Source organism: Pseudonaja textilis, chromosome 2 (assembly GCF_049901715.1).
Source record: "Pseudonaja textilis isolate UNSWEBS1 chromosome 2, rPseTex1.2, whole genome shotgun sequence".
Lineage (NCBI taxonomy): Eukaryota > Metazoa > Chordata > Lepidosauria > Squamata > Elapidae > Pseudonaja > Pseudonaja textilis.
The window spans coordinates 16899327-16955215 of record NC_141991.1 but is presented as its reverse complement, the minus strand read 5'-3'; the positions used below and the strand labels follow the sequence as shown (position 1 = coordinate 16955215).

General features: G+C 43.5%; 1 protein-coding gene across 1 annotated transcript; it reads right to left on the bottom strand.

The window, feature by feature from the left end:
- Positions 1 to 2004: 2004 nt before the first annotated feature.
- LOC113449334 (sperm acrosome membrane-associated protein 4-like) lies at positions 2005 to 28062 on the bottom strand. Its single transcript, XM_026720402.2, has 3 exons — positions 27930 to 28062; positions 7597 to 7710; positions 2005 to 5437 (listed from the first exon to the last, which is right to left on the bottom strand). Exons 1-3 carry the CDS (start codon positions 27979 to 27981, stop codon positions 5226 to 5228), a joined length of 378 nt encoding a protein of 125 aa, XP_026576187.1. The 5' UTR covers positions 27982 to 28062; the 3' UTR covers positions 2005 to 5225.
- Between the last annotated feature and the right edge of the window lie 27827 nt (positions 28063 to 55889).

Sequence of the window (55889 nt, the reverse complement as noted above, 5' to 3'; positions counted from 1 at the left end):
GCTCCTTTGGGCAAATTCATAGGGAGTTTCCAGTCATTGTTACAAAATGAGCGTTTTGATGAATGTTGCAGCTACACTTCACCACGTTTGGCCAAAAAGGCCTTTGGCTTACATTCAACAGGAAAGAGCAGTGCCAGTGAAAAAACATTCTTTTCAAGTCTCTGCCCGGGAATTACAGGTTGTCCTCAACTTACAGCCACAATTGAGCCCAAAATTTCTGTTGCTAAGCGAGGTATTTGTTAAATGACTTCGGCCCCATTTCACCAGCTTTCTTACCACACTTCTTGTGAATCACTGCAGTTGTTAGGAACACGGTTGTGAAGTGAATCCCCATTGACTTTGCAGATCAGAAGGCCGCAACAGTTGATCACTTGTCCCTGGGACACTGCAACTGTCATAAATACATGCCAGTTGCCAAAAGGGTCTGAATTTTGATCATGTGACTGTTGGAAGTTAAAACCTGCCCCCCTCCCAGAAAAATGAAATATTTTAGGATATATTAAAAAGGAAGAATATTTCCACTAAAAGAGAAATAGAACCTCAGAGGGGCAGAAACTCATCTCCCCCCACACATCTTTGTTAATGGGCCATTCAGGCCTGAGCCAGTCTATTCTACATAACAAAGATCTACCTCCTTCAGGTGGAGCCATTGAATTGCCTTTCATTGTACCACCCACCAAGATTCAACCAAACTTAGCACACAGACAACCTACAAAGCTAGCTTTGTATGTCCTCTGACAGCAACCAATCAGGATATACTTCCTGTGTTCCAGGAAGTTGAAAGCCCAGAGAGGCTATAAAACCCAGGGACTCTCAGCATCCCTTCCCTTTTCACCAAGGAGCTCCCAGGCATGTGATCCTGTCCACCATTAAACCATCTTTCCAAATAATCTCTGTGTTTCCAGTGTCTTTCTCCCCACTTGGAACTGAACCCAGATGGACATTTTTTCCAACATGATCACGGGGATGCTGTAACGGTCATAAGTGTGAAAAACGGTCCTAAGTCACTTTTTTCAGTGCTGTTGTAATTTCGAATGGTCACTAAATGAACTGTTGAGAACTACCTGTAACTACCAGTGTAACAGCTACAGTTAATCTTGCGAGTCTGAATATGCTTCCTTTCCCCTCACTTTTTATTTACGGGAACTAGGGTTGTTTTTCTCAAATTGCTTTCTTGACTGGGCTCAAGCCTCTCTTCTCTGACCAAAGTTTTGGTGGCATCTTTTCTTCTTCCTGTCCTTCAAGGCTTTTCCCTATGTCTCTATAGGTTATCTTCCAGATGCCTTGGACTTCCGATTTCCACAATTCCACTCAACAGCAGAACTGAATATGTGATAGGACGTGCCCAAAACGTGCGGCTGGCTCAGGAATTCTGGGAGTTGAAGTCCACAAGTCATAAAGTTGCCTTAATTGTCCATTATTGCAACAGAATAACAGAGGTGGGAAGGGACATTGGAGGCCTTCTAGTCCAACCTTCTGCTCAGGCAGAAAACCTTATACCATTTCAGACAAATGGCTGTCCAATCTCTTCTTAAAAACCTCCAGGGTCAGAGCACCTATAACTTCTCGAGGCAAGCTGTTCCACTGGTTACTTGTTTTAACTGCCATGAAATTTCTCCTTAGTTCTAGCTTGCTTCTCTCCTTGATTAGTTTCTATCCCTTGCTTCTTGTCCTGCCTTCAATTGCTTTGGATAATATGTCTGCTTTGAAGAAGTTTCTTCCATATTTTAGGAATGCTGTGTGTTGTGTTTTTAGTATAGCTGAAGTTTTCATGCAGGTCTGCAGTTTAGGTGGGGAAACCTCTTGAATGTGATTGGCTGGCTCGTCTGACAGCCCCTATAAAAGGGGAATTGTCAGACAGGTTCAGCCGTTCTGTTGTCACTGTTAACTGAATAAACAAGTTGGACTGTTCCCTTCAGCTGCGTGTCTTCCTTCAACCACAACACAACACTGTGAACATGCCAAGGTTGGCGTAGAAAAGAGAGCAAAGGAATAAAACCCAAATATGTGGAACACTCATGTTTATTTTTACAGAATACAGGTATACATAGAAGTTATTAAGTTCAATGGAACTTGCTTCTAGATAAGAGGGAATAAACCTATAGCCAATAGATCTTCTTTAGAACTATCTTGCACTTAGGTTTTCCAGATAAATTCTTCCCTTTCAACTTAATAAAATAGTCAGAATGATTGTTTAGATTTTGTTATGGAAGTTCTATCATTGTTTGAAAGCACATTTTGAAAGTAATATCAAACAAACTTAAAAGCAATTTTTAAAAGTAAATATATGCACATCAATCTCTCTGTTCCCTTTCAGGGTAAGCCATATTACATAAAGTGCAGAAAAGTAAAAAGTAGTAAGCAAAAGAAAGGTCAAAACGAAAATGAAATGAATTTAATTTACACAAACACCATTCCTTAGACCTTTTACATTCTTCCAACTATCCTTGCTCCTACCTCATCTGTACAGTTTACCCTATATTGCCCTCTGTTTTTCAAGCCCCCTTTTTTGGAATATCCCCTCAATATTACATCAAATAAAATCATCACCATCATAGATCAACATATCCGTTACTTTATAATTTGATCTATTCTCTCAGATGAGGAAAATGAACAAGAGGCTTTTGTGACAGCTGAACAAGTGTTTGGAAAACAAAGAAAAACTCCCCCAAACATTTAGTGATCTTGGATCCAAGGACCACCTACAACTTCCCGAAATTCTTTGATGAGATTGCATGCTTGTGAAAAAGATCAGAAAGCATTTTCCCAGTCCCACTTCTGAGCACTCTGTCAAAATTAGAAAACTATCTCAACACGGTTTGTGCAATCCTTAGACTGATTCATTAAGTTGTCTTTTTAAGAAACTAAAAGCAGGAAGAAAACTGCTACTAGTTCAGAGATTTATTCAGTTTGTCATTTATTTAGTACAAGCTAGTATGAGAAGAAATCTGTTCAGCTTGCGTTCTGAAGCAAATGGAATGAACCTGAACTTCCAAAACTGAAAATGGAGCTATTATGTATGCCGGTGATTAAAATTCAGTGGTTGTTTTCACAACTCCAAAGAGCAAAAAACAACACACACCCCACCCAAGGATGTATACACGTGGGGAATGTATATGAAAAGATGTATTACATTATATATAAAAAAAACATCTTGTTACTTATGTGTATTTTTTAAAAAAAATTATACTGTACTGGAGAAAGTGTGGGTGCGTATCCATATATTCAGAGCAAAGATATACAAATGTTGACCCTAAAACAAATTGGCAAACTGATATGGAAATAGGAATAATTTTCAACATTGGAAAAACAAAGAACTGGGTGAAGGCAAAGCAGACGGGTTACAAATACAGTAGTCCTTGACTTACGACCACACTCGAGCCCAAAATTTCTGTTGCTAAGCGAGACAGTTGTTGAGTTTTGCCCGTTTTATGACCTCTCTTACCACCGTTAAGAGAATCACTGTAGTTAAGTTATTATCAAGGTTGTTCAAGTGAATCTGATTTCCCTGTTGTCTCTGCTTGTCAGAAGGTCACCAAAGAGGATGAATTGACTCCGGGACATTGTAACCATTATAAATGTGAGTTCAGTTGTCTAAATTTGAATCATGTGACCATGGGGATGCTGCAACAGTCACAAGGGTGAAAAACGAGTCATGAGTCCCTTTTTTCAGGTCTATTTTAACTTTGGGCGGTCACTAAATGAACCATTGTAAACAGTGGTGGGATGCTGCCGGTTCGCACCGGTTCTCATGAATCGGTAGCGCTGTTGAGCAATTGGCCCTGCCCACCTGCCCCTGCCCTTTCATGTCCTTTATTTCCTTGGGTTTGAGCTCAGCTGATTCGCACGGCTGAGCCGATTGCCACACCTCAGCTGTTTGAAGCTCAGAATTGGTGGTTTTTGATTGCTGCGTGGAGCATGCTTTCTCATAGAATTGGTAATAAAAAAAGGTTGAATCCCACCACTGGTTGTAAGTTGAGGACTACCAGTATTATATATATCACATATCACATATCACCTCTCTCTCTCTCTCTCACACACACACACACACACACATACACACACAGCAAAAGTGCTTGAAAGGACCTGCTGAATTCAGGCAACCTAATGTGGGTGATATTGTAGGCGTATGCAAGAAAACTGTCTGCAGATTTTGGGGACAAAGGCAGAAATGTCAGCATATATAGGGTTAAATCCATCTCTCCTTCCTGAAGGAGTGTGTGTGTAGGAGCAGAACAACACAACCCCTCCTCTGCAGAATGTTATGTATGTGGCCTTTAAAACATAATTGGCTCAGGGTCAGCCCAAAATAGCAGCCCTTGGCATATTTTCACCAGCCATCCAGTGGGTTGCTTGCCTCAGAAGACCTCCCTTTCTCTCGTTGTTGCCAGTTACTGAGTCACCAAATATTTGCCCAGGGAGGCCACAGATCATATTTCTTTAAGGGAATGGGATGGAAGGTGGGGGTAAGGAATTGCATTAAGGGGACTCCTCTTTCCATTGCCTTATCTCCCTCATAGACACGACACTGTCATCAGGAGAAACGTTGGCAGAAAGAGAAAGCCCCCACCATGCCGAGGAAAAAGGCACAACTGGTGATCATAGTTTGGGGGGAAAAATTATTTGAAATGAGACCCTTGGAGAGAAAACACAACACTGAGCTTGTGAGCTGAGAAAGCAGAACAAAAATATATACAAAGCAGGTTAGGCAGAAGCTTTTAGTACAAGAGGAGGAAATGTAAAATCTCAAAGGGGTGAAGAAGCTTAAAAGGTGGGGGACTAAGGGAGATGGGTATCAGTATTTCTTAACCGTGATCTAGATGGGACTATTGGACTTGTAGCTGGTCTGACTCTAATTTTCCAGCCCTGTTTTAAAAAGAAGCTTGCAGAGGATGAAAATAAGTGGAAAAGGAATGGAAAAGGTAGAAGATAATGAAAAAAAAGAGGAGAGGAGGAGGAAGATTAAGGCAGCTTCAATTCCTAAAGCTTCATTCATATGCTCTAAAATGGAGGATATGCCTCCATTAAGCCACAGATGCGTTTCTGAATAAAAAGGAAAGGCGAGAGTGTCTATTTAATACAGTGCTTGAGAGGATAAAAGTACAATCGTCTATGTCACCGGAGTTCCATGGACGTTACTTTCAGGTAAAAAAAGGAGAAGGGTCGCAGACTTAATCTTTGGCATCTTCTAGAGTTGGTGTTTTCTCTCCTTCCTGGAAAGAGGATTAGAGGAAGCGGAGGAGCCAGGTGCCTCCGATGGCCAGAAGCACAGGCAGAGAGATGTGAGCGGAGGGCAAGGTGGCCCCTGAATTGCAGAAGTCGGTATCGCAACAATCGTAGGTGGTGGTGTATTTGATGCCTAAGTAGCTCTCAGTATTGTTCTTGTCACATTTTTCCCTCTGGACGCAGTTCTTCTTCTTGATGAGCTTCTGACTAACTAGGTGGAACATCAAAAGGAAAAAAAAAGACATAGGATGAGAGGTATGTCTGGCTAACATTCCCTGCCACCTATAAAACAACCCCGTTATTGCATTGTTGTGAACAAGTAAGGCAGAAAGCAGAGCTCAATTTGATATATCAAAGTTAGAGACCACCCATCTCACTCACTGTTCCAAAGTCACAACTAGGAAGGCAGGAAGGGTCAAGTGGGGAACTAGCCTTGAGTCCCTGCGTAGTCTCCAAAAGCATAAGGCTAATTCCCTGCTAGACCCCTCCTCCCTGCCTGGCTGTTTCCCAATACTCACAGAATGATTCTGGATGGTATACTATTTTTGTTTTGTTTTGTTATGTTATATTTTATTTATTTTCTTATTTTATTTTCTTATTTATTGTTTTTTGTTTTATTTTATTTATTTTGTTTTTGTTTTGTTTTATTATTTTTATTTTATTTATTTGTAAAATGTATAGGTTGCCCTTCTTATTCTGGAGGTAACCCTGAGCCAGAGATGGTATTCAGCAGGTTCTGACCAGTTCTGGAGAACCAGTAGCGGAAAATTTTGAGTAGTTCAGAGAACCATCAAATACCACTTCTGACGAGTTTTTACAGTCTCCTTCCCCTGCTATGCCCACCAAGCCACACCCACAGAACTGGTAGTGAAAAAAATTGAATCCCACCGCTGTCCTGAGCTGCTTATGATATCATAAAAATTAGAAATGGTATGCCGCTAATCTCACCATCAAGTGACTTTGGGTGGCATGCAATGTCAAAAATAGCAGCATAAGTGAATTAGAAGGTTTAAAAACATGAAAAACATTAGATGTTAAAAGTTAAAACATTAAAATTAGCAATATTAGAAGGACAATGCAGAGGCAAAGGACCAAAGCATAAATAGGATGGAAATGGAGACAGAGACAGCATGGAGATATTTATACCTGCCGGGGGGTGGGGTGGGGGGTTTGGACTAGATGACTTACAAGGTCCCTTCCAACTCTGTTAATATGCCTTTAATACAGAGGCAGTTAAGAAGACCTCATCCCCTCATCTGTCTCCCTGATTGTATGAGGTTTGGTTTTTTTTGGCATAGTTTTAAAACTATAATTGTTTTTTTCTGTGTTAAGCCACCCAGAGTTTCTTTATCGAGGAGATGGGAAGCATATACAATGAATTTAATTTAATAAATAAATAAAAGAAGACTAGAATAATTAAAATTTAAAAGGTAGGAGAAGGCTGTAGCCAACCCTGAGCTGAATGCTTCTCTGCAAATCGTATGCAGGTTGATGGGTTCGGATCTTCAGACTCCTCCGAAAAGGCCAGTAGAATGGGCCCACACCCAAATTTTAGCAATGGTTCCTCTGCCCAGTTGCTGGGTGGGTGTGGCATGGTGGATGTGGCCTAGTCAGCCTCTTGCACCACGGCGGGGGGGAGGGGGGAGTTTTGCCCCAGAGGCTTTCCTCAAGCCTCTGGGAGGCTGAAAACGGCCTCCCTGGGCTCCGGAGGCTCTTTGGAAGCCGGGAACGAATCTGTTTCCAGCCTTCCCAATGTCAACTTTGGAAGCCATATTGAAACCAGATGCTCCCACGCTGCCACATTTTGAGCCTGGGGAAAGTGGGAGGGTGGAAGTTCTTGGGGGGTATATGTAGTTAGACAAAATAACATTCTTTTTGTAGTCCAAGGTCATGCTATTGTGTGCATACGGGAGGGGAAATCTTAAGTTGGGATGGACGATGACTGGGGCTTGTGATGCGATGATGGGTGTAGGGGGTTGGATTTGCAGTTTTTGATTATTGCAAGGAAGCCCGGAATTTTCAGATTTGGGATTCCCCCCAGTTGTGCCAACTACTATCCAAATAACCGAGAACTTTGGAATGATGTGTGTCTCGGAGTTATTGGTTGGAGTGGAGACTTGCTGGAACGCTGACACCCAGAGTTCCGGGAGACCTGTTTTAAACAGACCAAAGATGGTTGAACAGATGAACAAAGAGGAATATTTAAAAATGCATTGCCTGATGTTCATTAGGAAACCCAGGTTGTTTATTCCACAACTAGGTTCTATGGGTGCCTATTCAGAAGTATTATAAAATTAGGCCAGATAAAATTCCTGGGGGAAACAGCCCAGGTGAAAACAGGGAGGAAATAGAAAAAAAAAATATCCTTACCAGCACTTCCCTGGATGATAGCACAAACTTCTCCGGGGTTACAGGTGACAGTTGAGGTATGGCAGGGTATATTGAAAACTGTGAATTTACACTGCAGGCATTGAAGAGCAGATCCTGAGATGCAAAGAAAAAGGTTTTTTAAATTTGTTTATTTAAAGGAGGGAGATGAAATCAATTCAGGCTAGAATTCACAATGCTGGGCCTACCTTTTATGCCACCCCAATTAAAAAAAAAAAAATAGGGATAGAATTGTGCTCCTGCCTAACTCTATGCAAGTAGATTAATAGGTAATCACTATGGTACCACTATGAGCCTTTAGCGTACAGTCATACTGGCCACACAACCCATGGAAATTGTCTTTGGACAACCATGGTTCCCTCAGCCAAGAAATGAAAGTGTGAGATTCTACTGGCTCAGGCAAACCAGATGTTAAATTTGCATCTGATTCACCAAACCGGTATTTAAACAATCAGCTGGCCCCACCTACGCTTCCCTTCCCCTCCCAGGATCTCCACATGGCCCATTTTCTATGTAGGTAAGTGTAGGGTTCGCATGGTGGCTCTGGGAGGGGGGGAAAATGGGGCTTCCTGGAAGTCCAATACTTGAAATCCAGAAACGGGCCTGTTTCCAGCTTCCGGAGGGCCTCTAGAGCCCTGGGGTGGCTGTTTTCGTCTTCCCAGAGGCCCAAGGAAAGCCTCTGTAATCTGGGGAAGGTGAAAAATGGCCCTCCCGGAAGTTCCAGAAGTCTGGAAATGGGTCTGTTTCTGACTTCCAGAGGGCCTTCAGAGCCCAGGGGAGGCTGTTTTCGCCCTCCCAGAAGCCTGAGGGAAGCCTCCGGACTCTTGGAAAGGCGAAAAACAGGCCTCCCAGAAATTCTGGTAGGCCACGCCCACCATGGCCACGCCCACCCAGCAACTGGGCAGTGAACCGGTTGCTGGGATTTTTGAATCCCACCCTGCTGAAATGGTTGTAGGGCAGGGGTGCCCAACTCAAGGCTGACGGGCTAGATCCGGCCCGCCGGGTGCTTAGATGTGGCCTGCGGGGCCTCCCTGAAAATAGCGAAGAACCACCCCACGGTGCCTTTGCTAGTGAAAACGGAGCTTGGGAAAGCCGTGTGCAGCCCTCCCGAACTCTGTTTTCACTGGCAGAGGCTTGCAGGAGGCTGACACAGCTGAAAATGGAGCTCAGGAACCCATTTTCACCTGCAGAACGCTCAGGCCACCATAGATGCCTCCCGACATGAATGATGTCAAGCTGATCATTCCGCCCCTGCCCCCGCCGCCCCGATCAAACACAACCCTCAATGAAATCGAGTTTGACAGCCCTGGTATAAGGTTTCCTGCCTGAGCAGGAAGTTGGATTAGAAGACCTCCAACGCACCAGCTCTTCTCTTTTTCTGTTAAGCTGGCTGGGAAGGTTACAAATAAGTGAGCACAAGACTGCAGGACACGGCAACCATAGAAAAAATACTTGCTGTTTGGCCAGGGAACCAAATTTTGATCATGTGACCAAAGGAGATGCTGAGACAGTTATAATTGCAAGGATGGTTTTTTGCCACTTGTTTTTTCCCCCCAGTGTTGTTGTAACTTTACACAATCGCTAAACAAAGGCTATAAATCAAAGGCTGCTTGTATGATATTCAAGTTAGATTCCCGCCCCCCAGCATCTCTTTATTATTTAGCTGAGGGCAATCCAAGCATTACAGCTGTGATTCTTAAACTGTTTTCCCAGGTTCAGGTAATGCCATCATCCCCACCAAAAAAAAGCTTAAGACTTAGTTGTTTTACACCACTATCTTGGCAGCCTTAATAACAAACTGGATCCTTGACACACAAACGCTCAATTACATTACATCATTACCCTCAGGATATGTCAAAATTACCCCCTTGTTAATAACCTGGTAAGTTGGTAATTACCCTCAGTTTAAGCTACAGTCATCCAGGTCATGGTTGTCCCAAAGGTGCTTTTTTCAGGAGGCAACTAGACTTTCTTGTTCTACTTTTGAAGACGTTTCGCTTCTCATCCAAGAAGCTTCTTCAGCTCTGACAGGATAGTGGGGAATGGATGGATTTATATCCCTTTGCAAACAGCTGGTCATTTGCATCCTTTTAGAGCCGTGATGGAGAACCTATGGCATGCGTGCCAGAAGTGGCACACAGAGCCATCTCCACCGGCACCTGAGCTGTCGCCCCAGAGCAAGTGTATTATTCAGGCACGCACGCCGTCTGCTAGCTGATTGTTGGGTAGCTGCCGTGCACGTGCAGGGTGCGGGGTGCATGCAGGAGACAAGTGTGCATGCGCAGAGAAATGCGGTGCATGGGATCATGCACACATGCACAGGGCCCCCCCATGTGCATTGCCTTATAGGTGCTTGCACACATGCATGTGCATGTGTGAGCGCACACTTTTGGCACGTGAGGACGGTAAGGTTAGCCATCACTGCTTTAGAGCAGGGGTGTTCAAACTTGAGAGCTTTAAGACTTGTGGACTTCAACACCCAGAATTCCTCCTCCAGCCATGTTAGCTCAGGAATTCTGGGAGTTAAAGTCCACGAGTCTTAAACTTGCCAAGGTTGAAGACTCTTGGTTTAAAGGGTCATTGAAGCCATGGGTGGGATTCAAATTTTTTAACAACTGGTTCTGTGGGCGTGGCTTAGTTGGTGAGCGTGGCTTGGTGGTCACGTGACTGGCTGGGCATGGCCAACTCAACACTCACATCAAGGCACGCATCTCCTCGCCTGGCCTCTCATGACTGTGGAGCTGCTGCAACAGTTGTAAGTGTGAAAAATGGTCATAAGTCATTTTTTTCAGTGCCATTGTAACTTTGAATGGTCACTCCACACAAGCAAAGTACCAGCAAAGGAGGGGAAAAAAACTCCAGAGAAGTTCCTGAGACAGGAAGTCTAGTCCTGCCAAGAATGTAATAAGGGTTAACAGAGTGGCAGTTTCTGTAAGCAACACTAGAATGTTTCCTTCCTGCCTTCCTTACAGGATTAGGCCAGTAATTTCTTCTAACAACCGGTTCTCCGAACTGCTTAGAATGTTAACAAACTGTTCTAGCAAATAGGTGTGAACTGGTAGAATTCCACCCCTGAATGAAGCACTTGGAGGTCTGTGTCCTCAGAGTCACCTGAGTAGTGTTCCTGGTTCCTTTCGTCTGCAATTTTTTGGAAATCCATTCCTACTCCCACATCATTCAAAGGGTGTTCATCCCAAATTGTATAGCTAGAATTCCTGAGGACATAGATAAACCTCCAAGTGCTTCAACAACACTCTAAAACAGGGTCCCCAAACTTGGCAAACTTTAAGACTTTTGGATTTCAACTCCCGGAATTCCTCAGCTATGCTGGCTGGAGAATTCTGGGAGTTGAAGTCCACAAGCCTTAAAGTTGCCAAATTTGGAGACCTCTGCTCTTGTTGTTTGTTGTTAGTCGCAAAGTCGTGTCCTACCCACCATGACCCCATGGACAACCTTCCTCCAAGCCTATCCTCTACCATCTTCTGGAGTCCATTTAAGCTCATCTCTGCTCTAAAAGGATGCAAATGGCCAGCTGTCTGCAAGGAATATAAATCCTTCCATTCCCCACCATCTTGTCAGAGCTGAAGAAGTTTCTTGGATGAGAAGCGAAACATCTTCAAAAGAAAAACAAGAAAGTCCAGTTGTCTCCTGAAAAAACATCTTTGAGACTATCATGGGTGGACAACCTTTTTTTTTTTGATAATAGCAATAGCACTTATATACCACTTCACAATGCTTTACTGCCCTCTCTAAGCGGTTTACAGAGTCAGCATATTGCCCCTAAACACTCCGTGTCCTCATTTTATTTGAAAGGATGGAAGGCTGAATCAACCCTGAGCCAGTCAGAATTGAACTCCTAGCAGTGAGCAGTGAGTTAGCCTGTAGCACTGCATTCTAAGTAATGTGCCACTAATGCGGCATAAAGGTCATAATAGATCTTCTGACACTTGAATGCTTTATTGTGTTTCCCTCAACTCACGATTTCAGAGTTGGCCAAGCAGAGAGGCCAAAGAACCTGGGATCACCCTATTAGGCTAAAAAGCAATTGAATTGTTAGTGAGTCGCGTATTTTGTGAGTATACCCATTGTGGCTAATCAGATGCTACCAAAGAATCCAAGTACCAGGCTGGTTGGATGTGCTCTTTGCAAATAATCAAATCAAACCAAATCCTTTTACTGGAAGATTTTTCTATTGTTGAGTTCAGCTGAAAACCCTAAGAAGAGAGAACAGAGTAGGGTTTGTGGCCCACCTAGTTAGCAGCTCCAGAAGAGCAGGAAATTCAGAAATATAGCTGAGTAGATGAGAGATACCGAGCTTCAGTTCAAAATAATAGTCATTTTAAATGTGCAAATGTGCACATTAAATTCAATTTTGTGGCAAGAGGTGAGTGGCCACCTTACTACAAACACAATGAGGCTACAGAATTTCTGGGCTCCTAGAAACTTCTGTCAAAGCGTGCAGAGAAAAGCAGAATAATAACAGAATAACCAAGTTGGAAGGGATTTTGGAGGTCTTCTAGTCCAACCCGCTTGCTTACCCTCAATCAGGAAACCCTCTACCTGTGATGATGAACCTACGGCACGTGGTGTCACAGGCAGCATGCAGAGCCATTTGTGCCGGCACCTGAACTGCCGGCAAACTTATCTCACTGCGCATGCGCGCACCTCACAGCTGATTTTCGGTTGGTTTGAGGCCTTTTTCAGCCTCCCAGAGGCTTCAAAAAAGCTGCTGCAGGGTGAATGGGACCTTTTCATCACTTCCAGTAATACCGGAAGTGACGAAACGGGCCTATTATTCAGCCTTCATAGCCTGAAGAGGCTTTTTTTCAAGCCTCTGGGAGGCTGAAGAAAGGCCCCAAACCAGCTGAAAATCAGCTGTGAGGAGCAGTGCCTGTAAGGGGGCAGGGGACAGGCAGCATGGGGAGCATGGTGGTGTATGGGGAATTGGGTGTGCATGTGCAGAGGGCGTGCGTACATTGCCTTCTGGGTGCTGGCATGTGAGTGCATGCATGCCAGCGCACACATAATTTTTGGCATAGGAGCCCAAAAAGGTTAGCCACCACTGCCCTATACCATTTCAGTCAAATGCAACAAAGATGATAAGGGGCTTAGGGGTGATGTATGATGAAGAGTGGGGACGACGACATGAAAACAGTCTTCCAGTACTTGAGGGGCTGTCATACAGAAGAGTGGATTGACTTATTTTCCAAAGCACTAGAGGGCAGGGGGAAGACTCTCCATTAAAGAGAGATCCAATCTGGAAATAAAGAGGAATTTCTTGACAGTAGAACAATTAATCAACGAAACAGCTTACCTCCTGGAATTGTGGGAACTCTATCTCTGGAAGTTTTCAAGAAAAGATTGGACAGCCATTTGCCCAGGATGGTACAAGGCAGGAGTGGGCTTCAAAAATTTTAGCAATTGGTTCTCTTCCCGGTTTCTGGGTGGGCGTGGCCATGGTGGGCATGGCCTATTTGGCCTCCTGCACCATGGTGGGGGGGCATTTTCCCCCTCCCTGGGCTTCAAAGGCTTTACTTGAGCCTCCGGAAGGGTGAAGACAGCTTCCCGGGCTCTGGAGGCCCTCTGGAGGCCAGAAACGGGCCTGTTTCTGGCCTTTTGGAACCTCCAGGAGGTCCATTTTTCGCCCTCCCAAAGCCTTCACGAGGGCCCTGTACTTACCTGGGATCCAAAATGGGCCACGTGGGGACTCCTGGGAGGGGAGGGGCATGGTGGGTGGGGCCAGCCAGGGGTGGGATTTGCTGGTTTGCCAAACCGGCCATAGAATTAGCTATGGGTTTGCGTGAACGAGGATGAATTGGAAACAGCCCACCCCTGAGCAAGAGGTTGGACGAGAAAACCTCTTAAGATCCTTTCCAGCTCTGCGATTCTATGATTCCTATGGAACAAGGTTTTTGTGACAAACTATTTTTAAGCATGGGAGTTTTATACTGCTGGCCTGATCCATAGTTCTGTCTTCCTCTGGAACCCTTTTTGCCTTGAAAACAATATCTCTGCCAGTTTTGAGGGAATTTTGCAACACAATCAGCACTAAAGAATTCGCAGAGCGTTTCTTCCTGCTCCCCCACACAAACACGGGCACACACATTATAATATAAGTGCCTCTTTAACATTCTGCTGCTTGAAGTTTATATTTTTAAATACATGAAGGAATTTTGACGATAAAAAGCAATATCCATATTAGAAGAGAAACAAAGAAAACGAGGAAGAATAAGGAAGTAAGGAAGAAAATAGAACAAGATAAAAAGGAAAGACTTGTTAAAGAAGTGGCTTTTCATCTTTTTGATGAAATGTATTTATATAAATGTATTTATATTTTACTGTCTAAAATTACATCTGTTTGGAGTTCATTATGCTGGCATTTTTGTCTATGTTTTTGGAATAGCAGTGGTATTATCCTATATTTTTCACAGTTTTAATTGGTTTTCTCAGTATTTGTTTTATTTTGCTTTTGTCTATCCTTAATATAGAAAATGGATGAGAAATTAAGTCCTAATACTGCAACATTTTTCTTTCTGTAGTAGTTAAATGTCTAGGGAGATTCCCAATCATCCAGTTCATGGTTGTCTCAAAAATGCTTTTTCTAAAGGCAACTGGACTTTCTTTGCTTTTCCTTAAATACGTTTTGCTTCTCATCCAAGAAGCTTCTTCAGTTCTGCTTGGATGAGAAGCGAAACATCTGCAAGGAAAAACAAAGAAAGTCCAGTTGCCTTTTCGAAAAGCACCTTTGGGTCCTATAATAGTTCTTTCTTCAGCTATAACCAACCAAAATATGATTTCTCATGGATTCTTCCAGAATGTTTGCTGTTGGAAAAAAAGAAGTCAGCCCTACTGGTTTTATTCCTCTCAGTTATATATTTTGCAGAGTACAATCCAATCTAAGTTCACCATCCTTAAAAAACAACTCTAGGCCTTGTTGTTTGAGCAAGAACCCTATTTATATTCTGAAAAATTGCCTGCCATTTTTGCTTTTTTGCCAAGAAAATCTGCCCTCAAAATTGAAAATGCTAAAATCCCAAATCTTCACTGGCATTAATGGAAGGCAGACAAAAGTACATTTACAGCAAGAATCACACATGCTCTTTGTTCTCTGCTGGAGCAAAGCAAACAGAGCAGAGGGCTTTTTTGGAACCAGTCGAGAGTTGCTAGAGCAAAATTTGGAAAAACAGGAACAAAATGAAAGCCCAGCCTGGAAAAAATAACGCTGCTGCAAACCACAGCTTTTCGAGGAAAACAAGCTCTTTCCAAGGCCCCTGAAACTGCATTTCCTGCTTGCTCAGGCAGCTTGTTGTTCATCTCTGTGTGTGTCCTCAGATTAAAGGATGAGATGGGAGGAAGAGAACTCAAAAGCTGGTCACACCACTTTTTCCTGCTTTCAGGAAAAAACAAAGCAGCACCTTAAGCCACCTTTTTCTACTAGGAAAATTAAAATGGTTTTGTTTCTTCTGATGCTGCCTTCTGAGGAAGAATCACCTGAGGAGGCTGGCTTGGAGTTGAGGGAGCATACAGGTCACATCTGCTCCCCATGATGAGTCTGTAACCGTAACCACACTGACAACACACTATTTCCCTTCCTCCCCCTTTCCCCTCGAAGATGGGAAGAAGGTGTGCAAAAGGATTTCCTGCACATCCTGTTGGATCTGTGTTTTCGTTGGGGAATGTCCCAACCAACAAGCTAGGGAACATGGAACAACCAACTGAGGTTGCATGTTTTATCCCTCCATGTCTTTCAGCCATTTTCTACTCTTCACTCTTCTTCGCTCTTCCAATCTTGTGTCTGTCAAGCTTCAAAAGATGCTTTTGCTGTTGCAACTATTATCGCTTCTCAGCTTGCCAACAAACTATGGGGGAGGGAAGGGGTAGACAGAACTTAGGTGAAATTCAACCACCTCCTCGCACCAGTGGTGGTAGGGACGATTTGAATTGGTTGGCCCTGCCCACGCCCGCCTATCTTCTTCCTTTTAGAGGCTGAGTCCCACCAAGCCACACCCACAGTGTTGGTAGGGAATTTTTTTTGAATAATTCCAGGCATCAAGATGCCAGCGGTGAGAACAAAGGATGTTTCGACAGGTGTTTACCAGAGCCTCACAAACAATACCAGGAGATTTCATTGGACAGTGTGATCCGGTCTAATAGTGGGGTGGGGGAACCTGAATTTTAACTATCTGGGTTTGCATGGCAAATGGTTAGAACTGGTTTTGCCCTCATCTTTACCGATATGATGTACTCAATAAAGTTTTGCATTAAGAGATTGGATCTTCTCAGCCGTGCTTGTTTTGGTTGGGTTTGTCAGTCGGAATGTTGACCAGATCTAACTATTGATTTTGGTGCAGAAAAAGACAAGAGCCTTTTTTAGAGGGCAGTCCTGAAATTTTAAGGGTGGCTCCTTAAAGGAGAATACACTGTGCATTTTCTTTATATCTATGGAGATGATCAATCATCCAGGTCAAAGCACCAAAGGAGCTTTTTCCAAAAGGCAACTGGACTTTCTTGGTGTTTTCTTTGAAAACGTTTCGCTTCTCATCGGAGAAGCTTGTGCTATAGTAGTAAGCAATGCTTATGTGCTGGCACTGACTTAAGGAACTGGCAAATAAAATAGTTTACAAAAAAAAGTATGAATTGTAAAAAAATCCAGAACCAACCAAGCACATAATGAATTGCAGGAAAAGAATGCCACACATTTAGATTATTGGTTTCAGTACAGTACTAATAGAACATATCAAATTCAATTGACAGAATGGAAAAATTCTTTTTGTTTCCTAGCAGATTGGCTGAAATTTCTCGTTGTATAGACCAGGATTAGGAACTATAGCCCCTTTAGAACTTCAACTCCCAGAATTCCTGAGCCAGCAAGTCCTAAAGTCCTACCATCTTGTTCCCACCCTTCCCATTTTTTTAATTGAGCCACAGTAATTGGATCTTCAGATTATTTTATTTATGTGTTTTAACTTTTGTCTAGTTTTTTTTTAAAGATTATAACCTGCCTGGAGTTGCCCTGTGGTAAGATGGGCAGCAAGATAGGAAGAAGGTGTCAAATTGATTTTGGAGGGCAGGGAGAGTTAATGTTCTGATCAAGGCTTATTGAGACACTAACAAACACACATTAGTCCTAAAACCATTTTCTTTATTTCAACGGCTGTGAATTTTAGTCATTCACAACCCATTTACAAACTCAAACAGTTTGTAAATAGTCCCCTAGAAGTCTGCCAAAGTCCTTCAGGATAAGTCTGATAAGCATGCATCTTTATCTTCCTTAAAATGCTGCCAATGACTAAATTTCCAATTAGTTATACAAGGCCAAATGGAGCACAAATTCAACACGGAGCTTCAAGTTTCAAACCGACCAGTATGAACAAAGTTGCTTCCTGCAAAGGTTCCTGTCCCTTTGCTCCTCCTTTATGTCTTATGGGAGGGCCAATCATCTCCAAGCCTTACTCCCAAGTCACCCCTTTTGTCTTAACTGTTCTTGCCTTCTGGCAGCTCTGCGCATACACGCACTGGGAACAGACTCCCCTTGTTCCTCTGCCTTGCTGTTGTCAGATTCTGGAGGCTCTGGAGTCAGCACATAACTCCCAGATGGCCTTGGCTCCATCTCTGTATCAGATGCAGGACCCTCATCCAAGTCCTCCCCAGACACCAGAACTGGTCCATGTTCCTCCCCACTGTCTGACTCTGCTGCTGTCTCCTCAGGCTGCCAGTGGACCACAACAGGTTATTCCAAATGACAGATACATAACCAAGAAGGTCTACTTTCTGGGTCCGAGTAGTTGGCATTGTTTAAATGAAGCAAGCCCACTCTCTTGCAGATAGATACTCCCTTAATAGCTAGGCTCTCTGCCACTTAGGATTTTTTAGGAGGCAACTATTACCCTGAATTGCATCTGGAAACCTGTGGAGTTCCCACCAGCAGGAATGCTATGTAAGATTTACGGTAGTCTTCATGACCTACGTAGCAAAATCAACAGACTGGGAAGGGGTTATGAAGAAAGTTCTGGTTAAATCTCAGCCAGGGTTTAAAACCCTAGAAAACTTCCTCTTCACCTTTAGAGAGACTGCATTTTGCATTTGATTGTTCCTAAAATGGATTGAAAAATAATTTATGTTAAAATTATGACCTGTACTTGGTTGGTTAGAAGATATGATAGAACTTCAAAGGTCTCAAGAACTGTTGCATAGAAGAAAGAAGATTTGAACTCTTGTCCTAGAGCAGGGCTGTCAAACTCCCAGGCCCTGATCCAGATGTGTCATGCGCTGGCCACACCTGAAGGGCAAAAAAAGTCCCGATATGTCATGTAATGCCATCATGACGATGTGAGTTTGACACCCCTGCCCTAGAGGTTAGGGAATAATTGCTGGGTTGATGGTCTCATGGATTCTGTTTTAAGAGTTGGATGGTGCTAGGCAGTTCTATCCAACTTCATGATCCTATGGGCCAAAAAATATATATTAAGTAACATTTATCATTGGGTGAAGAGTTGACCCTGAACAACATTCTGCAGTATCATAATTGCACAGCTAAAAAAACATGTCTGCAGGGGCCAGGTTCTTCTTCTACGGCTTATCTTGATGACTAATTTAACCCATGTTTTCAGTTCATCTAATACCTCAAATCACAGACTTTCTTTTTGTGGGTTTGCACAATTTTATAAGCCATGGAAACAACACTATTATCAAGATTAAAACTATGCTTAGCCTTACAACTGTGCAGTGCTTTGGATTCAGTCTCCAAAGGGTGCTTCTGAATGCAAAGGAGAGCAGATACCACGAAAGCACAGACCACATCTATCTGCAAGACCTTAAAACCAGCAGTGGGATTCAAAACTTTTTACTACCAGTTCTGTGGGCGTGGCTTGGTGGGTGTGGCAGGGGAAGGATAATATAAAATCCCCATTCCGTCTTCACTCCTGGGGGAAAGTTACTGCAAAATCCCCATTACTCCCCACTCCACTAACCTGCTTTCCAGTTCTGTTTTCCTGTGCAGGGCTACAAAAGAAGACCCAGCCGATCAGCTGGGAATCGGGAGGCAGAGAATAGATGGGGGCAGGGACGGTCAGAGGTGGGATTTGCAGGTTTTCTGAACTACTTAAAATTTCCATTACTGGTTCTCCAGAACTGGTCAGAACCTGCTGAATACTACCTCTGCTTAAAACTCAACAGAGGACATAATTCCTTTGGGATGTTACAGAGCAGTGCTACAAGGGTACTTCAGCGTATTTTCTGGAGTTCAACTTGGAAGTGCTGCATGTCTGTAGCTCATATATTGTTGTATGTTCTTTAACTTTTGAGGTTGAGCATGTAGTGTGACGCGACTAATGTTGTCTAGCCAGAGGTGGTATTCATCAGGTTCTGGAAATTATGAGTAGTTTAGAGAAACCCGCAAATCCTACCTCTGACTGGAGATTTTACAGTATCCTTCCCCTGCCACGCCCACAAAGCCACGCCCACATAACCGGTAGTAAAAAAAATGGAATCCCCCCACCACTGTGTTTAGCCTTCTGTCTTCTGGATGTCTAGGATCTGTTTCTTGATTTTGTATTCTTGCTTTTACAAGGTAGGCTGTTCAAAGTCCCTTGGGGTTGGATGTCCTCTAAATTATGTAATTAGTTCAACCCATCTACGGCAGGGGACTCCAAACTTGGTCACTTTAAGACCTGTGGACTTCAACTCCCAGAATTCCCCCAGCCAGAGCAACTAAATGATTCACTTAAAAACCATAGTGATTCTCTTAGCAATTCTGGCACAAAGGTTGTAAAATGGAGCACAACTCACTTAACAAATCTTGCTCAGGGAACAGAAATTTTGAGTTCAATTGTGGTCATAGGTTGATGACTACCTGTACTTGCATAGTTGTATCTTCCTCCCAAAAGCTATAACCAACACGCCCTAATCTCCAGATTGATTTTTTGAAATGGTAAATACAGGTGGTCCTCAACCTCCGGCCACGATTGAGCCCTCAATTTATGTTGTTAAGTGAATTTTTTTTAAAGTATCCCATTTTATGAGTTTTCTTGCTACATTTACTTTAAAAAGAGTGCAGAGAAGAGCAACAAGGATGATTAGGGGGATGGTTAAAACATATGAAGAACAGTTACAGGAACTGGGTCTGTCTGAGCTGATGAAAAGAAGGATTAGGGGAGACATGATAGCAGTGTTCCAATATTTCAGGGGCTGCCACAAAGAAGAGGGAGTCAAGCTATTCTCCAAAGCACCTGAGGGCAGGACAAGAAGCATTGGGTGGAAACTAATCAAGGAGAGAAGCAACTTAGAACTAAGGAGACATTTACTGACAGTTAGAGCAATTAATCAGTGGAACAACTTGCCTCCAGAAGTTGTGAATGCTCCAACACTGGAGGTTTTTAAGGAGAGATTGGACAACCATTTGTCTGAAGTGGTATAGGGTTTCCTGCCTAAGCAGAAGGTTGGACTAGAAGACCTCCAAGGTCCCTTCCAACTCTGTTATTCTAAATTCATTAATTGGATCCCTGCGGCTGTTAAATTACTAACATGGCTGTTAAGTGAACCTGGCTTCCTCCATTGACTTTGCTGGTCAGAAGGTTGCAAAATGACCTCTGCAACTGTCATAAATATGAATCAATTGTCAAGCATTTGAATGTAAACCAGCTGACGCAAGGGTCATAAGTGTGAAACATGGTCATAGCTCACTATTTTCAGGGCTGTTGTAACTTCGAATGGTCACTAAATGATCTGGGGCAAGTTGAGGACTACCTATATGACTTTCTTAGCCTTTTCTGTTCCCTCTTGTAGATATTATTTATGTCAAGGCTTCATAAAATTTCAAGTTCAACCATCAGGCTTTCTTCAAAAGAGGTAATAGAAGTTTTGGAAAGAATTAGCTGAAGGGACATCCCAAAATAACACAGCCTCTGAGAACTGAGTCATCACTTGAGACTTTCAAGAAGAGATTGGACTGCTATTTGTCAGAAATAGTATAAGGTCTCCTGCTTGGGCGGGGGGTTGGACTAGATGACCTACAAGGTCCCTTCCAACTCTGTTAATCTAATCTAAACTACAATTCTCAGCTTTCCCTTGGAATAGCTAGTCATCTCTACAGGATTAGAGATGCACCTTGTTGTAAGCCTCTTGATCACATCATGTAAGATGGTCTGCTTTGACCTGCCTATTTCCTTTTACCACAGGAGTGAAGAAAAAAATATGTTTTTTAAAAAAATGTCAAGCAGCAGGGTGTGGCTGTGTCTAATAGGAAGGACTTAACCCAATGAATTTCATTAAATGGGAGCAAGAGAATTACACAGTGAGGTGCCAAGGAGGGATAAAAAAACAGGGTGGGTAGGGTTTTATGTGTCTGAATCATCAGTAAACATATAGCTTTGTCCAGTTTTGGGGGAAAGATCATTCCCTCAACTATATGACGGGTTGTGGTTTTTTTTAATTGTTAGTGATCACAAATAATCAGGTGTGGAGTGAATGCACTTGTGACAGTTACGAAAGCAAGGAAGAAAGCAGCGTGTTTTTGTGAAGTAAAAAATGGGCGAGATAGGTTGAGTGCGTAACTTATTATGAAACTTCTCCTCAGAGGTGTAAGGGATTTTCAAGGGCGTCCTTAGCATTCCATTGGCAAGGGTGGGAACCAGAAGGGGTTGGTTGGGTAAATCTCCAGAAGAGTTAAAGGTTAAAATATAGGGAGTCCTCAACTTACGACCACAACTGAGCCCAAAATTTCTGTTGCTGAGTGCGACAGTGCTGAAGTGAGTTTTGCCCCATTTTACGACCTTGCTTGCCACAGTTGTTAAGTGAATCACTGCGGTTGTTAAGTTAGTAACACATTTTCTATACTTACAAGAATTCATTTATCAGATCTTAAAAAGATGATATAGTTTGCTTGTTAATATTAAGAATTAAGACTTAATATAGACAATATATTTAAAAAAAACTGTCGAATGCTATATATATATATGTGTGTGTGTGTGTGTGTGTGTGTGTGTGTTTTCTTAAGTTTTCGCTGGTACTTACATGTATGGCATTCAGCTTTGTTCGGGTATTTTCGAAGTCATTGTAGTTGTGCTTTTAAAGTTGTAGCAACGCTTTGGCAGATGAGATTCTGCCGAAACGTTGCTACAACTTTAAAGCACAACTACAATGACTTCGGAAAATACTGAACAAAGCTGAATGCCAACACACATATATATAGATAGATAGATAGATAGATAGATAGATACATATATGGCATTTAATGTACTGCCAAGGAATGATATGGAAATATGTCAACACAAACTTTAGTATAGAAACTTTTGTAAATGTTTTCTTTTAACATTTTATTTTTTGTAAACTTTTAAATATCTTGAACGTTAATAAAGTTTTGTTTTAAAATAAAAAAAATTCATTTAATGATCCTTCGAAGTTTCAAGGGGCACTGAAACAAAAGAGACTTATGACCACTTTTCACACTTACAACTGTTGCAGCACCCCCCCGGGTGACCTGATCAAAATTCTGACACTTGGCAACTGACTCACACCTATGATGGTTGCGTGTCCCAGGGTCATGTGATCATTTTCTGACAAGCAAAGTCCGTGGAGAAACCAGATTCATGGAACAACTGTGTTATTAATTTAATAGCTGCAGTGATTCACTTCACCAATGCGGGAAGAAAAGTCGAAAATGGGGCAAAACTCACTTAGTAGCTACATATGTTTTGGGATCAACTGTGGTCGTAACTCGAAGACTACCCATATTGCTACGTTTCCATTGAGATCTGGTGAAAGGTTTGCTCCTATTTATACTGAGAAAGAAAAGAGGGACAATCTACAGCAGGGCTGTCAAACTTGATTTCACTGAGGGCCGCATCAGGGTTGTGTTTGACCTCGGGGTGGGGGAGCATGGTACGTGGTCAGGGTGGGCCTAGCCAGCTCAACGTCACTCGTGTCTGGGGTGCATCTGTGGTGGCCAAGTGCTAAGGCAGGACTTCCCTCAGACCTTTCCACACTCTCATTATAACCTTCCTTCCTTCCTCCCTCTCTCCTTTCCCAAAGCATTATGGATCTATGAAAAATGGATGAACCCAGAAGAATTTGCAAGAACAACTGACCTTCCTTCCTTCCTTCCTTCCTTCCTTCCTTCCTTCCTTCCCTTTCCTCCCTCCCTCCCTCCCTCCCTCCCACCTTTCCTAAAGCATTATGGATCTATGAAAAATGGACGAACCCAGAAGAATTTGCCAGAACAACTGAGCTTCCTTCCTTCCTTCCTTCCTTCCTTTCCCTCTTCATGCTCCATTCTTCCTTCCCATCTTTCCTTAATCCTCGCTCTCTTCCCATCTTTCCTCCTTTTTATTTGTCTTTCCTCTTTCCCTTTCTCCTTTCCTGTCCCTTCTTGCATGCTCAAATGCAAAAGGGGAAACATTTCTCCTTTTGTTTTGTTTTTGTTTTGCCAGCCCTCTGCCAGTGAAAACGGAGGCATGAGAGGCCCTCTCAAGCTCAATTTTCATTGGCAGAGGCTCGGCGGGCCAGTCCTTTTTCTGTTTCCAGGGCTGACCTGCGGACCAGATCTAAGCATCTCGCAGGCAGGATCCGGCCCACCGGGCTTTGAATTTGACACCCCTGTTTGATGGTTTAGGAAAACATATTTTGCTACAGAACAATGGTAGAAGAAAAAAAGTAGGTGTTGATTGAGTTTCCTGTTATTCATATCAGTCTCAGGTCTGGAACAATCAGATCTCCCACCCCTGTAGACCATTCATGGCTCAGGGTGGGAGGCATCCAGAGGTGGTATTCAGTAGGTTCTGACCTGTTCTGGAGGACTGGAAGCTTTCAAGAAGAGACTGGGCTGCCATCTGTTCAGAAACAGTATAAGGTCTCCTGATTGGGTGTGTGTGTGTGTGTGTGGACTAGATAGCAATAGCAATAGCACTTAGATTTATATACCGCTTCACAGTGCTTCACAGCCCTTTCTAAGCAGTTTACATCATCAGCATGTTTTCCCCAACAATCTGGGTCCTATTTTACTGACCTTGGAAGGATGGAAGGTTGAGTCAACCTTGAGCCTGGTGAGATTTGAACTGCCAAATTGCAGGTGGCTGGCAGTCAGCAGAAACAGCCTGCAGTACTGCACTCTAACCACTGCACCACCACACTCATATAAATGACCTACAAGGTCCCTTCCAACTCTGTTAATCTGTTAATTTAATAAAGTTTCCTTTGGGTTAATAAAGATAATCCAGCTGGGTACAACTCCAGAGGGTGATGCCCATCTCTATTTCTTAGCCAAGGGAACTGCCATTGTCCAAAGACATTCCTGAGGTTAAGTGACCACCATTACCTGTACCCAGAGGTACATGGAATACTGATACCTTTCCTCTAAGGTGGTACCTATTTATCTACTTGCATTTGCATGCTTTTGAGCTGCTAGATTAGCAGGAGCTGGAGCAAATAATGGGAGCTCACCCTATCATGCAGCACTTGGGTCTTGAACACAAGTTTTCCAGCTGACAAGTTCAGGATCTTTAACCACGGAGCCATTGCATCCCCTATTGAGTTAATGGTGGATTCAATATTTTGAGATAAGTTGGTAGGAGGATCAATCCCAGTTCTGCCAACTTGTTCAGACTACAAAACCAAAAAGATTTCACGGGGCTTTGCTTTCACGCACAATGTAGCACCATAAACAAAGAACATTCCTTCAGGACGAATTAACATTTTTGTTGTATCATCAACCTCCAGATTCCATCTCAAGCATAATTCCTTCCAAGATAACACCTGCGTAATAGATTAAACTTTGTACCGTCAAAATGGCAGGTGGTCAAATCCAGGATGCATTTCAGACTGAAGAAAACTGTTTGCCCAAATAAGTCTTAAGTAGCTTCTCTTTATTTGAGGGGGGAGGGGGCTTGGCTGTGTCAAATTATGTCTAGGACGTTCTGGAAAACAATGGCCCCAGATCTTCCCCTAAGCAGAATAATTAGGACAACATTTGGGAGAAATCTTGAGTTTTTGGTAGGAAAGGCTGGGGTTAGGAGGTAAAAAGACACAGGGCTGCTTTTAAGTCAAACCAAACCCTGTGTGTAAGGCTTATGTAAGAAGAATGTTGTTTACAAGCAGGGCACGGCAGACTGCTCCAAAAGAATGATACATGGAGCTTCAAGACCAGTTGAACAACCACACCCATAGCCACAGAAAAGCTGGAGGAGATATTTTCTAGAAGAAATTTTCTTGCCAACACTAATCATGCCGAATGCACCACAGCCCACACTGGTATATTATGATGACTGGAATATCCCTGAGCACAGCTCGCAATTTTGAACACACCACAAAACATGGTGGGCTGTCCCCTGATACCACAAGATGACTTCGCTAGGGCTCGTGGCTTTAGAAGAGCGTGGAAAATCCTCAGGGTCAACTCACACCCTAGTCAGCACTTCTTCACTCTCCTACCGTCGGGTAGGAGATATAGAAGCATAGCCAGCTGCACCAACAGGCTGAAGAACAGTTTCTACCCATGGGCTGTTAGCTGGGGTGGGCTGCTGTGGGTTCACAGGGGTTCGGGAGAGCCCCTAGCTAAAATTCTGTGCCATTCAAAGAACCCCCAAATCCTCTCCTGGCTGGCCCTGCCCAACTGTCCCCTCCCTTCCCAGGAATTCCCACGCAGCCAGTTTGGGATGCAGGCAAGTGCAGGACACGCATGGAGGTTCAGGAAGGGTGAAAAACGGGCCACCTAGAAGTTTGGGAAGGCTGGAAATGGGCCCATATTCAGCTTCCAGAGAGCCCCTGGAGCGCGGGGAGGCTGTTTTCGCCACCCCAGAGGCTCAAGGAAAGCCTTCGGAGCCCAGGGAGGGCAAACCCCCGCCCCCACTGTGGTGCAGGAGGCTGACTAGGCCATGCCCACCATGGCCACATCCACCCATCAGCTGGGCAGAAAACCCTTTGCTAAAATTTTTGAAGCCCACCTCTGGCTGCCAGACTCCTGAATGCGAAATGATCTCATAACAACCAAGTATGACTACCGTGTTTCTCACAAAATAAGGCCGGGCCTTATTTTTTTGAGCCCAAAAAACAGCTAGGATGTCTTTTCGGGGTGAATTAATTTCTTCCCACACGCGCCCCCGCAGAGCAGCGCCGTCTCCAACAAAGCGTCTGAGTCGCTCCTGCCTTCCCCCCCGTCCCGTAACAACAGGAAAAAAAAGATTTTGAGGTACCTGGGAGCGCCACGCGCTGCGTTTTGGTTTAATCTCGAGCAGCTGGGTGGGCATGAGAAGAGCCGAGCGAGCATCTCTGCTGCTGCTACCCTTGGTGCTCCAGCCTCGGGCTCTGCAAGTTTGCAAAAGTCCCGGTGCGCAGCCTGTTCCTGCATTCCAAGTGCCCAGGCCCAGCTGCAGCTATCCCTCTCTCGCCAGCGCCATCTCCAATAACAGCAGCAGCAGTGGCGGGAACCGTGGAAGTTACAGAGACGGCTCCCTCACCCGAGAAGCGGCTAAAATGCTTCCATGGTTGCCGCTGCTCACCCAATCTCATTGTACACATGTTGTATCCTGGCAATAAAGGTTTGAATTGAATTGAATTGAATCCCTAAGGAATTGGGATTCCATGTATGCTCCCTGCTTTTGTTTGATGGATGTAAAAAAAACAGTTCCACGCCCAAACTTTCTTCACTGGTGATTTACTTCTTCAGTTACTATAGCCAAAAAAGCTCTGGATCTTTTCCCAAGGCAAACAGGTTTCTTTAATTATCTAGCCTTTATGATATTGTTAGCCCACAGGCACGGAAACGTTTTTGAGGATGTTGTTAAGTTATGAAATTGTTACACAAGCTGTCTCATCCAATCATCTTAAAGAAGGTATTTACACATCAGGGAAAGGCAGCATTTACAAAACAGGGGGGAGAGGCGAGTAAAACACCCTGTCTGAAGTTAGGGCTGTGTCTGTGTGAGGTTTTGCAACTAGATCACCACACAGTTCTATTTTAAGCCAAAGGTCATTTGCTTATAAAGTTGATTTGCTGTCTTGGGGTCTGGGATGAAATTCTCAAAACATTTTTTTCCCCTGCTGGATTTAAGTCAGCCCTTTAAAAATGTAACTTAACGCTGAGTTTAAAAGATAAGGAAGCTTCAATATTTTATAAAGTATGGGAACAATGGTATAGCTGGATAGATCGGAGACAGATTAAGGATAAGTAATTATTAAATATAGAATATAGATAGAAGAAAAATATAATTATGCAGAAATTAATATTTGTAAATATCACACAAATGGTTGTATACGATAAGCACCACAAACAGCTGTTATTGAATTATATATATATATATATTAATGTTTTTAATGTAATAAAATTCAATAAAGTTTTTAAAAAAATGTAACAAGTTTTTCATCGACTTTTGCACCTTTCATGGGTGTTTGGCTAGGAGGAAACACATTTAGGCTGAGTTCTGTTTCCAATTTCACCTGTTTTTTTTTTTTAAATAACAATGAATCTGTTGCACAACAATAGTTATTGCTATTTGTGAGTGACACCAAATATGACAATGATATTCTCACTTCCTTGTTTATAATGAATCCCACCCCTCTCCCAGAAAGCAGGATTCAGGCTTTATTGAATTTGCAACGCAGTTTGCAACTCAATAAGAACTACACAAACATACACTCAAAAATACACACATATATATATAAAACTGAGTGGGCAGACAAAATTATGCCTTGCTACAGAAGCTTCTTCTTTCCAAATGTAAGCATTAAGAAAAGTGGAAGCAATTTCTTTAAAGGCATATTCTCTTTTTAAGATCAACCCAGGAACTGACCGAGAATAAGGTGTGCAAAAAGGAGACGCTGGCTGAAAAGCATCTTGAGAGATGCTCCCATCCCTGTTTTTGAGAAAATAACTATATTCTGAGGGGCAGGACAAGAAACAACGGGTGGAAACTAACCAAGGAGAGAAGCAACCTAGAACTAAGGAGCAATTTCCCGACAGAACAATTAATCAGTGGAACCACTTGCCTCCAGAAGTTGTGAATGCTCCAACACTGGAAGTTTTAAAGAAGAGATTGCATAACCATTTGTCTAAATTTGCTACAGAAGATTTCCCAGGTCCTTTCCAATTCTGTTATTCTATTCTATTTTTTTTTCCTATATAGGGGCTCATTTCTTTGCATGCCTTAGGGATCTGCTAGTAAACCTCATCTTCTTGTTTTGACTGTGAAAGAGAGAGAGAGAGAGAGAGATCAAGCAAAGTAATAGGAGGCTGAGAAAAGAAGGAGAAAAAAAGAAGGGAAGGAGACGAGATCTTCTATAGGCAAAACCAGAGAGAATTCTGCACCGCGACGGATTCTGCCTCTTACCAATGGTGATACAAGCCAGCACCACGGTGCAGAGTCCAAGCAGCTTCCCCATGGTGAAGTTGATGTCCTGACGGATAGAAAGGTAGCGGTGTTATTCCAGCCCGGCAATAGCTTCGAGTGCCTGAAGAGTCTCGCCCGCCTCCCGCTCCCCCATCCTATCTATATACCCGCGTGATACGCCCCACCTTCCCGAGCTCGAATTGGCCGACTGGGTGGGATCCGGAGTAAACTGCCTTCCTTCAGCTACGGGCGTGAGGGGATCCCGAGAGGCAGAAGTCACACGGAAAGGGTGAGTCAGAAATGGGAGAGGGGGAGAGAGAAAGGGAGAGGGAGAAAGAGGGAGAGAGGGTGGAAAAGAAAGACTGAAAGAAAAAGAGGAGAGAAAGAAAGGAAGGGAAGGGAAAGTTAAGGAAAAAGAAGGAAAGAGAAATAAAGGAAAAAAAGAGAAAAGGCAGGCAAAGAAGAGGGAGAGAGGGTGAAAAAAGATAGAAGGAGAGAGAGGGGGGGAAAGGAAAGGGGGGCAGAGAGAGAAAGGGGGGTGGGAAGAAAGAAGGAAAGGGGAAAGGAAGGAAAGGAAAGATGAAAACAAAAGAACATTTCCAACAATAGAACAATTAAAGAAATAATTCTGGTGGAGAAAAGAAACACAACTGGTTCAAAATGGGCAACCTATAGATTACCCCAAATAGTGGACACATACCTCTGGGCAGGGTCAGATCTTCAGACCTTTCTTGAAGGCAGACAAGCCTGGATCTCTGCAGATTGTGAGGGAGTATTACTGTTGAAGCAGGTGCACTGTTAGGGAAGGCACATTTCTGGATCCTGTTGGATCTTGCTGGAAGAGCAAGCATCATGGGAGACAGGTAATCCATGTTGTAATCCAGGGGATTCCCAAACCCTGGATCACGGCCCACTACTGGACTGGGGCCTATTCAGAACGGGACTGCATAAGTGGCTGGATGGAGCGTGTGCAAGCAGGCAGCTCAACTTGTGTGAACAGCAGATTGGTGGGCACTTGTGCACATGTGTGTGCCGGTCCACTGCTTGCACAAGTTGAGCTGTGCACGTGCACGCCACTCTGCCATTTGTGCTAGGGCTGCATGCACATGTACGCTGACCTACTGCTCATGTGAGTAGCTACGGTTGGGCATCACTGTTCTAGTCTATAGTATACCCTATACGTCTTTATAGATTTAACAGATTTAACAGATTACTAGAGTTGGACGGGACCTTGTAGGTTATCTAGTCCAACCCCCTGCCCAAGCAGGAGACCCTACACCATTTCTGACAAATGGCAGTCCAATCTCTTCTTGAAAGTCTTGAGTGATGGCGCTCCCACAACTTCCGAGGGCAAAGCTGTTCCATTGGTTGATTGTTCTCACTGTCAGAAAGTTTCTCCTTATTTCCAAGTTAAATCTCTCCTTGTTCAGTTTCCATCCATTATTCCTTGTCTGGCCTACAGGCGCTTTAGAAAATAACTTGACTCCTTCCTCTCTGTGTCAAATATTGGAAGACTGTTATCCTGTCTCCCCTGGTCCTTCTCTTCACTAGACTAGCCAAGCCCAGTTCCTGTAACCGTTCTTCATATGTTTTAGTCTCCAGTGTCCTAATCATCTTGGTTGCTCTTCTCTGTACTTTTTCTAGAGTCTCAACATTTTTTTTTTATGGTGTCGTGACCAAAACTGAATGCAGTACTCTAGGTGTGGTCTTACTAAGGCTTTACAGAGTGGTATTAGTACCACACTTGATCTTGATTGTATCTCTCTTAATACAGCTTGGCTTTTTTGGCTGCTGCTCCACACTGCTGGCTCCTATTTAGCTGATTGTCCACTAAAACTCTAAGATCCCTCTCACAGTTACTGCTATTGAGCCTGATTTCACCCAGTCTATATGTGTACTTTTGTTTTTTCTTGCCTAAGTGTAGGACTTTACTTTTCTCTACATTGAATTTCATTTTGTTAGATATGGCCCAGTGTTCAAGTCTGTCAAGATCCATCTGGATCTTGAGCCTATTTTCTTGGGTGTTAGCTATTTCTGCCAGCTTAGTATCATCAACAAATTTGGTAAGTTCCCCTTTTATTCTAGATGAAAACTAGCACCATGAATCACACCCAATAGCTACTGGTAACCACTTAGCTTGAATAGATGTGTCACATGGGTGTACCAACTATGCCATAATTATTCACACTGCCACACTGTGGATGAATGGTAGCTTCTGTGTGCTCTTCAAGGGCAGCCCCACAGAGAACTCATTGTAGACTACCTGAGGAATTCTGGCAGAAAGAAGTGATCTCTTGTTAGCTTTTGGTCTCCTTCTGCCACAACTTCAGTTCAGCTTTCCAAATTGTCATGTTCTCTACTAGCCCAAGTAGAACGTTGCCTTGAAGTATCAGGTGACTTAAATTCTTCAAGGACTCTTGTGAGATAAGCAAGTTTCAATAGCCACTTGAAGGTCAGGAATGACAACCTCAGAGGGTGATTTGTTCAAGCACGATCCCACAATCTGTAGGAAAAAACATTTCCACAAGACAGTCACCTGACCACAGAATAATAAAGCAAATATATGCACTTGGAGATACTATGGGGAGTCCATCTGGCTAGAAATCCTGCTGTTGAGAGACTTGTTTTAAATTCACAGTGAAATGACCTCTTTCATCACCTTATCCAACTCTTCTAACGCTTTGAACAAAGGCATTTTTTTCAACAGTCCAGTTGCCTTTTGAAAAATACCTTTGGGACAACTGTGACCTGCAATCTCCATAGACCTTTGAACCAAGATCCTTTTAATGAGAAGTCAATGAGAAATGGTTACTAGTAGTAGATTCATTTTCTTTATTCTGGAACAAAAGCCTTGCCGTATTCCAGATGTTGTTGAGGTACCCTCAGTTCACCCACTGAGTCATTGATTCCAGGTTAGTATCACAGAATGATAGAGCTGGATAGTATCATAGAGGTCCTATTTTACCTATTGGATCTCATTGGAAAGGTAAATATGCCCATCCCCTGCTTGATACAAGGTCTACTAAAGTGTTTTAGATAGATGGGTAGTTATTCAATCTCTGTTTGAACACCTCCAGTGTTGGGGACCCTACCCTACCCTACCTACCCTATCCTACCCTACCCTACCCTACCCTTCCCTTCCCTTCCCTTCCCTACCCTACCCATCCCTTCCCTTCCCTACGCTACCCTACCCTACCTTACCCTACCTTATCCTACCCTATCATACACACCATACCACACCATACCACACCATACCATAATCTCCCTACTCTACCACACCTCACCCCTACCCTACTGAAACCTATTCCACTGGTTGACAAATCTTACCATTAGTAAATTTCTCCTAATATCTAAATTGAATTATATTCTGGGGTCCTTGGTGCTCTCTGAACTTGATTATTTCCTTGCAGTCATTTCCTTACCCAACTAAGGCACTTGATGATATTATACCTGCTTGGATAGTGAAGCATCTTAAAAACAAACAAACAACCAAGCTCAGAGAGCTGCAAAGACCCCACAGTTTAACCCAGAGCTGTAATTATTCTCTTCTATTGATGAATATACTAAGTAGTTCCAACTGTCCTAGTTCTGACCTTGGGCATAACTGAGAACAAGCCGAATGCTTCCTCTACAGCCTGTTTGATATCTGAATACGGAAGATCATTATAGAGCTTAGATGTTCTCTTGTCCAGGCTACAATTGTTCAATTCTTTTAACTGTTTACCATAGGATTTGACCTGTATTTTCTCAGTCCTAGTCAATATTTTCTGCAAATAAATATACACCTACCTCCTTGATACAACTCACAACTATGATCTGTTTATATTGTTTCAGAAGTTGACATTTTGGGTTCTTGTTGTATTTAATTCATCAAATATAAATTTGAATTCTTTTATTGTTTTGTTCTTGGCCCGTATACTTTCCTCTTTAGCATAACTGACTTTCCCTGAGCAAACATTTTTTTTGTCGTACTGAGTACTCCAGCCAAGAAAAATAGTTTCCAACTTTTTCAGATAATTTATTAGCGCATCCCAAAACAATAAGAACAGAAACCAAAAAAAGAAAAAAGAAACACCATGTACATTATGAAAAACATTTCTATCTCATGAAAGGATGAAAACAGAAATCTAGATGAGTGCTTAGGTTAAAAAAATCCAGGGCAGAAAGTAAAGAGCGGGCAGGTTTCAGAACTGAAAAAGCTTCTTATTTTTTTAAAAATTCATTCATTCATTCATTCATTCATTCATTCATTCATTCATTCATTCATTCATTCATTTATTTGTCAATTGCTTACAAGATAACAGGTATAAGTATAAACATAATGTAGTTATGAATACATGAAAGGGATACATATAAGAAAAAAAGAAACAATAGGTCAGGGACGGTAGGCACGTTGGTGCGCTTATGCATGCCCCCTACAGACCTCTTAGGACAGTCTAAGGTTAAAGTTTTCGGGGTTTGGGGAAGAAGCCACAGAGTCAGGTAGAGTATTCCAGACATTGACCACTCTGTTGCTGGAGTCCTATTTCCTGAAATCAAGTTTGGTGCAGTTATCTTTGAGTTTGTATCTATTGTGTGCTCTTGTATTGTTATGGTTGAAGCTGAAGTATTCATTGACAGGTAGGACATTGCAATGTATGATTTTATATACTATATTTAGATCAGACCGAAGGCAGCATAGTTCTAGGTTTTCTAAGTCTAGAATTTCGAGTCTGGTGGCATAAGGTATTCTGCAATGAGTAGAGGAGTGGAGAACTCTTTTTGTGAAATATTTCTGGACTTTCTCAACTGTGTTAATATCAGATACATAATGTGGGTTCCAGACTTGAGCTGTATTCAAGTATTGGTCTAGTAAATGTTTTATATGCTCTAGTTAGTTCTTGGGTGAGGAGAGAAACATCTTCAAGGAAAAGCAAAGGAAGTTCAGTTGTCTTTTGAAAAAGCACCTTTTCGACAACCAGAGGTGGTATTCAGCAGGTTCTGACCAGTTCTGGAGAACCGGTAGCAGAAATTTTGAGTAGTCTGGAGAACTGGCAAATACCACTTCTGACTGGAGATTTTACAATATCCTTCTCCTGCCATGCCCACCAAGCCACACCCATAGAACCGGTAGTAAAAAAAAAAATTGAATCCCACCACTGGCAACAACCATGACCTGGATGACTCAGTATTTCCATAGACATTCTCTCAGTACATTAACTCTTTCTGTAATTGTATTTTTTAATGAAATTTTAAGCCCTTTTAAAACCTTGAGTCTTTTTGATTCAGTTTTGACCTGCCCTGATTCTCTTGGGTATAAGACAGAGGTGGTATTCAGCAGGTTCTGACCAATTCTGGAGAACCGGTAGCAGAAATTTTGAGTAGTTTAGAGAACCAGCAAATACCACCTCTGACTGGCCCCACCCCCATCTATTCTCTGCCTCCCGAGTCCCAGCTGATTGGCTGGGTCTTCTTTTGTTTCCTTGCACAGGAGAACGGAGCTGGAAAGCAGGTTAGTGGAGTGGGGAGGGAATGGGGATTTTACAGTATTCTTCCCCTGCCACACTCAACAAGCCACGCCCACCAAGCCACACCCACAGAACAGGTGGTAAAAAAATTGGAATCCCACCACTGGTATAAGAGGAAGGAAATGAAAAACACTGTCATGCTGCTATATTCTGTTATTACGGTATAGTTTATATCACTTTATTGTCCTAATCTTTATTGTGGGGTTTATTGATGCCTATCTTGAAGGGCTATACCATGAGATAAATATGTCCCTGCAGTCTTTTTTTTCTGCCATGTCCTCAATGATGCTGCCTTCATCTTATCTTCAACCCATGCATGAATAACTTTAAACTGTTCTTACTGTACAAGTAAAAAGGTAAAACTTTCCCCATCAGTTGTGTCTGTTTATTGACTGAGGGAGCCAGCATTGTCCAAAGACAATTTTTGTGGACATGTGGCCAGCATGGCTATATATATATCATTTCTTTGCTCACTTTGAAGTGGAGACATCAGAGACAGATAAAATACAACTACCAGCCAATTGTAGCCCCCACCTCATTGTGGAGAAACAGGAGGTGAGCAGCATTCTGAACGCTGTGGACCCTAGAAAGGCTGCCGGTCCTGATGGTATCTCTGGCCGAGTGCCTAAAGACTGTGCTGGAGTCTTTACCAGGATCTTCAATCGGTCTTTATCCCAGGCCACTTTTCCATCTTGTTTGAAGGTTTCCACCATTGTTCCGCTGCCAAAGAAGTTCCCTATCAATAACCTCAACGATTACAGACCAGTGGCACTCACTCCTATCATCATGAAGTGCTTTGAGAAATTGGTCTGCCGGCACATCATTTCTGGTCTTCCTCATACATTTGATAAACACCAGTTTGCATACAGAAAAAATAGATATACAGAGGACACTATAACCCAGGGGTGTCCAACCTTTCACCTTCCCTGGGCCACATTAGAAGATGAAAATTTGGTTTGGGCCGCACATAAAATAAAATAACAGTAAACGATACCCAATCATCCCAAAAACCATAGAAAACATAGTTAACATATTAAATTTATTTGGAAATAAAGTTAGTGAGATGTTTTTATTATTTATTATTAATTACTTATTTAAAATTATTTATTTTTTATCATGTTTTTTTATCACAGTTTTTTTATCACAGTTTATTTTCCGGCCAAATTTTGCGGGGCGGGGAAGCTCGCCTGCCTCACGCCTACCTCCTCCTGCAAATAGCCCGGCTGGATGAGGCAGGACTGGAAGGCAGAAGCAGCAGCAGCAGCGGCGGGGGCAGAAGCAGCGGCGGGGCAAGGCTTCTGCCCCGCCGCCACCGGCCACCGCTTCTGCCACCGCCCGCCACCACTGCTTCTGCCCCGCCACCGCTGCTGCTTCTGCCCCGCCGCCCGCTTCTTCCCCGCCACCGCCGCCTTCTTCCCCGCATTGAGTGGGGGCAGCGGCGACGGGGCAGATAGAATAAGCTCTGGCGAGGAGTGGCGGCGAGGAGCAGAAGCGTTGGTGGCAGTGGCGGGAGAAGAAAGCGTCAGGGTGGCAGCGGGGGCAGCAGCGGCGGCGGGGGCAGAAGCAGCAGCGGGCGGTAACAGCAGGAGGTGGCGCTCTGACGGCGCCCGCCTTTTCTCTTGCTGCTTGGCCTGGCGCTCGCCTCGCCCCGCCTCGTGCCTGCCTCTCCTCCTCCTCACTGGCTGTGGCACGATGGTTGGGGTGGGCATTGGGCTGCATTACGAGGCGACCTGGGCATGCATGTCACGGCCCATGGGCCACAGCGAGTTGGACAAGCCTGCTATAACCATTACTCTTCACACTGCTCTGACTCATCTAGAACAGCAGGGGGGAGGGGGGGCTACGTGAGGATGCTTTTTGTGGATTTTAGTTTTGCGTTTAACACAATTCTTCCTCATAGACTAGTATCATTCTGTGGGAGATACACAGTTTGAGATGTGACAGATGGATTCAGCCCAGCATCTATTGGACTCTTACAAGGTTGGTGCAAACATACCTCTTCATTTCCAGGCACAATGTCAGCTTTGTGAGGTAATCCGGATCAGAAGAACACAGGGATGGGATTCTCCCGCTTCGGACCGCTTCATGAGAACCCCTAGCTACGATGATCAGCTGGCTCCAACCGGTTTGATCCGACGATTATGTGGGCCCACCCACCCCTGTGCTGTAGCCACCTATATCTGCTCAGCTGATTCGTGGGGCAGAGCAGTTTGCCGTGCCTCAGTTGTGTTATTTCCCTTAAGTAACATTGAAGGTAAGTAATTGCAATAGCTGTGCATGCATGTGCCGCGCTCATTAGGTGCATGCATGTGCAGTGCATATTAGGTTCACACATGCATGAAGCATGCGATTAGCAAACTGGTTGTTACACCGAGAGAATCCCATGCCTGGAAGCACAACCAGAAATACTAGCTTTATCTTATTGCAAGGTTACATTAACAACATTTTGCAAGTCTGAAAGTACATCTCTTTCCCTTGCCCTTTACAGCCAAAGAAACTATAGGGAGGATCCCTTCTGAGAAGTTTGCCATACCAACATTCCTTCTGCAGGCTAAGCTGCCTCTTACCCTATCATTGTCCTGGCTATGGCCCTTCCCTCTGTTCTCCCCAGGTCATCCAGCCCAATCCATTGCATCCAGCCCAATCCACCATTTTTTTTCATTCCCTTGCAAAAAGAACTGGACCACCACTTTCTCTAGCACATTTTATGGAAATTCAAAGGTTAAACCAGTGCAGAACCTACACTCTTCTAGAAAACACAGGACCACAGGTCTTTCAGAACCTGGAGAAGTTGCACCTAATGTGCATTGTAGGTTTGTGGGACTCTGCTGGCGCGACTCCACTTTCATGATCCCATTCAGCCCTCTTTGTAATCCCAGCTCATCTCCCATGGCAACAGGATGGGCATGTGCCGTCAAAGATAATGGACCTCAGATGTTAAATGCTGCTCCCATTCCTGCTACATTGGTGCCATTGTCTGGCAGTGATGACATTCAAACAGAATTACAGGGACAGTGAAACCAGAAGATTCAATCGATTGTGTTACTTAATATGTTATGCAAACACCAAATCAAGATGCTACTGTTCAGCACAAGCCCAAACTTGAGTAACTGAAATAAGCAAAACAAAAAAGATCAAAAGATGTCATGTAATGTAGTAAGGAGGTGAGTTCCTAGAAGGGAAGGGGTGCATTCCAGAGGATTAAGAGGCAATTCAGCCTGGATGTCATGTGGGAGAGAAAGAGATTGAAGACAGACCCTCCCTAACAGTTCACAACAGAGTATATTGGAGATGAGGAAGGACGTATGCAGTAGGGCAAGATTCTGTCTTTGGGTGTGTGAAACAATACAAAACTCCACTTGGAGGAATTGCTACATGTCATTCTTGGTTTTGGGCCTGGAGGTAATGGGCCCAACAAACTCTAGACCAGAATATTTTTCTACTGACTCAAAGATGGGCAGAGAGCACTTCAATATCAGTGGACGGCCCAGAAGAAGAGTCACCCAATTCAGACACCAATGTGTTGAATCATTCTCTGTCAGCTTCATCCGTCCTAGGATTATGGTGACTCAAAATCTTGTGATGTATATTAGCCCGAGAAAAGGATTTTCGTAGCAATACTCAAAGGAAACTTCCATCTTGTTTCTTGTAAACGTGTAAAACACAAAGTTATGCCTTTTCTGGGGGGGAAAAAAACATTGAAACTTTATTGAAACAACGTTGACACCCAAGAGTCCTTGGATATGAGATGGGTGGCAAATAAACGTCATTACAATAATAGCAACTTGCTTATCATTAAGTAAATACATGGGATTCAAGATTTCTTCCGATCATATTATTCTATGGAGTCCTAAGGGTGTAGGCTGCTATTGTACAGAGCAAACTCTGAAACGACACTCTGTCGTTGGTATCTCCAAGTTTCCTTGCAAGGATGCATGATACCAAGCATGTGTTAAGGTCAAAGATCTACATTTCCATCCTAATTAGAAGTTACAGTTCCAGCTGTTTTTAAATGGAGTTAGCTATTATTATTAGCATATGCCATTGTTACAGTAGCCAGGAGACCACAATGCTACGTAGAGTAGTTTATGCAGAGTAGTCTGGCATGCAAGCATGTAATAGGACATGCTTGCATGCTTCCCAAGGTGCGCCATAGGAGGACAAGCTGGCTTTGCACCAGAGAGAAAAATGAGTGGCTCTTCCTGCAGTATCATCCAAGGCCCCCTCCCTTCCCAGAGCTGCCTTGCAGATGATTTCCACAACCGGGAAGGTTCAGAGCCATCAAGAATCTGACTGCCTGCACAGAGCACCAATTCCCCAATGAAGTGGTACTTTGCTATCTACTTGCATAGAACATGCTTCTGAACTGTTAGGTGGCCAGAAGCTGAGGCAAGTGATGGGAACTCACCCTGCCATGCAGAGCTAGGGCTCGAACAGTGGGAACTGAGACTATCTCCAGCTTTGTTAAGACAATGAGCCACTGCACCCCTTAATGGAATTAGTTGATATTAACTCTTGCAAGACTCTTTGAAGTAGATCAGTGTCCTGATGGCCTCCATGTTGTAGAGATGAAAATTGGCAGTCTTTCACAAAAGCGGGTTCCCCCTGAGTCATTGGAGTACAATTATCATAATCTCTGACCAATAACCTCTAGCCAAATTCTAGCCATGCTTATTTTGAAGCAAGCCCTAATGAGTTATATGGGTGTTATATTGCAGTAAGCTTGTGTAGCCTCAACTGCAGGTAGCCCTCACTTACTGATTGCCTCATTCAGTGACTGTTTGAAGTTACGATGGTGTTGAAAAAGGAGAGTTATGATCAAGCCTTGACCTTGTGGACATCCCAGCATCCCAGTGGTTGCGTGATTATCATTTGTGACTTTCATAGCTGGCTTCCGACAAGCAAAGTCAACGGGAAGTTGTAGGTCAGGGCCACATAAAGTCGTACTTAAGGATCCACATCACTTAGAGTCAGAGTTACCACTCCCCATTGTGGCAGATAAGTGAGGACCACCTGTATTATGTGCACTAGCAATGAATCTACCAGGCGTCCAACAGAACACTAACTTTTTAATCTAGGCCCCTATAGTAAAGTTTCTAATTGTTGATGTTTAGCGGGTCAGTCATTGCTGTGACTGTGGGAAAAAGCAGATGAATTTTGTATCTCAGGAGCAAGCAGAAAGCAGAACAGCTACAGTTGTGGTCGCAACCAGCAAGAAGAAGAACGTGGCAGAAGTCTGGGATGTCCAGGAGTTACTCCCATTGCAGAGATCGCTATCACAACAGGAGACTTTGACCCGGTAGGAGGCATTTGAGTACAAAGCCCTGTCCAACTTATTGCATTTTGTCTCTGGGATGCAGCCCCTCGCATAGATGTATTCGTGCACTTTGTAATCTGCAAAAACAAAAATGCAGAGTTAGGGTTAAGCTAGTTCAGGATGGCACAAGGAGAAAGTATCGAGGAAGAGTTGGTGCAGGAATGTGCATACAATAGCAGTAACACTTAGACTTATATACCACTTCACAGTGCTTTACAGCCTTCTCTAAGCTGTTTATAGAGTCAGCATATTGCCCCCAACAACCTGGGTCCTCATTTTACAGACCTTGGAAGGATAGAAGCCTGAGTCAACCTTGAGCTGGTGGGAATTGAACTGCTGAACTGCTGGCTGTTGGCAGTGGGCAGAATTAACTTGCAATACTTCATTCTAACCACTGCGCCACCACAGCTCTATGCACAATGTGTATCCTTGTACCTATGTTCACTGTGTATACTTGTACAGAGTGTAGGTCTCTAGCAGGACTTCTGCAGTGGTGGGGTATTGAAGAAGGTAGGAAGTTATTGCAGAAATGCCAGAATATAAACTCAAAAGTTCTAGAATCCCATTGAATGCGATCCCATGGAAACAATTACTAACTATGAGAGTTGAAGGGGGATGGAGTCAGGTTTGTTGTAAAGTTCTCTATCCCAGGGGTCCCCAACCACCGGACCGTGGACCGGTACCGGTCTGTGGAACATTTTCTACTGGGCCGCCGATTTGCTGGGCGCCGCCATCTTGTTTGACGAGAAAGTGCTTCTGGGTGAGCTTTTCCGGTTGGAAAGTGGCGTTTGGGTCCTGAAGGAATCCTCGCGCCTTCGTTTCATCGAAGTGGGGGGCTTTGAACAAAACTAAGGCGCGAGGATTCTTTCAGCACCCAAGGCAAGGCAAGCTGAGTGACCGTCCCGAAGCCGTCCTGAAGTGAAGCCCATCAACAAAGGTACAAAGGAGGAGTTGAAGGTGGCGGGGAGAAGCGGGGGACAGCTGGCTGGCCGGTCGCTTGGCTCGCCTTGCCTTGTCATGCGTGCTGATGCTGGTACCGGGCCACGAATCATTTTGTGATGCTGGTACCGGGCCATGGCACAAAAAAGGTTGGGGGCCACTGCTCTATCCCATCCCTGAAGTTTTATTGGGAGCAAATAGAGACTTCCCCTAGCCCCTTGCCAGGGGCTCATTAATAGGTATAGGAAACAAGTTTAGATCATAATTCCAGCTGTCAGCAAATAGCTTGATATTGATGTTATATCTGGATTGTACCCAAGACATCCAGTTTGTTTAGAAAAAGTTACACATGCAATTGTAGAGAGAAGGGAGGGAGGCAGGGAAGGTAGGAGGGATGGGAAGGAAGATAGGAAGAGAAGGAAGGAAAGAAAGAAGGGAAGGTAGGAAGAGAAGGAAGGTAGGAAGGAAAGAAAGGGAGGGAGGGAGGGAGGGAGGAAAGGAGGCAGAAGGAAGGAAAATAGGAAGGTAAGAAAAAGTGAAGGAAGGAAAAGAAGGGAGAGAGAAAGAGGGTTAGGAAGAAAGAAAAGAACAAAAGAAAAAAGAAAGAAAGAAAAGAACAAAGAAAAAAGGGGGAGAAGAGGAAAGAGGGAGGAATATAAGGTAAGAAGGAGGGAAGGAAGGAAAGGAAGGAAGGGAGAAAGGAAGATAGGAAGGAAGGAAGGAAAGGAGGGAGAGAGAAAAGAAGGTAATGAGGAAGAAAGAAAAGAACAAAAGAAAGAAAAAGAAACAAAGAAACAAGAAAGATAAACACATAAACAAACAAACAAACAAACATAAATAAATAAAACTGGCATCTACAGAAGGCCAGAACAACCCTGGAACACACCTGAAAGTCCCTTGATGGTGCTACACCTCTCTCCTTCCTGACAGCTCACCAGTGATGGCTCCAAGCAACGTTTTCCAAGGGGACAGGCATAACAGAGCAGCGTCTCCGTCTTTTGGCACAGGGCTGGGATACCTGAAGGGGAATTTATTTATTTTTAAAAAAGTTAACTGCTGCCAATCAATGCAATCGCTGCTATAGAGAGCAAAAGTGGCCTTCTGTACGTCAGTCTCTTTTCTTACCGGTCCAGTTGCCAATGGGTTATTTTATGCTGCTCCTTTCCCCAGTCTTACAAAATTGTAGGATTTTGTAATCCTAGAGAGGAGCTTTCCAACTCTGTTGGGAAAACACACAGAAACATTCCACCACCCAACAGCAGGATGGATGGGCAGCAGAGGTAGCATTCAGCAGGTTCTGACCAGTTCTGGACAATCAGTGGTGAAAATTTTGAGTAGTTTGGAGAACCGGCAAATCCCAGCTCTGACTGGCCCCACCCCCATCTATTCTCTGCCTCCCGAGTCCCAGCTGATCGGCTGGGTCTTCTACACAGGAGAACGGAGATGGAAAGCAGGTTAGTGGGGTGGGGAAAGAATGGGGATTTTGCAGTATCCTTCTCCTGCCATGCCCACCAAGCCACGTCCAGAAAGCCAGCCATGCAGAAGCAGTAGGAAATTTTTTTTGAATATATATATTTGAATATATATATATTCCCGAATAACCAAAGATTATATATATATATATGTATGTATGTATATATATGTGGATCTTTGGTTATTCGGGTTTTCTCCCGTGTACAACTGGAAGTATCTAGGTGATGTTTCGATGAAGTCTCATTCATCATCTTCAGGCTTGTGTCTCCAGCTTTGTGTTTCTTTGTGCTACTCCGAGAAGCAAAAAGCCGAAGACACAAGCCTGAAGATGATGAATGAGGCTTCATCGAAACGTTGCCTAGATACTTCCAATTTTATGCGGGAGAAAGCCCGAATAACCAAAGATCCACATACAAATACCCACGAAAACCTCAGAAAACAAATATATATATATATATAACTATTTCCATATGGTCTAGAAATGTAGCTAGCCAGGAACTGAGCACAATTACAGGAAGACTTCACCATGCCAGGATTGGAGACTCTCTTTATTAAAATGGGAAGAATTTGGAAAACAGGATCCCCAGGGATGGGCCAGCAAATGGAAAATCATGCAGAAGTTTGATTATTGATGCACCTCGGGAATCTGTTCTAAGCAAATTCTGGTATTTAACTTTTTTTTTTTGCTTCAGCTGACAATGCATGCTGTTTCGAATGGAAAATCCCTGGGTAACTTCCATCTTGATGGAGAAAGAAAAAAAAAGTTTGGGAAGGAGAAGAGAATTTTGAATAGCTAAGCATCCTTCACATAACCTCAAAGAGTTTGCTTGAAAAGAGAAGCACCTCCAAAATGACAGCATGGATACATTGATAAAATGAGGCAAAATCCTGTTTGTGAAAGAAATGGAAACAAAGTCCTATGTAAAAGGTAAAGATAAAGATTTCTCCTATCCAGTCATGCCCAACTCTAGGGGGTGATGCTCATTTCTGTTTCTTAACCAAGGGAAGCAGAGTTGTCCAAAAGCATTTCTGTGGTCAAACGGCATTTGACAAAGTAGATTACAACCAGGGGTGGGATTCAAATTTTTTAACAACCGGTTCTCTGGGCATGGCTAGGTGGGAGTGGCCATGTGACTGGGTGGGTGTGGCTTTTTTGCAGCAACCCTCTCCCATTTTGGGGCCTTCTGGGCCTCAGAGAAGCCTCCTTTGTTCCCAGGAAGTTTCCCTGGGGCCTAGGAAGGAAAAAAAAATGGAGCACGGGGTGGTTCTGCTGTGCCCGCCCCCCTCCATTTTTTGCCTTCCTGGGCCTCAGGGAAGCCTTCTGGCTGAAGCAATAAGGCAGTGAGGGGAATCCCGGCACAACTGATCGTAGGAACATAGGTGCCCCTGACATGAGTGATGTCAAACTGGCCACACCCACCTTGGGCCCCCCGAGGTCAAACACAACCCTGATTCAGCCCCCGATGAAATCGAGTTTGACACCCCTGACTTACAGTAGCTGAAGGAATAGAAGGGGAACTCATCAAATTTGCAGATCGCTGAGGTGGCAGGACTAGCTAACAATCCAGAAGACAAGCTCAGTATCCATAAATACCTTCACAGACTTTGAACAATGGCCTTATCCAATAAAATGAAAATTAATGTAGAGAAAAGCAAGGTTTTACACCTGGGCGGGAAAAACCAAAGGCACAAGTACAGATTAGATGAAATCTGGCTTCAAAAACAACAACTGTGAGAGGGACCTTGGAGTCCTAGTGGACGATCACTTAAATATGAGTCAGCAGTGTGGGGCAGCAGCCAAAAAAGCTAATACAATCTTTGGTTGTACAAATAGAGGCATAGAATCAAATTCACATGAAGTATTGGTACCGCTTTGTAAAGCCTTAGTCAGACCACACCTGGAATCCTGCATCCAGTTTTGGTCACCACATTACAAAACAGATGTTGAGACTTTGGAAAAAGTGCAAAGAAGAGCAACTAAGATGATTAAAAGGCTGGAGACAAAACCATATAAAGAATGGTTGTAGGAACTGGGTTTGGCTGGTCTAGGGAAAACAAGGACTAGGGGTGACATGATAGCAGTATTCCAATATTTGAGGGACTGCCACATAGAAGAGGAGGTCAACTTATTTTCCAAAGCACCAGAAGGCCAGAAAAGAAACAATGGATGGAAACTAATCAAGGAGAAAAGCAACCTAGAACTAAGGAGAAACCACCTAATAGTGAGAACAATTAATCAGTGGAACAGCTTTGCCTTCAAAAGTTGTAGGGGCTTCATCACTGGTTGTTTTTAAGAAGAGACTGGACAGTCACCTTTCTGAAATGGTCTCCTGCTTGAGCAGAGGGTTGGTCTAGAAGACCTTCAAGGTCCCTTCCAGCTCTATTCTGATAGATAGATCGATTGGTTCCATGGTTGAGGAGTAAGGGGATATAGGGAGGGGGAATGAGGGGATGAGAGGAACCAGGGGTAATAGTGCAGAACAAAGCATGAGAATGGAATGCGAACAACTATCAAAGAGGCACGAAACTTTAGGATGGTTACCAAAGATCTAGATTGAACTCCTTTGGTCATTTAAAAAAAGACCAAGGTGGGAAGGGCACCAAAAGCACTGGGTTTACATGGGAATATTCAGATCCAGCTTTGCTTACGCTGTAACCACTTGGCTTCAGTAAAAGTTATACCTTTCACTACAAATGGAGTTGAGGGTCTTTCTTTCATAAACATCCAAGCTAGGACAGGCCTGACAGTATGTTCAATTTAGTTAAACCCCCTAACGGGTTGCAACCAATTCTGTCAAACCCAACAGCTGAACAACAGTTGAACAAAACCAAACTAAACCCACTCTTCAATAAAACTTATATCAGTTAATAAAATAAATAAACAGAATAGGGTGATGGGAGGGAAACCCTAAAGCCTATCGGGAGAATCTTTTAATTATAATGGGGTGGAAGAATGTTTGAAAACAGAGTCTTATACATTTTTATTCAAAAGTAATATCCTTGAGTTGCCTGGGAGTGTTTTTCATGGATGTATGGTTTATGTTATGCAAATTAAGATTTAACTGAAAATAAGGTATAGGCACAATAAAAATGGAAGAGATGACATTTAGGGACACAAAAATATAGGACATACCTATAAAGTAGTAGGGTAGCTCCATCCCCCATCCCCACCCTAGCTTAATTTTTACCTGTGCCCTCTGGAGCGGGTGGGATCTTAATTAGGGCTTATTTTGAGGGGTAGAACTTATATAGGGCACACGTGTAAAAATCAAGCTAGGATTTACTTTCAGGGTAGGTCGTATTTTCAGGGAAACAGGATAGTAATTTTTCAGAAGAGGCTGAACAACTTCTCATTGGTGGTTTAATTAGTTTTCCTAAAAGCTGCACAGGATTGGGTTAGCAATAGCAATAGCACTTAGACTTTGCTGCCTTCTCTAAGTAGTTTACAGAGTCAGCATATTTCCCCTAACAATCTGGGTCCTCATTTTACTGACCTCGGAAGGATGGAGGGCTGAGTCAACTTTGACACAGTGAGAATCGAATTGCTGGCAGTGAGCAGAATTAGCTTACAATACTGCATTCTAACCACTCTACCATCATGGCTCTAGATTAGATTATTATTGGGGCTATTCCACTTCCACAATTCTATAATTATTCTATAATCCATGAATGATTGATGAATGAATCAATGAATGAATCAATGAATGAATACTGCATTTCTGTCATATCTTCTAGAAGTTGCTCAGAGCCATGCATGCCAGTTCACCATTCATTTTAAGTTCATAACAAGAACCCTTGTGGGATAGGTTAGGTTATGCAAAGGGTGACTGGACCAAAATAATCCAGTGAGCTCTATGACTGAAAGAAGCTTTAAACCTGGGTGCCCTTGTCCAAACATATTCTCATTATATAATAAACATGAGTAAGAATACAGGAAATAGGTACGAATGGGGACAATAGGACAGGGATGGTAGGTATGATTGTGCACTTATGCACACCCTTTACAGACCTCTTAGGAATGGGGTGAGGTCAATAGTGGTTAAAGGAGTGGTGGGTTAGAGGATGTAACAACAGAGTCAGATAATGCATTCCAGGCATTGACCACTCTATTCCGGAAGTTGTACTTTCTGCAATTGTTTGGAGCAGTTTACATTGAGTTTGTATCTGTTGTGTGCTCTTGTATTGACTGGTAGGACATTGTAGCAGATAATTTTGTGTACTACACTTAAGTCTAACCCTAGGTGGCATATTTCAAGGTTCTCCAAGCCCCAAATTTCAAGCCTGGTGATATAGGGTATTCTGTTGCGAGCGGAGGAGTGTAATACTCTTCTCGTGAAATACTTCTGGACTCACTCAATTGTTTTAATGTTCAATATACAGTATGGATTCCAGACAGATGAGCTGTATTTGAGTGTTGGTCTAGCAAAGGTTTTGTATGTTCTAGTTAGCAATTCAATATTTCTGGAGGAGAAGCTTCATAAGATTAGATTTACAACTCTTAATGCCTTTTGGGCAATGCTGTTACAGTGAGCTCTGGCACTTAAGTATGAATACTAAGGCTCTTGATATGAGTACTCCAAGGTCCTTAACAGAGTGAGGGTCGTCAACGAAGTCATATCCACCTAACTTGTATTTGGTGTACTGATTTTTTTTACCAATGTGTAGGACAGAGCATTTGTTGGTCGAGATTTAGACTTGCCAATTGTTTGACCATTCAGACACATAATCAAGGTTGTTAGAATTGTTGATGGTGTTGAATAATTTGTTGTCATCTGTAAAGAGGAGGCAGTTGCTCATAAGATGATCGTAAAGTCATTTATATAGAGTATAAAGAGTGTGGGTCCTAGAACACTGCCTTGGGGGACACTGCTATTAACTGGGTTTGATATAGCACTCCCTATTTTTATTATTTGTTGCCTGTTTGACAGGAATGCAGTAATCCACTTATGAAGGGATATGGAAATGCCATAAGAGTTTAGTTTTAATGGTAGTTTGTCATGTACCACTAAATCAAAGGCTTTGCAGAAGTCTATATAAATTACATCTATTGCTTTACCCTGGTAGTGTAATTTATAATTGCCGGTGGGGACTGTGCTGGTTAGACAGTATATAGTTAGTTTAGGAAGAAGAGCTGCCCCCTTAAGGGAATGTTTCATGGGAAATGTAGTTAATGCCTATTGGGAGATGTAATTCATGTCATGTGATCACATCTGTAATCCTGATTGGTCACTGAATTGATCTCTGGTTGGGCTGGGGGAGTTTTGGGGCATTCTTACCTGGACCCCAGCATCGTGCTGGAGTGTTCTTTTGCCATAATGCTCTGAGATAAAGAACACCATCTTTTCACACTATTGAGGCAACTCTCAGATCAAATATTGGACGTTGGATGAATTTCTGCATAACTGTGAGGTATAACTGGAAGATGCTTAATGAATCCAATAAACTAATTTTGCATGGAAGCCTTTGTACTGTCTAGCTGCCAGTCCTGGGCCGTTTTGGAAGTATTCAGGAGTATGGGATAGGAAAGTAAGGAGGTACTTCAGATGTTGCTGAATGCCATTCACATCAGCTCCAATCTACATGACCAGGAACTGAAAGGAATAATGGGAGCTGTGATCTAGCAATAGTTATTTCAGCACTACCAACTTATGACTTTTTAGAGGATGGCCACATTATTATTTTTTTTTGGGGGGGGAAACGCAAATATAGTTGTATGATTTGAGAAGATAATATTTATTTATTTATATTTCATGTTTCTAGACTGCCATCTCTCTCTCTCTCAATATAAACAAATGGTGAGGAGACAACCAATATCTGGAAAGATATTTGCTTCCCATCTTGATTGTGAAGATTATGAACCCTAGAGAATGACTATTTCCACACAATATACAGCAGCAAATCGTTTGAATAACAGATGCACAGATGCCATACCTTTACTTTCACTACAAACTCTACTAAAATTTGAAGATTGAGGATTATCATGGCATACCAACTTGAAATAATGGTTGTTTTAGCACCATACAAAGTGGAGTTGGTAACTTCTCTGGGCTACAAAATTTGACTTGTGCAAATGCCAAATATTTTCTGGAGGACAATTCAAAGAGACTTGCATAACAGCATCTGTGTGTGATCGAGTTTTAAGTGGAACAACTGTTGCACAGGGGCAATCCCATTCTCTTAGTAGATGAGACCTTAATCCAATGGTGCAGACACCTACATCTGGAGACCTCTCCTGCTGCAGTGAAATCTAAATTCTTGTCATACTCTTAGCACTCCATTGCACCTGTTGGGCCTACCTTCTTGATCATTGGATCATTGATTGGTCTTCTCCGCTCAATCAGCCAGGGCCAGTCTTTACATGCTTGGTTAGGTAAATTCTCTACTTCATTGAGGATCAAAGATTCACCTAGTTTGGCACATCTGCCAAGACAGTTTAGTGGGGTGTGGTGGCTACGTGTGTTATATCTACTTGGAGCCACAGAGGGAACACCAGGTGGGCGCCAAAGGTGAACAAGTGGCCCTAAAAAGGGTAGGATGAGCCATTCCATCAGAGATGCTACCCCTCCCTGGACACCCATACCACCTCACACTTAGCATATCTCAAATCAACCAATCAAAATAGAGCAAGAAGGGACCTTGGAAGTCTTCAAGTCCAACCCCCTGCTCTAACAGGAGGCCCTATAACCATTTTAGATAGGTGGCTATCCAGTCTCTTCTTAAAACCCTCCAGTGATGAAACCAAAGGTGGTTTTTCAAGAGGCAATGGGACTTTATGGTATCTTCTCAGTGAAAGAAAAAGTCCAGTTGCCTCTTGAAAAGGTATCTTTGGGACAATCATGACCTGGATGACTGAGAATCTCCATAGACCTCTAGTGATGAAGCCCCTACAATTTCTGAAGGCAAAACTGTTCCATTGGTTAATTGTCCTCACTGTTAGGAAGTTTCTCCTTAATTCCAAGTTGCTGCTTTCCTTGATTAGTTTCCATCCATTGTTTCTTGTCCTTCCCTCTGGTGCTTTGGAAAATAAGTTGACCCCTTCAAATATTGGAAAACTGCTATCATGTCACCCCTAGTCCTTGTTTTCTCTAGACTAGCCAAATCCTGCAACCTTTCTTCATGTGTTTTAGTCTCCAGCCTTTTAATCATCTTAGTTACTCTACTTTGCAACTCACTAACCATTAAATAATATTCAGCACAATAGCCTGATTTGCAAAAAAATCAACCGAAATAAACTCCACCAACTTACTTATTTGGAAGAAGCAGACTGCTAAGAAAATGCTGAAGACTCCAGTTCTTTTCTCCATAACTCAGATTTTCGAATGTCAAAGTAGTCAGAAGACAGATTGGCAGCTGAACAGCAACTGTGTGAATGAAGAAATACCAGCATCTGCTTTTTTTGAAGTAGTGTTGGGAGGTTAATTGTACCGTCCTCTATATATTGTCGCTGTCAACATCAAGAATCACTAAAATAACAGTGGGTGGAGGTGTGATTGCAGCTACAACAACACACCCTTTTGAATTTGAACTTGGGAAGCTTTAGTATAGACAAAGGTTCATAGAGAGGGCCTACAATAGGAGGTAAGTCCTGAGGTAATAGTTTTCCTTAAGGTCAAGCTATCCTTCCATATTATGGGGGGAACCAATGGTGGGATCAAATTACAATGGGATTGTAGGGGAAAGATGCATGGAAGTTACCTGGGATAAATTCTGAGTCAATGAAAAACTATGACATTTCTAGGTAGGGCTCATTAGCCATTTTCCACACCTTCTGTTATGGGTATCTGAAAGCATCCATGAACTTGTAGTCACATTGTGTTGCATAATCACGGTGACTCTTGCAGCAGTTGTCCAAGTCTTACACAGAAGAAAATAATAGCGAACATGTTGCAACTCGTGCCACTAAAGTTATTGATCTTGTTAACTAAGCTCCTATTTCCTCCAGTATCTGGATAGTTAGACAAAGGGATTAAATGGGTTTGATGCCACCTTCCAAATTTTCAGTGTGGCACTTTGGGTGCCCACCTAGATTTGGAAACTGTGGCCAGGATTGTGTGACTTCGGTTGCAACATCCTCTGGGAATTGTGCTTTGGTGGTACAATAACTTGCTTTATTGACTATGTACGATTAAGTTATTTTTGACTCCTAGCAGAGATATTTTTCCCCATGTTAACCTGGACTTTCTGATCTCACAATGTCATTCCCATTGTCTCTGTAACTGAATCCATTCATGTTGCTGCTGGTTGTCTTCTTCTCTTTCCTTCCACCATTCTCAACATTACTGAATTTTCCAGAGAGTTGGGTCTTCACATCATGTGTCCAAAGTAGGGTACAATAAATACAGTACCTACATCAAGCACAATGATTTGATGGCCTCTTATCTAGATTATGCCAGTGCACAGAAAGAGGAAGATATAGAATAGAAACTGGCACACGGTGGCATCAAATTTCTGAACATGTGCATCTCTTTACTGTTCAGTAAAGAAGCAGAAGTTTTTTCAAGTATCAACAGAACCTGGAAAAAAAAGATGTTTCCAATTTAAGGCATCCACTTGCTCAAGTTAACATGACTCTTAAAGCAATAGGATAGCTTAATAACCAAAGAATTGGTTGATTAGGTCTACAAAAATCCCCGGAACCATTAGTTGGAAACATCCATCTAGTAGATGTTTGCTGCTGAGATAACTTTATTATAATGGATACCAGAGAACTTCTGAATTTGTATGGGGTCCAAAGCACTTCAATATTTCCCAAATTATGCACAACCCTGCTCGTTAGTTAACATTCAATATTGTGAGTCCAAAAGCCGAGGTTGTAACTGCTAGCAAGCAGGTTAATCTACAGTATTTTAGACCAATTGCAACTTCCAAGTAATCTTCAAAGGCAGCTCCATGTAGACCAGGGGTGTCAAACACACAGTGCCACACTGTTATCACATGACATATTGTGACTCCCCCACCTTTGTTAAAATGCAGGTGGGCATGGCCCATGCATGATGCATCCAGCCCAAATTCGGGCCACAAATTTGATACCCCTGATGTAGACTGTATTTCAGTAGTACAACCAGATGCTGATATGAGCATGTTGCTAGCATCTTCCAATTCAGGTAACCAGATATAATGGGGCTGTGAGAATAATCTTAGAGGAACAGGAAGGCTGCAGCCATGACAACAGTTAAATAAGAGAAATGTGAACCCAAAGCAGGAATGTACTTTGAAAAAATGTCTCCCTTGACCTTCCCTAATTTATTTTAACATAAAGACCAGAAGGGGAGAGATCATTTCTGATTTGCAAGATTCTGTTAGGGTAACCCTGTAATAAAAGTATTTTCAGCATTCATAACTTTAATGTCCAAGTCTAGTCTATCTTGAAGGGCTTATATCAGACAAGGACTGCAAGCCACCAGACTAGGCTTTATTTGATTGGAGTTAAGACATACATTGGTAACATAAGTGTAGCAGGGGTGGGATTCAAAGCTCTCAGCAACCGGTTCTCTGCCCAGTTGTTGGGTGGGCGTAGCCATGGTGGACGTGGCCTATCGGAATTTCTGGTTTGGCCATTTTTTTTTGCCTTCCCCAGAGTCCGGAGGCTTCCCTCGGGCCTCTGGGAGGGCGAAAGCAGCCTCCCTGGGCTCTGGAGGGCCTCTGGAAACTGGAAACCAGTTGTTTCCAGTCTTCCGGAACTTTCGGTTTGGCAATTTTTCACCTTCCTCAAAGTCCGGAGGCTTCCCTTTGGTCTCTGAGAGGGTGAAGACGTCCTCCCCCAGACTCTGGAAACCCTCTGGAAGCCAAAAAAGGGCCCATTTCCAGACTCCTGGAACTTTCGGGAGGGCTGTTTTTTGCCCTCCCTGAACCTACGCTTGGACCCTGCACTTATCTGTATCCAAAATGGGCCACGTGGATACTCCTGGGAGGGGAGGGGAGGGGTGCGGTAGGCGGGGCCAGCCAGCCAGTTCAACTCCCGGTTCATTGAACCAGATGTAAATTTGACATCTGGTTTTCCCAAACTGGTCCAAACTGGTAGAATCCCACCCCTGAAGTGTAGTGATCCCACCTGCTCCTGAAATGATGAATGATCTCACACAGTGGCCTCATGTACATATTAAACAGGGTGTTGAGACCTCACATATATGAGTCTTGGATTTGTTCCCTCCTGCCTATCAGCACCCACTGGAGCTGGCCACAGAGAAAGGAGAAGATCTGTGTTTTTCACCCCTAATCTCTTCAGGTGCTCCAAAAGGATACCATAGTCATTGAAAGCTGTTGAGAGATGAAGAAGAACAGAACAGTCATACCACCTCCATCCTAGCTCAACTAGAGGTCATCCACGAATGTGACCAATGCTGTCTTTGTGTTATAAACTGCCTTGAAACCCAACTGAAATGGATCCATTTCCTCCACTGCCTTTTGAAGCTTCTCAACAATCTTCCCTAGCAAGTGGAAAATGGGATAAAAGCAGAGGTCATATTCAGCAGGTTCTGACCACTTCTGGAGAACCAGCAGCGGAAATTTTGAGTAGTTTGGAGAACCGGCAAATACCACCTCTGACTGGCCCCACCCCCATCTATTCTCTGCCTCCCGAGTCCCAGCTGATTGGCTGGGTCTTCTTTGGTTGCCCTGCACAGGAGAATGGAGCTGGAAAGCAGATTATCAGGGTGGGTAGGGAATGGGGATTTTACAGTATCCTTCCCCTGACACACCCAAGCAAGCCACACTCACCAATCCATGACACGCCCACCAATCCACGCCCACAGAAGTAGTAAAAAAAAGATTGAATCCCACCACTGGATAAAAGTTGTCCAGAACTGTTGAATCCAGCATTAATTGTGCTTCATCATAGATTGATGATATCAGTTGAAGAACCAACGGACGACTTCTTCCTGCGGCTTCATTTATATGGTGAATGTTGGAAGGGAGATGATGGAACCACACAAGGGAATGCCTACTAGGTTGCAAAGCAACTGAGAAGGAGGAAGGAGAAGTGAAATGGTTGCCTTCAAAAAGTAAAGTAGACAGCATGACAACAGCTCTGCCTTGAGCTTGTTCTCCTTGAAACAAGGCAGTAAAGATCTTATCAGAATAACAGAGATACATTGGAGGTCTTCTAGTCCAACCCCTGCTCAAGAAGGAGACCTTATACCAGTGGCGGCTAACCTTTCTGGGCTCCTGTGCCAAAAATTGCGAGCGCGCCAGCACACCCGTACTCGTGTGCCAGCACCCAGAATGCAATGCGTGTCCCTCCTCCCCACACCGCCTGCGCATGCCCAGGCAATCCCCACCCCAACCCCTTACCTGTACTGAGCCTCACAGCTGATTTTTCAGCTAGTTTGAGGCCTTTTTTGGCCTCCCAGAGGTTTGGGAAAAGCCTCTGCAAGCCTTCTCAGGACGAATTATGGGTCCGTTTCTTCACTTCCGGTATTACAGGAAGTGATGAAACAGGCCTATAATTTGGCCTGAGAAACCTTGCAGAGGCTTTTTCCAAGCCTCTAGGAGGCTGAAAAAGGCCTCAAACCAACCGGAAAAAAAAATCAGCTGTGAGGCGCAGGCATGTGCAGTGAGATAAGTTTGCCTGCAGGTCGCGTGCCAGCACAAATGGCTCTGCATGCCACTTGTGGCATGCGTGCCATAGGTTTGCCATCATGGCCTTATACCATGGCAGAAATGGCCATCCAGTCTCCTCTTAAAAATCTCCAGAGCATCCACAACTTTTGGAGGCAAGTTGTTCCACTGATTAATGATTCTCACTGACAGGAATTTTCTCTATAGTTCTAGATTAGTTCTCTCCTTAGTTTCCACCCTTCGGTTCCTGTTCTGCCTTCAGTTAGTGTAGAGAATAGGCTGACCCTCCCTCTTTTTTTATGGCAATCCATTAGATCTGGAACAGGCTTTCAAGATTCTATTAAAATACCTCACAACAGTAAAGTAGTATTTGAAGAATTGCACTGGCTTCTGTTTCTTGACCTGACCTTCCTTGAAGGACTAACACAGGTTGCCCTTATTCCCCTACCACCAGCACCTGAGATCTCTCACTGCAACCTGGTGTTAGCATCATCACCAGTGCTGCGTCAAGAGTTGTGTGCAACACAAGCCTTGCACTTAACTCAGAAGACATGAGTTTTGGGTGGCATCATATATTAATTCAAGAGGAGCATCAAAAACCAGACAACAGTGTTAAAATATGAGACCAGGGATGCTGTCAAACCCTGGCTTGTCTTTAAAAACTGCATTAAAACCATTAGACAACGTTTGACTCCATTCCTAAAGATTTCATGAACTTGATCTCCAAATGTCAACAGATGCTTGTTTGCTTTCCATATGATAAAATAGCTCTTCCTTCTCATCCTGCCACTTGGAACTCTGACCTAGATAGACTGATGGCACAATTGTCTTAAATAAATAAACAAGGTTGCCCGGAATCTGGATGTAGGTCTGTTTGCAAAACCCATCCCCCAAACCCTTCAAATAAGCATCAAACAGGCTGTCAGATTTCCAAGTGATGAAACCCATTCAAAAAATAATAATAATAAGCAAAATCCATCCATCTTCCAAAACAATTTTTTTTTATTTAGGTAAGCATCAAATTGGCAAGGTCTGTTGTAATTCTGGATCTTACACAAAATGGAATTACACCACATAATATTGTAAATTAGAAATACACCCCCCCCCCCCCACAAAAAAAGTCACATTCCACAACAGAATAAATCAATGTTGCCTGGTGTCTTCAGTCTCCACTTCCAGGTCTCAGCAGGGACAGCTTCTGCTCCCATGGGAAGGAAAATCACCAAGCCAAAACAATCCTCACTATCTAACCACTCCTCCCACCTTAAGAATGTGGTGAGCCCGAACCCCCCTTACACCAGCAAAGAGAAAGAAAGAAAAGGAATATATGGTTAGGATATAGAGTTAAATAAAATGGCTACAAAAATGTCAAATTCGGGCTCCACGCAGGCACCTTTGTAAATGTGAGAAGCCCAGAAGCCAAGGTACATTTGTTACAGTCTTTCCAATTTTGGGTCCTCAATCTTTTGAATCCTTGAAGTGTACCACAGGGAAGAGGGCATCAATTTATTCTCCAAAGCACCCAAGAGGAGGACAAGAAGCAATTGGTGGAAGCTTCTCAGAGGAAGATTCAATCTGAAACTAAGGAGGAATACCTGACAGTGAGAACAATTAATCAATAGAACAGCTTGCCTCCCTCCTCCGTTGCTGGAGGTTTTTTAACAAAAGATTGAACAACCCTCTGTCCAGGATGGTGTAAGGATTCTGTGATGACCCGGAGCATGGCGCAAAAGCAACGAAGTCACAAAAGTTGGTAAAGCCCCTTTAATACCTCCAACTTGGCCCCCAATGTCCAGTTTTCTTCGGCTGAAGAAAAAAACTCTCCCAAGAACAGTTTTTAAAGGGAAGAAATTCAGTCCGAACCCAAAGTACTCATAGATTATAAATAAAAACCAACACAAACCACACTGCAGCAATTAACGAGACAGGGCAGGATAAGGAATTGCAGACTTCAAAAGATAACGAAACATACACAATTGGGAGGATAAGACTTGACAAACAAAGATAATTCACGCTTTGCTTCCAGTAAGGTGCTATACGCAAACGCCTTTTTAAAATCATGTTTTCCCAGCTGCAGCTAGTGAAGGGAAACCAGGGCCCTTTTCTTCCCTATAACCCACCTAACTCACATTGCTCCCTTCTCCGTTCCTCCCTGAATGCCTTAGGATGAAGAGGGGGTGGACCTGGGCTTTCCTCTGAATGCCCAGCCGGACTGTGCCCTTCCCCAGTTTCCGCTGGAACCAAACTCCCACTCCCTGTCAGCTGCTCGACCTCCCCCTCAGAATCAGATTCCAACAGGGGCATGACAGATTCCTGCCTTTGGCAGAGGATTAGACAAGAAGGCCTCCAAGGTCCTTTCCAGCCCTATGATTCTATGATCACATGTTGAAGGACAGGTCTTGTCATCTCCAGCCAGTTCTTCAGTCTGTGATGTCTTCATCCGCCAGCCAGAGAAAAACTAATAAGTCCCTGATTAGAAAACTTCTCTGCTAGTTGGAGTGTTTCGAGCAAATGAAGGCAAATATACACGTCCTGGGCAGGGTGGGCTTCAACATTTTTAACAACGGGTTCTCTGTCTGGTTGCTGGGTGGGTGTGGCCATGGTGGGTGTGGCCTAGTCAGCCTCCTGCACCATGGCAGGCGGGCATTTTTGCTCTCCCCGGGCTCCGGAGGCTTTCCTTGAGCCTCTGGGAGGGCAAAAACAGCCGCCCCGGGCTCCGGAGGCGCTCTGGAAGTTAGAAACTGGCCCATTTCTGGCCTTCCTGAACTTCTGGGAGGCCCATTTTTCACACTCCCTGAGCCTCCCAGCGCACCCTGCACTTACCTGCATTCAAAAGAGGCCATGTGGGGACTCCTGGGAGGGGCGGGACAGGATGGGTATGGCCAGCCAGAAGTGGGATTTGGGGGTTCTCCGAACTGCACGGAATTTTAGCTAGGAGCTCTCCTGAACCCCTGTGAACCCCCAGCAGCCTATCCCTGATCACCAGGACCAGAGGTTTTGTCTTCTGAGCTTTCGGACTTGTGCGGGAGCCCATCTTCAGGGAACCTCTCTCTAGCGAAGAGAGAAGATGGAGCCCATCTTCAGGGAACCTCTCTCTAGCGAAGAGAGAAGATGGAGGCCATCTTCAGGGAACCTCTCTCTAGCGAAGAGAGAAGATGGAGCCCATCA

What these genes read in the sequence shown, in the direction of transcription:
- LOC113449334 (XM_026720402.2), bottom strand. Translation starts at nt 27,981, where the DNA reads ATGGGGAAGCTGCTTGGACTCTGCACCGTGGTGCTGGCTTGTATCACC. An exon ending in GCTGGCTTGTATCACCATTG is followed by an intron (nt 7,711 to 27,929) that starts GTAAGAGGCAGA and finishes TTTGCATCTCAG; the next exon opens with GATCTGCTCTTCAATGCCTG. An exon ending in TATCATCCAGGGAAGTGCTG is followed by an intron (nt 5,438 to 7,596) that starts GTAAGGATATTT and finishes TGTTCCACCTAG; the next exon opens with TTAGTCAGAAGCTCATCAAG.